Here is a 72,089-nt window from a genome sequence, read left to right as displayed (position 1 = left end):
GAAGTCCCCTAACACAATCGATCACTTGGAACCCGACATACCCCTCATTGCATTAGAACCTGCCTCAGTACCAGAAACTTGGCTGTTTGTGTTACATTCCCCTGAGAGTCCATCATCCCCTACATTTTCCAAAACAGCATACATGTTTGAATTGAGATATCCACAGAAGACTCCTGCACACAACATGCCTACTTTTTTACCTTCCCTGGTGTTAACCCATCCATGTGATTGTGTCTGGACTTTTCTCCCTTCCTATAACTGCTATCCATCACACCCCCTTGTTCTTTTAACTTCCTTATTGCCTCTAACTGTCTCTCCAACCAATCCATTCAACCTGACAGAATTTGCAACCAATGGCATTTATTGCAGATATAATCCTCAGTAACCTGTAAACTCTCCTTAAATGCTCACATCTGAAAGAAGATCATATCATTCTACTCAGGGTCATTTTTTCTTCTTCCAATCTGCAGATCCAGAAAATAGCACCATTTTATTCCTCTACAAAACACTGCTCCAGGCTAACTAATACTGATGGCTTATATTTTTAAGTTTAAAACAAGAGACATATCTCAATAAAACATATAATCAAGAAAGAACCCACTCTACTCACTACTGCATACTTACAGCAAGGCCACACTTAAAATTATTTACTTAGTTGTTTCTGTGCTGTGATCTCTCCCAAACAGGTTCCTCCAAGATCAGTTGTGAATTTCACTGATTGTTGATTTTCCTAGACGTACTCTGATGTCTAACAATACATGAATTCAACAGCAAATGCAGGGACTGCACAGGTTCATTACTGTGTCAGTTAGCAGTTTCTCTCTCTCCTACACTGACCTGACCAAGTGCTGCCTTTGTTTGTTCATCTTCCTTTTAAATGTGCCATTGTTATGATTTTTTTTTCTCTGTGAAGTTCCAAAGCAATGCAACACTATATAAAACAATAATTGCTGTTCCTGGAATTCAAGGACATCACTTTCAACACCTAAAGTACCTCAAAGAAGGAGAAGCCTGTTAAAGCCAGAAATGTTTCCCGTCCTCCCTCTTGGATTACCCAGAATCCTCTGTATCAACAATTGAAAGAAATCAACTGCAATAATCTGCAAGTATTTCATGATTCCTTTAAATATTCAGGTTTGCTTCCTGATGCTTATGGCACCTTCACTTTTATGAGGCTGATGTAATGTCTTGATCGCTGAGCTCCAAAATGGTATAATTGGCATTCACTTGGCACTGTAGGCTGGTTCCTATCATGATCGGTCTGTTCCGCATATTTGCAGAAGATGATAGCTACACTGAAAGTTTGCAGAGAAAGCAAAACATGGTAAAGCCCACACAGAATGTTTGGTGGAAATGATCAATGGCTTGAAGGTGTAGCTGTGCATCTCATGCCATTTTAATCCATGAATGGCACCCATTCTATCCAGAAATTGAACATATAATAAGACTAATTTCATGTTTGATAGCTTATGACCCATCTCTTTACCCCTCACTACCTCCCTGATTTATCTGCCAGTTCCTTCCTCATTCCTACTGAGGGCCTAATACAATCCTCCCTCTATGGCAGTTCACTGTTGTGCCTGTTTCTCCTATGCAAATAGCACAATGATTTCACTACACTGCAAACTAATCCATTTTGCTCTAAGATATCTATGCTGTTATTAGAGCACCTTCAGGGGAATTTTTGTTGATAGAATATTGGTGAAGAAACTGTTGACATCAGATTTCTGCCTGAAAAATCGATTCCTCTGAATTTCCTTGTGTTTCATTTTGTTCCTGCACACATCTGCTAACTTAACATCATTAGCACTGTATTTAGGCAAAACAGATATTTCTACTCCGTTATGTCCGAGGCTCAGTTAAGGCATTCGTGAGGCCTTAGATGATTATTTAAATAGAAACCATTTGTAGCTTTAAGTGAAAGGTGCAGGAGATGGGAACTAAGTTAGCATGTTTACAGAACCAGTGCAGAGAAATTAGGATAAATGGCCTTCACATGTACCACAATTGTGTGATGTCCCAGAAGGTATTTTATCAATTATCTAAAAGAGCTGATACAATAATAGAAACATTTATCAGAATAGTTCAAACAAAATATTCAGAAACATAATGGAAAGGATACTAATTAAATGTTCTCTATTTTCAGATGCTGGAGTAGGAAATGATTGCCCAGTAACTGTGAATGTTCTAAGACCTAAAAGTGTTTCTGAGTTGGAGGGTTGTATGACTGAAAGCATTGACCTACCTGGAAGTGTGCCAGATGTGAAGGAAAAAAGTGACAATTGCCCAACGTGTGCAGTAAGAAACACTAACATTGATGAAAAATCTCATCAGAGTAAGTTCACTTTATTGAATTGCGCAGCTGCTTTTGAAAGATTGTCTCTAACAATGAGGCAGAAAGTAAATGACAAAAAACAAGTTTCAGAATTACAAATTCAATTATTGATTGTGGGCCTGCTGGAAAATTTGCATGCAATAGTTGTTTTAAGATTTTAATGAATAAACATTATTAGTTGGACACTGCAACAAAACAAAATCATTCCGGAGTTGTTTCTGTTTGAAAAGATGGAGTTTTTAATCAATTCAGTACTGGTGCTTACACTTGCAGTATCGCAGGATGTCCACTAAAGATTTGAAGATCTGATCATGGAGTTGTTTCCATTAATCTTATTCATCACCTGGAGGAGGAGGATCAAACTACGATGTGTGTGAAATTGTGTCGCAAGGTCAAAAGCAGTAGTAAGGTTCTTGAGATGTTTGAAATCTAGTTGTGACATACCTGCTAATTTGTAGTTTAGTTCAATCTTACTCAACTTGATGACAATCACTCAGGAATTTCTAGTATTCAGGTTCTCATGTCACATAAGTTATCTTGATGTCTGCAATTTTCCTTCTATGTCACAAGCACATAGTCAAGGAAATGCCCACGCTTAGATCATTGGGTTTTTCAGGATGTCTTGTATTTTCCTCTCACACCGAACACGGGATCAGTAATGGAAAGGTAATTGGCATTCAATATCAGAAGGGCAGTTCCATTTGAGGGTTTCTTTTCACCTCCATATTGTCTGTGAATACATCTGGCCCATTTAACAAACACCCAGGATATCAGCACAAATTGCCATTTCCATGGGCATCCATGCCTATCCCAAATTGAGCTCTTTAGTTATCAGAGAACCCTTCGAAGATAGAATGATTTACAACTTGGAGAAGCACACACAATGAGAAATCTATCACAATCAAGGTAAATTATCATGCTAAGTAATGTTGTGGAAGAGCAAATACCCTGCCTCCACTGGTTTCATTGGAGCATTGGATAATACAAATGGTTTGCAAAAGGCATAAACGTTCTCTATCAGACTTATGCAAAGGCAGTGAAGCCAAAGGATTACCCAAATATTTTACTGCAGAGTCCTGCGAGATATTTATAAGAACATAAGAAACAGAATCAAGAGTAGACAATTCAGCCCCTGGAGCCTGCTCCACCATTTAATACAATCATTGCCAACATGGCTAAATTATGTCAGATAAGGCTACTGCCTGGAGGTGGGCTAATGGCGGTGTCAGAGAACTGCCAGTGGGATAAAGACAGTAATGGTTTTAGTGAGTCTAAGGTATCAAAGATGGAATAGAGAGTGTACTTGAGCAGATCAATAGCTGCAGAATTGTTGTGGTGAATGGACAGACAAAAGACGACAAGTTGGATTTTGAAAGTGCAATTCTAAGCCAAATGGCAGATACCTATCCCCAGGGTGAAAACAGAAGTAAATAAAACAAGGAGTGTAAAGGAGATGCTGAGGGGAAAATGATAACAAGGAAACGATCAATGTTAGACTATATTAGAGAATCTTAAATGGGAGGTGGTGAAGAAACCTGGAAGTTAGAAAATGGAAGGAAAGAGTGAGGAAAAGATCTTAATTTCTTCTGCTGCCAGGCAGCACTGACGAACTAAAATATTGGCATTTGCAATTGGTAAGAGTGTTTGTTATTGCTGATGGAATTCTACCAATTGAGATGGGTTGGGATTAGAGGAGATTTCAGAGGTGTGGTCAGAAATTCCATCTTGCTGGATCCCTGACCCAAAAGAGGAAAACGCTGTCTAATGTTTCAATAATTAATGATTATCCTTTTGAAATTATTTTTATACCACCTTTAAAACTCATTTTTTATTTTAGTTCCACAAGTTGCTCCTCCAAAAGAATCATTTGTGAAGAGGCTTGGTTTAAGAATAAAACAGATGTCACCATTCAAACAATTCACTTTGGATGAACAGAATGACACTGCTTTAAACCAAGGTAGTTCAGTAACTTAAATGATAATCACATATCTTAATATTTAGTGCATTCAATTTGTCCTTCTTTAAAGAGGTTTGAAGATTCTTGAAATAAAAAGTCCAGATTTTCTAGAGTAAGGGCATACAGTGCTGTTTATTAAACTTATCATTTCACTTTTTAATACAAAAATGTTCACCGATAAATTATTGAATGTGTAAACTGATAATGTGACAAGGATGTAAATAGGGTTTCGGGGACATTGGTGAACTTTATATTTGATAGGTAGCACCTTAACCAATGAGATTGAAGAAGGGATGTCAACTGAAGGAGTAAATTCAATATCAGCTCAATCTAGGAAGAAAAGTAAAAGGTGGAGTGAAAGATTAAAGCAAGAAAAAAAAAGACAAGAAATGAGATGACAATAAATATATTTGATAGTTTTTGAATCTCCCAAAAAGTATTAAAATCTGAACAAATGAGACTCTATAAAGGTAATTGCTAATTTTTGTATCAAATGTTAATTGGCTATCGGTAACATTCAGCGGGTTGTTTAAGAGAGTAGGAGCAAATTACTGCAATTTGCTGTACTGAAAACAAAACATGGGTCAGACAGCATCAATGGAGAGAGCAAGCTAACATTGAGTCTAGATGACTCTTTATCAGAGCTGCGCCATTGATGCTGCCTAACCAACTGTGATCTCCAGCATTTTTCGTTTTCTGTTTAAATAAAGTACTTATTTGGAGGTAAACTATAATGACAGGGGGTAAAGCCTTCTGCTAATTTAAACTAGACACACAGAAAAGCTCACTTCGACTTGTAATCTGTAAAATTTTGAGTGACAAAGGGGTACCAAATGGTACCATTTAAAAGAAGAAAAAAAATTATTCTTAAACTCCAAGAAAAAAAGAGAAAATTAAACAACAAATATCTACTCTGTAAACCTTCTTTGTCTTAACAATCTCCCACACTACAACACTATACTGATCCGATAAAACCCCCAATTAGGTTAACAAAAAAAAAATCAAATTTCAAAACCAGCCAGCTGTCTATCTTCTTCTGTAGATTTTCTTGGGTCTCTTCCTTGGTCTTCTCCTACACAGATTTCATTATGAATAGGAACCTTTCAGAGAGTGTTGCTGCAGGCAGTCTGTTGGTGCTCTTTGCTGTTCTGGCTAACTGTTCAAAATGTCTGATTGTTATAACCCAAAACCTCAGATCGGCTCATTGGTTTGATGTCGTTACATGACAGGCTTGCCAGCTTTCATTCTCTCTTAAAAGTACAGTACATGCCTACAACTTCATAACAAACCCCACAACTCAACAGACAACTCTGTGGAACTAATTTGTCAACTTGTGCCTGGAAATATCTACTGCAATCCAAGTCGCATGCTCTTTCCCCATGTATTTTAAATTATTCTTTAGGCGCTTATATAATCCCTTGTTTTTTTTTTATTAAGAATAACCCACTGTTCAGTTGATGGCCTTACATAGTTGCAATTCAAAATCTCTCTTATCTGTTCTGACAGATTTCTATTTAGCATGCTATCTACAGACAAGACTTGTTTTTTTAACATCCATTAAGATTATGGATGGGAGCACTTTATCTCTAAGTGATTTAGGCCACTTAAATTAATTATTTACTATTACAAAAGTGCATAGAAATGTTCCCTGCTGCTGTGTCTCCACTTATTTCACAAAATGACTTGCTTTAACATCTCATTGATTTCTAAGAATTCGCTCTATGTTGGAAAGAGAAATTGCTGGTGTCCAACATACTTTACAAAATATAATTTAAACTACTTTGATAATGAATGTTAGAGTAGATGAAGAAATCTGAATCCTACAACAACAATTGCAGCTCCAATCACTCCATTAGCTTATTCTAGTTCCTGATAGGCCCATCTTCCTCTTCACCATAGCCTCACATGGTTATGCCTAGCACCATGCATTTTCTATCTCTACAATTCCTACACAAAATCCCTTCACCCATCCCATTCTCTCTCCTCCTTTAAAGGTCCCTTTTAAAATGACCTATTTGAACATATTTAAACCACCAGAATTAAGCAATATCTCATTGCTTGATTTAAGCTTAATTTCTTTTGACTGAAAGCACATAACAATGGCCTAGATGTTTCTCCTTGTCAAAGACCTGTTTAAATTCAAGTATGCTGTTCTACTTTTCTTATTCCTTCTGTTTCTGCTTTTATTTCCTCCCTCTTTCTTTCTTGCTTTGTTTTTTCCTTTGTGTTTCTTCAGTTTTCTTTTCTATATAATCTGCTTTTTTTTTGGTTTGCTTTGAGGTAGCAAATGATGGCTAATAGGGCATAGCATGGGAAGAACAGGATTGACCATTCATTGCAGTGGGGCGTATGAGACAAATGGTATCTTCAGTAGCTCCTTTCCCAATAATTGCCACATCTACATATTTTTCTACTTATTCTACTTATCAGTCTCTCATATCCATATTTCAGCTTCTTTCACTCTTCCTCCTATTCACACAGATTAATACTTCTACTTCTTCCTTTTTGAACTGCTTATTCAATTTTCCCATCAGTCTTTCCTTCTTCTTCCCTTGCTAATATATTTAAGTTTAACTCTCTAATAATGATCTCCTCACTTTTACTTAGTATCTCCTGCCATCTTTCTTTGGGGAGATTACCAGTCTCAACCTGTAGCTGAGTCTATTTTCCCTTTCTCTCTATTCCTCACAAAATGGAATTGCTTGCTTTTGAAATGTAATTTTCTTCCATTATTTGAAAATAAATCAAACTAAAGCAGTAAAAGTACTAAAAATAATTTAACTGTGGTTTTCCTGGTGAAATAGGATATTACAGGCCTGGGAGGGTGGACCACTCTGTTCCTTTTCTGTACACATTTTCACACTTGCCACACCCACATGCACATAGGCTTTACAAACATATATTCTGTACTGGACCTGCTGCTTGAAACTAATGAGTTAGATCACTCAGGCAAGGTCTAGGAATGAGTAGAGATAGATGGTGAAAAAAATGTATAGTTAGAAAGAAGAGAAAAATAAGTTGACTGATCCATATAGTAACTTTATTATTATAGTTTTTGGAGTGTTGCTCCTTTGTCGGGTAGCTAATGGAGTCGGATCATAGGACACAGAATTATAGCAAAGAATCATAGTCTTACTATGACACACGATCTTTTACTATAAAATCTGTATCCTATGACCTTGCTCCATTAGCTACCTGACGAAGGAGCAGCGCTCCAAAAGCTAGCATTTCCTAACAAACCTGTTGGACTATAACCTTGTGTTGCATGATTTTCAACTTTGTCCACCCCAGTCCGACTTCCACAACATGATTACCATAAACTAATCAACAACATTTCTTACACATAAGACAACCTTGATGGATGGAAGAATCTGGATGGGGATGGGAATAGGGTGAGGTTTAAGTAAAGGATGGACGTTGTCTTGCTTATCTTTTCCAATGGCATTTGTACCAGTTTTCAAAGTCTCCTTCAACTATTTGTCACCAGGGAAGAAAACCCACAGAAGAAATGAAACAACTTCTGAAGAACCCAAGTTGAACACAAAAGCTTATATTCCTTATGAATATGCCAAATTTCATATTGCCAAGGTAGAAGAAACCTATAGTCATCATTAACATGTATTACGTTTTAATTAGACTTGATAACATGTCACATGTTGCTTTTAATTTTCAAATGAAACTCAAAAATAATTTATTATTTGATAAATGCAGATTTTTTTTGTGGTTAAGCAATAACAGTCTTATACGTAATCTTTCTATTTGCCTATCTTAGGTAGTAGAAGATATGCATCAAATGAAGAATAAACACAGGCAGCTCTTCTGTGAGATTGAAGAGAATTTACGAGCAGTGGGAAAGGAAAATCAGGTAGCATTTATATCATTGCCGATTGTTCTGTGTGATTCATTCATGAACCTTGCACTTAGTTTGGGTTTTGCCAAATATAATTACAGAAGTTTCCATTCCAGTAGCAACCTAAATATGTTAAATACATGATCATGTGCATCATTGCTAACTGCATTGGGCAAAGATTTAATATTTATATCAAAAATAAAGATTTATGGGTTTACAAAGTGATAAAATGTATAACTTGTTTTGTTTTGGTCATAGGGATGGTCCATACAAATGTTGAAAAAGCAGCATAGTGACAAAATAACATGTTTTAAGGAAGCACTGAAAACATACCAAGATCACATAAGGAAGAACAACATATACTGGGCAGAAATGATCCAGGTAGAGTCAAGCACGAATGTGCATGTATAATTTTAACTAATATGGTCAAAACTATAGTACCATATGTTCTAATTTTGAGGGGCATATATTTACTGAATTTACTCCAAAGTTCCAAGGACTCCCATTAGGTTGGATTTTCATAGCAGGGTTAGAAATACGAACTGAATAAAATGTGAGTTTCCACCTTGTACTGTTACCACATTGCTCTCATTACTTTTAAGTGCCATTGTCCTAATTGGATGGGCAATAATCTCAGACCCCAATTAGTTAAGCCAAGAGTGCCTCCAGGATGCAGGAGCTACCTGCGAAGGGCCAGTAGTGAAAGCAGTTACCACCTGTGTGTATCTATTGCCATCTTGCCTGGGAGAGCAGGCAATGAATCAGATGGTCAAGAGGATGTATTTATTCAAAATTATTCATAGACTGTGGGAATTCCTAGCTAGGCCAGTATTTATAGTCTGTCCCTATGTTCCTGGAAGAAGGTGCTTGTGTGGGGCTTTCTTGAACAGGTATAAAGTATATCCACAGCATTGTTAGAGAGAGAATTCCATAATTTTGATCCAGTGTCAGTGAAGGAATAGGCATATTATTCCAAGACAGCATGGTGAGTGACTTGGAGGCAGTTTTGCAAGTGACAGTCTTTCCATGCAACTACTGCTTTGTCCTTCAAAATGATAGAGGTGTTGAAAGGTGGTATCTCAGTAGCATTGATGAGTAGTTGCAATGCATCTTGTAGATGGTACTCACTTTGCCACTATGCTTTACTGGTAGAAGTAATGGAGGTGTTAAGTGGGATGCTATGCATGTCATTGGAAGGTGTGAGCTTTTTGAACATATTTGGAGCTGTCCTCATCCAGGCAAGGGGTAAGTCTTCCATTGTACTCCTGATTTGTGCCTTGTATATGGTGGGAATGTTGTGAATAGTCAGAAGGCGAGTGTTACTTGCTGGAGAGTTCCCAATGTCTGGGACACCATCTGTAAGGTAGGTTTGTCAAGAATGACTAGTCTGGGGACAGTTCTCCAAACTTTGGTATATGCTGCATGTCTTCACATTGCTGTTAATCTGGAATCAGATGTTGGCCAGCTCATTTATGAATGAAAGATTTCTGTCCCTGAGCCAGATGGGTTGTTTTCATCACAATTGTTTCATGGTCACCGTTAGGTTACCTTTTAAATCCATATTTATTGATTGAAGTCAAATTTCACCAATCAAGGCCATGTTCATAGACTATTAGCCTGGTTTGCAGGATTACATCTGCAGGGAGTAGTACCACTATGTCAACACTTCCTCCTAGTTTCAGAATGAAGGAAACTTGGCAGAATAAAGGCAATGCACATTTTTACTCACAAATTTGTTGACAGCCCAAATCCTTTCACCAATCAAAGAAGATGTTTTATTTGGCCTTTGCTGAAAAATAAGCATTAAAAATTTCATTTTGAATTTCACATTTTTTAGTTAACTGTGATTGTGTTGATAATTTGTGGAATTTTCAAAATATGCATATTTTGGGTCCCAACTCAACAAGCATTTGAAAACTAGGCCTTTGTGCAGAATCAGTCAATTCACAGCATTTCATTTAATACTATGGTGACATTTGGCCTATTCCCCTTCCTGTTATTGTTACCAGAATAAAATGTTATGGGGTAATTTTGTTTTTGGGTCATCATGTAAAATGAGTGAGTGCAAGCTGCTACCTGTTTTATAGCTCGCTCATGTTATGTTGCATTAAAATCTTGTGAAGTCCAAATCTACCTCAGCAGACAGAAAATTCAAAAGTAAAGTTGCCAAAAGGCAGGTTATCTATGCTCTCATTGCAGATTATACTTCACCTAATGTTATGTTTAGGGAAATCCTGGATTAGGATAGTTCCAAAAATGTACTGTAATGACAGAGAAAGCTTGCAGCAATAAGGAAAACAGGTGACCTCCCAGTGACCCTGCACACTTCAGTAGGATCAGAGTAACTGGCCAAACCACATTCCCTAAGTAAATTTTTTATCATTTATGAAATAACTATGAATTTATTACTCAATTTCATTCACTAATTCTAGCATTTAAAGGATGAAAACAACCAACTGATTCAAGAAAACACTGGTATCCATATTCAAAACAAACAAGAATATGAGAAGTGGGAGAATGAGAAGGTAAAATATAATTATTAACTACAGCACAATGCATGCCTGATTTATTAGATTGTTTCACTTTTGTTGTACAAAGCTTCTGTAACATTAAAACATAAAACCACATTCTCAAAAAGTAATCTTCTCCAATTATCTGCTTTATATTCCTATTTTTGTGATTTTTGTTTGCTTTTATCAAGGAGTCAGTTACTGGGAACTAGAATTTTTGTGTTTACGTCTGACAGTTAGAAGTGCTTTTATTTCTGTCATATTTAGACACATTGATCTAACTCAAAACTAACTTTTTTACCCATTGGCAATGAACAAAGACAACTCTGGCTAACGTGTAATTAGCTAAACAAAGTGGCACCAGCCTCAACCTGCTGTGTCCAATAGACTTCAACTTTGCACAGAGGGATCTTGGCACTGAGATCTCAAAAATGAATTGTTTCTGGTTTTCTTTTGAGCAGCATTGAGAGAAGCGGCAGTTGAACTCTTACGCCACCTAATGGATGGCTTTAAAACAAAATCCTTCTGTCATGTTATTCACAAGAATATAAATGTAGAAAAAGTGATTCTGTTTTCCTGTCTGTCAGTCCCAAACACAAGTATTTCAATTTCCCACTCCCTTAAACTTTGTTTTCCAATTTATCATGCTTTCATCAGGTTGTATTCAGAGTTTACAACCTTAATTAATAATAACCTACTAGCTAGTATTGTGCTTGTGTTTCATCCAAAGTTCTCGAAAGTGTTTTCATCAAGCATCTTTGTAAACATGAGTCTATGGTTATTTTTGAGATTTTTCTATGATTCTTGACTCTCAGGTCACGTCTTTTAATTATTCAATGAAATAGAAAGCACTTTAGAGAGTGAACAATGGATAGTAATGAATAATACACTTTTAGAAAGTTTTGTACTGTTGCATTATAGTGCACAATAATGAGTCATAATTATTACAAACTACATGCATACATTATGTCATCATGCTCTGCTTATTGTTATGGCTTTGTTTAACTCAGAGCAATTTGAAGTAATCATATCAAAAATAACTTGAGATTTTATCAATATCTGGAATGAATGTAACAGCAAAAACAGTTAATGCCAGTATATAGTATTACATGAACAATGTATGATTTTTAAATTTATAGACTGAAATTCTGGAAAGATTTTCTCAGAAGCTGGGTCAGTTATACACGCATCAGATTTCAAGTAAGTCTTAAGTGGCATTAAAAAAACCATGACAATAAGTTGATTTTAAATGTACAAATCTACTCTCAAAAGCACCTAATCTGACCTTTGTCCAGAAAGATACATTTTAAAAATCCTCCACAATGTTTTAAAGACACTTTGTTGGATTTTCAAAAAGGAATACTGTATTTGGTGTAATGAATTATGAAGAAAGTGTTATTTGAATTTATTTTTAACTTTTTTGTTTTAGATTCTGTAGTTATAACAATTTAACTTTAATAATCTGCAGTTAATATGGTTAAGAAAAATATTTTGTGATCGTTCATATACAATGTACAGTAATTTCTATGTCCTCATAGTTAGTAATTATTAATGTTTGTTAAAAGGCATTTGGAAGGGTGTATGAATAGGAAAGGTTTGGAGGGATATGGGTCCAGTGCTGGCAAGTGGGATTAGATTGGGTTAGGATATCTGATCGGCATGGACAAGTTGGACCAAAGGGTCTGTTTCCGTGCTGTACATCTCTATGAGTCTAAGTCAATTATTAGTCTGGTCTGGCTATCAATTACTTCTGTTACACATAAAATCAGCAACAGAACTTAAAATGGATTAAAATGCTTTGTGATGTACTGTCAAAACTAATACATTATGGGAACAATTTCAAGTTATTAATCTATTGAGCCATCCATTCTTAAATATTTGTCCCCTTCCTATATTTACCTCAGTCAGAAAACCTTTATAGAACAACTTCCCACACCTTTGATTCCATCCGCAACCAGCTCTGAATTGATCATCTATCTCTCCTGACAATGTTAACTGACATCTTATGCATGATCATCTCCCTCCCCTTTAATGCTCTCATCATCATAATCTTCTCATTATCCCTCTTCCTCCTTTGAGATCTCTCTCTCTTAGGCATTCAGCACAATTATTTATTCTATCCCACTATACTATGAGCCGTGAGTGGCATCCATAGCTAGTTCCAATCATTCTGATTACAGTCAAACCAGAACATTTGCAGCAATACTTGTTTTTTTCCCACCTGCAACAATGTAACTGTTTTCATTGTACCATAATATTTAATCTTGCACCACACACCTCACTCTGCCGTAGGCTACATTAACTATACAGGGTTAGATTTCAGTGTCGCTCCAAGACCATCCCCAATGCCCCAACCTAGGCACAATGCTGCTACACCCTCAACCTGAACACAACAGCCCCAGCCAAAGCGCTGTAGGCCCCTTACAGCCCAGGCTTCATGTTCCAGGCCCTGTTACTGTGATTCCACAACCACTTTGATTTTGACGGACTACTTGTATTAAATATAGATAGGACAGAACTTTCTTCATTTGAAGTTCACAATGAACAATGTCGTCTTCCTCAACTCCAATGAAATCATTGTCTTCGATCTACAGCTGAAATGGACAGAGTCCATATAATACAATGGAAAATAAGGAGCTGTGTCTTACGGCTCTCAAGTACAATTCGAAATTGGTGAAAAAAAAGCAAGTTTGGTACAATACAGATGTGATTCCAATGGAGGTGGTTCAGAAAAACTTCACTCGATTGATTCCAGAGATGAAAGGCTTCTCTTTTTGAAGATTGAGCAGTTTAGGGGGCTGCGCTCTCTGGAGTGTCAAAGAATGAGGAAAGATCAAGTTGAGGTATTTAAGAGGCTAAAATAGTCATGATTTGGAGATGCTAGCATTGGACTGGGGTGTACAAAGTTAAAAATCACAACACCAGGTTATAGTCCAACAGGTTTAATTGGATGCACTAGCTTTCAGAGCACCATTCCTTCAACCACCTGATGAAGGAGCGGCACTCTGAAAGCTAGTGCTTCCAATTAAACTTGTTGGACTATAACCTGGTGTTGTGTGATTTTTAAAGATGCTAAAGGGGATTGACAAAGTAAATGGAGGGAAGGTGTTTCTCCTAGTGGGACAATCTAAAACAAGAGGTCATAGATTTAGGCTAATGGTTGGCAGAGCTAAAACAGAGATGAGGAAAAATTACTTTTCTCAAATGATTGTGAATCCATGGAATTCACTGCCCAGGAGTGCAGATGCTGGTACACTAAATACATTTAGGAGTCATGATTTTGAGATGCCGGTGTTGGACTGGGGTGTACAAAGTTAAAAATCACACAACACCAGGTTATAGTCCAACAGGTTTAATTGGAAGCACACTAGCTTTCAGAGTGACACTCCTTCATCAGGTGATTGTGGAGGGCTCAATCGTAACACAGAATTCATAGCATAAATTTACATCACACTGCAAATGTTTGCTATAAATTCTGTGTTACGATTGAGCCCTCCACAATCACCTGATGTAGGAGCGTCACTCCGAAAGCTAGTGTGCCCTCTAATTAAACCTGTTGGACTATAATCTGGTGTTGTATGATTTTTAACTTTGTACATGTAGGAGGAGATTGAAATTTTTGCTTATTAGCATGTTTATGGGTTGTAGGGAGCAGGCAGAAGAGTGGAATTGAGGTCAAGCTAAGATCATCAGTCATGATTATATTAAATGGAGGAGCAATCTCAAGGGGCTGAGCTGCCTACTCCTGCTCCTTGTCTTTAATAAAACTAAGTCTTGCGAACAAAGATCTGACCATATTGGGAATTTCTCTGCTGAAAAGACTAATAGATCGAAATATGTTAAGATGAAGAAAGTGACCCAGGCTAAGACCTAACCCCATAAGGATTTTTTTATTTTAATTTTGAATGATATGACACCTGAATTTAATTTACATCTGTTATCCTAGCCCTCAAAGAACTTCAGATGAGTAGACTAGAGATAGAAAGAATACAAGAAATGCTAAAACCCCAGCAAGAAATTATCAGAGAAAAACTGGATAAACACCTTCTGGAGTCAACCTCAGAATTAAAAGTATCAGATGAGCAACAGCAGAATGACTCACAGAAGATGCAAGACCTGAAGAAAAATGTAAAGGTAAATCCAACTGAAGTCTTCATCTTTTAATTGACATTTTGCCAAATTACAGAAGTGGCTAATGCTTTTAATCTTGGTGATAAGTCACAGCCCTGGAATTCCATGGAATTTGCATGCATATTCAAGTTGCCTTTGTCCACAGAATAGTCTCATAAATACATAAATGTTGGAACTCTAATATTAGAATCCTGAAGAGGTTACTTAAAGCTGAGTATGTTTAAGCTCAGGTGCATAAATAGCTTCAGGAAGAAGCTATCTACACTCCAGTCTAGAAATTGAAGTTAGGAGTGTTATAGACTAGACCAGACCACTCAAAACATTCTTAAGCAGGCAGCCCAGACCATAACTTTGCAATTTATTTCAGTAAGTGTACAATAAAAACTGCCCAGAGTAAGTTAGCTAGGTTGACTACCAGGTTTTAAAACAGACAAGGATTTATTCACAAAGTTACACAATGAAACCCAACAGAACTCAGTCTATCCACGCTAGACTTACTTATGCTGTTCCAAATATACACAACAGTCCCAATAAGCACCCAGAGAAAAAGAACCCTGAAGCTGGTATTGAACCTAGGTCCCTGGTGCTGTGAGGCAGAAGTACTAACTACTGGGCCACCACGCTGGCCTAATATAAGCTGATTTAGTTTCAACAAAGTGGTCTCACACTGAAACATTAGCACATAATGCTGCAAAAGTTTACTTTGCAATAAATTTGCAGTTTACTAACAAAGAAATGAAGTAGAACCAATCAGATCATCTACATATAACGTAAATTCAAAGTTTAGAAATACAAGTATAATCCCATTAATCCCAAAACAACCCTTTAGAAATTGAAAAGAAAAGCTGTTTTATAGTACCCAAAACAAGCCCCGGTACAGTACCCAAAATCACCATTCATACAGTATTCACATTGGAGTCCATGACTCTAAAACCTCAATGGAGTTAAATCACTTGTGACTTTAATTTATAGACTAGAACTGTAGATAGCTCCAAGAAAAACCTATTCACGATACTGATCTTAAACATACACTGTTTCAAGTAACTTCTTCAGGGTTTAATCCCCAAAATTCTGGTCTAGGGTTTAGTTTAACTTCATCCTTTTGTTCATAGGAGGAGTGATCTATACAGCCACCTTCAAAGTATTTTGTAGGACTGCTCAAAACAAAACTGAAAAATTAATCTCTCTCACTCTAAGCTTTGTGTCTTTTCATTTAAAAAAAAGCCTCTGTCAGTCTTCTAAACTGGAGCTTGATTAACTTGTCTGATCCAGAATGAGAGGGCATAGAATTAGGGTGAGAGGAGAAAGTTTTAAAAGGGTTAACCCCATTAATTCTAAAGCGGAGTTATAAAACCTGTTTTAAGAAATCACCATAGCTACAGGAATATTTAAGTAACAATATATTACTAACTCAAAAAATAAAAACCCAAACTTATATTAAATTATATTAAAATTGTCTAAAGAAGTTTTGTCTGGAAGTTTGCAAGTCAACTTGCTCACAAATCAGAGGATAGAGTAGGATAATAGAAAGGAGCCATTCATAAGAACAGGATAAAATCCTACCTCTAGCGTGTTAATATACAAATCATTTTCTTGATTTTCTTCTGGTGCTCCAATGACAGTGGATGATCTGATTGGTTCTATTTCATTTCTTTGTTAGCAAACTGCAAATTTATTGCAAAGTAGACTTTTGCAGCATTATGTTGGGTTTTTATTCGTCAGATATTCATAAATCAATCTGTTTGTATTTTATAATTTAACCTTTTTTTTAATCAACCTGTTCAGAGCTATTATTACATACATCTGGAGCAGAGTTGGACTTGAATCCTGGCATCTTAGATTAGGGGCAGAGATGCTATCTCTATGCCACAAGATGACCCTGCCTTTAATTGGCTAATTTTACTCAGCTTCAGTAATTGGGCAGGTGGATTGTTTTGCAATTACGCAATCTGCCCAATGGCACTAAAACTGCCTTGTTGGTCAGGTCTCATTAGCAGGCAGTTGATATATTGCAAGGATCAAACAGACACTAAAAGGCTTCTTATGGGTGAGTCATTTATGCAGACTGGTGAGAATCGTGACATTACTCAGGGAACTGAATTGGGAGTGGCAGAGGTTTGGGATATTTTTATAGGACCTGGAAAATTGACCAGTGGTGTTGATTGGGAATTGAATGATTTTAGAGCAACCAGATATATTAAAATGAGAGAAAAAAAATTAGCCTTTTGCTAATGCAAAGTTTGTGGAAACTGTTTAAGTTCAAACAGAACTTGAGATTTCTGAAATTGATCTGGTGTAAAATTTTCTTGCATTTGAGGACTTCAACAGAAATACCTGAAAAAGCATAATTATGCCTTATTCCTTTCACTATTTCTATGGTTATTTCCATCTGCAGAATGGTTTAAATAAATTGGAAGAAACAGAAAATGCTGCAATGGGAAAATGGGCTACTGTCATTGGAGCACCAGAAGAAAATGATTTGTATATTAACACGCTAGAGGTAGGATTTTATCACTGAATCATAACTGTTCAGAAATATATGGAAAGTTGAATTGAAATTGTGCAAAAGTAATAATCAGCTCAAATCAAAATCTTTTAGTACCAATTTCATTCACTTCATTTGATATCAAACAACAACTGAAGTTATTTAATAGAGAAAATGTTATAGGCCAAGCAACAACCTAACCACTGAAGATTTGTGGTCAAGAACTTCTGGATTCCACCATGATCAGTCAAACTGATGGCATAGCAGCCTTGATCCAAACATGGATCAAAGATCCTACCCTTATTTATTTCTCAGCCCACTTCTTCCTTCCCAGTCTTGATGAAGGGTCCTGCCCGAAAGGTTGTCTCTCCTGCTTCTTTAATGCGGTTTCACCTTTTTCCAGCTCCACTTTTATCAACTCGGACTTTACAACATCTGTGCTCCTCACTATCTCAAAGACCTTAATTCATAAGGTGAGGCAAGAGTGATGCATTTATATCAAGCTGGCATTTGACTGAATGTGAAATCAAAGATTCCAAGCAAAATTGAAGTCAGTGGAAATCAGGGAAAACACATCCACTCTTTGGAGCCATACCAAGCACAAAGTAGTCGTTGGAGATGAATCACCTCAGCTCCAGAATATAATTGCAGGAGTTCCTTAGGATAGTGTCCTAGACCTAAATATCTTTAGTTATTTCATCAGAGACCTTCTGTCAACAATCAAGCTAAAAGTGAGGGGATGTTTAGGATGAAGTTTAGCAGGTTGGACTGTTTCACATTCTCTTGGTCTGTACACCGATTCCATTTCTCTATATAGGGCTCTTTGCAGAAACTTGAAACTCTGACCAATTTTTGCCTCCAGGATGGGTCTATCTTGAATTGAGCCATCCTTCTTCATTAGAGTGTCATTGTCCTCCAATAAAAGCAATTATTGTGCATTGAGCCTTTGATCGAAGCTTGCCAGTGTGGTAACAGGTACTTTTCCATAACTGCTAACAGAATATTAGATTTGTAATATACCATTTCAAAATGTTTAAAGCCAAATTTGTTCTTATTGTTAAACAATAAGAACACAAGAAAAAAAAAAGAGGAATACACAATTCGCGCCTCAAGCCTGCCATTCTATATGATTATAGCTCATCTGCACTCCTCGGTATTTCAAATATCTATCCATCTCCTCATTAAAGAATTTCAGTGATCTAGCCTCCATGATTGCCTGGGGTAGAGAATTCCAGACATTCATTGTCTACTGACAGAAGGAATTCCTTTCCATTTCAGTTTTAAATGAATGTCCCCTATTCTGTAACTATGTTCCTCAGTTTAAGATTCCTGCACTAGTGGATATGATGTAGACGTGTCGGTGTTGGACTGGTGGACAAAGTTAAAAATCTCACAACACCAGGTTATAGTCCAACAAGTTTATTTGGAAGCACTGGTTACCTGATGAAGGAGCAGCTTCCAAAAACTAGTGCTTCCAAATAAACCTAGTGGATATAACCTGGTATTGTGTGATTTTTAGCTCTGCACTAGTGGAAACATCTTTTCAACATCTATCCTTTCAAGTATTCTCAGCATCCTATATATTTTAATAAAATCACCCCTCATTCTCCTAATCTGTAATGAATAAAGGCCTAACCTGTTTTATTGTTCTTGATTAGTCAGCCCTTTCACCCTTGAAAATAGCCTTTTGATTTTCTTTTGAACTGTTTCCAATAATATTGCTCACCATGAGAAGAGGTAACTTGTCCTAAGGATTTACTGTCAGACTCCTTGGGCTAAAATTTCATTCTTGGGCTAAGAATCTGGAATATTTTGGGGTCATAATCTTGTGCCATATTGGTGCTAGTGTCATATGAAATTTTCAAAGTGTCAGCAATTAGTTGGTCCTGAGTTGGGTTCAACTCCATGTATGGACATAGGCAAGAGGTGGATATTGGAAACAGTGGGAAAACTTAAAAGGCAAAAGGCAGTCATGACTAGGCTTGCTGTTAACGTTGAAATAGATGAGCAGAGAAAGCAGAGAGTTAGCAGTGGTCCTCCAGGCTGCCTCATATTTGGCTGCTGCTTCCTTCAAGGCCAAAATGGAGGGTGGAGAGGAGAGTTGTGCTCTTCCTTTTATTTAGAAGTAGACTTCCAGTGAATGAGATCATGTGGGCATGGCGAGAAGTGGCCATAGATACCAAACTCAGCATACTCTCAAAATCAAGCCTCTTCGCTCAAGCAATGACACCTGTGTTGGCGCATGAATAACAGTGTTTAAATCTGCTTCTTCATACAACTCTTTCACAAGTCAGTTACCAGCAGTAAGAATTCCCCATGCTCAATACCTATCCTGCAGCAAGTCCCAGATCCTCCATGCTCATCATTAGAATTTGCTGTCTGTTATTTCCCATACTCAGAATGAGATCTAAACTAACTCAACAAGGGGCTCTGAGGGTTGCTGGTTCTCCTTGCTCCCATGTTTGACATTCTGCTAATTTCATCAAGAAGTCAGAAATCAGTGAAACCATCAAAATGCTTGATTCCCTAAACCCTTAGAAACACAATTCATCCCCACTAGAGATTAAAAATTCAGCCTTTTACACATAAAGGAACTGACGGAGGCTGTTGAATATGTGGCATAATGTGAATTGTCTTTTCATCAATATTTCCATCAATATTGCATTTCTCAGCTTCCACCCATTCCTTTCAACTGCAACAAATGCCCTTGTATTGGTCAATGTGTTCTAACTATCAAAATGAAAGAATGGTTATCGAACAAAGGAGACCACTGAATCTATTAAATCTATATCCAAGACCAATTCAGTTAAGTCCCACTCCATTACCTATTGCCCTTCATTTGTCTTTATAATTCTTCATTTTTTTTAAAAAAGAAGTTAATATTATATTTTTAAATAAAACTGTCATCTATCTGTATATATGATGCTATAAACTTGATATGCTATTTGATAATGTATTACAGTCTGCTGAGGAAAATGTCCAGCAAAACGTTCACATGACATCCACCAATCTAGAAGGGACTAATGAGACCAAAATTGAAGCAGCTCAGATAAGATTGGAAAAACTAAAACAGACATTGAGCAAAAGAGAAGCTGAAATTTTTGAGCTTTTAAAAAACAGTAGTGAGCTAGAAAATGATTTTGGAACACAGAGCAAATCACAAGTTGCCCACTTTGACGCATCAAGAGTAGTTCTACTCAAACGAATTCTAGAAAAGGTGAGTTTTTAATACCATAAAAATTTGACTGTACTATGTAATAGAGATGACTTTTTTGTGCACTGATTGTTCAGTTCTACCAATTCCTAATGGTTCTGCCAGCTTGACTCAATTGCTTGTTATCGTTCTTGTGTTTAAGTCAGAAATTTAGAAAATTTCATTTTAAATAGAGTAAATAATTCAATTGATACTCCAAAGATATGTTGACGTGTTACCGTGCAGAAAAGGACTGTTCAGCCCATCATATATGAACTGGATCTCTAATCATTTTAATTTAGTCTCAATTTCTTGTGTTTTCTCAATATCCGTGCATTTTGTCTCTAATTAAATAAACATCCAAGCCCACTCCAATGCTTTGATTGAACGTTTTGCCACTGTATTTCTGAGCAGTGCATTCTAGACCTTAACTACTTGCTGTGTGAAAATGTGTTTTTCTCATTTTGCATTTGCTTCTTTTGCAAAACGTTTCAAAACTACGCCCTCTGGATCTTGACTCTTTCTTGAGTAGTACAATTTCTCCCCATCTTCTCAGATAAACTCCTCATCATACCAAAAGCCTCTATCAAATTTAATTAACCTGCTCTTCTCCAGCAAAAACAGACTGAACATTTTCAATCTATTATCATAACTGAAGTGTGCCATTTGTGAGACCATTGTTGAAAACCTACTTCTGTATAGAAACTCCTTTCTCGGCTGAATTGCTATTCCTTGCATTCAGTATAAATGACCATGGAAAAATTACAACATTATACTGAGGAGTCCAAATGCATATAATCTGTGGACTTTACACAATCCTGCTGTTTGAGAAAAAAAAGTTTTGTCTCCTGCTTTCAGCCTTTGTTCCTGAGTAAATTTGAAGTTGTTAGTTCTGGTAAGCAATAAATCAGCCACCTGTGTGGTATATTTGTTTAGTTTGAATTAACTGATATTACTATGCCTCAGCCTCATGACTGGACCATCAATGTTTTAGACTGTAATATCCTTTGACAGTGCTATAGGTGTGTTGGAGTTCTGCTGTAGATAATATTGCATTATGTCTCAGCATCCTGAGTTGATCTTAACAGATACCAGACAAGCTGAAAATGTGTTGCTGGAAAAGTGCAGCAGGTCAAGCAGCATCCAAGGAGCAGGAGAATCAATGTTTCGGGCATGAGCCCTTCTTCAGGATTCTGATCTCCAGCATCTGCATTCCTCACTTTCTCCTAGAAGATAACAGACAAGCCCACATATGTTCCCCTTTTCTATATCTACAGCAGAGCAGACACATTATGAAGTTGAGCTCTTCTGTGCAGCAGTCTCATGTGCCTGGCATCATCTTTTTCTCTCTTTTCAACATACTCTTGGTGGAAGATCATGCTATAATGGGTGAATTTCACTGTGATTATTGAAGTTTGATGGGGGGGGGGAGGCGGGGTGAGTGTTGGAAACAAATTCACATTCTTGAGTAAATGTTACGTTCCTGAATGACTTGCTATGGTATCACTGTCTTTAGTGGATTAATAATGGCTAGTCAGCAGTTTGGTATATCTCCTGTCACTTGGCAAAATGAAAATGCTTGCATATTCTCTTTTGGTTCTGGGGATCCACTTTACTTTGGCATTCGTTTCCACAGCCATGTTAGTCCTGACATGGATTAGGACTTATGGAATTTCCACCCCAGGCAAGTATGTGAACAAATTAGGAATTTGGACTGGAATTCAGTATACGGTATGCGGGTTTCATCTATTTTTTTGCCTCTCTTCAATGGTATTCCTGCCCAATCCACAGCAGCTAGATCTTCAGGTCCATCGATCATTCAATTTAATAATTCTAGCTTCTCAGCCTATGAGTGGTATGTTGTTGTGTCATTGGAAGTCTCATCTGCCAGGTGGAGAACTGGGGAGAGACCTCCTTTCAGGAAAGCTTCCCAAGCTACAGGCCAGCACAGGGAGGTCCCTGCTATTGGAATCAAGATGGAGGTGAAAGCCCTGCCTAGCAAGAGCTCACTTGATTCACAATGAACTATCTCAGCATTCCCCTCACAGCTCACCCTCCCACGCAGCTTTGTTTTAACAGTTCTGGAGATAATAAAATAAGGGTTTCCTTGCTAATGCCCAGCTAGAAATTTCTCATTAGATACGTCAGCCATAGGGAAAAGATTCTCTCAATCTACCATAATTTTGTATACCTCAAACAGATCACACCCCCTCACCCCTTGCCAACCTCATCTGCTCCAAGGAATATGAACCCGGCCTAACCAGTGTCTCCTCATAACTGGGAATTTTCATCCCAGACAACATCTTGGTGAATCTCCTTTACACTCTCTCTAGTGCAATCACATCCGTCCAACAGGTCAGTACAGCTCAAGGTTTCATATCTGTGGCTTAATTTATGTTTTATAAAGTTATAAAAAGAGTTCCTTGTTCCAATGTTCTACACTTTAGCTAATTACTACAAACATCCGTTTCTTTCTTCACCACCCTGTCTACTTGTGCTGACACCTTCATGGATCTATGGATTTGTATATCTATGGTTCTTTTGTTCCTCAGTACACTTCAGGGACCTGTCATTCATTGTCAATTCTTCCCTTATTAGATCTCCCAAAATGTATCATCTCCCAGTTATCAGGATTAAATTCCACCTATCATTGCTCTGCTCAGTTTACCAGCTGATCAATATCAGACTGTAGCCTGGGACCATTTCCCTTGGTGTCAACAACACTATCAACTTTCATTCATCTGCAAACTTACTAATGATAGCTTCCTCATTCACGTGTACCTCATTAATTTTCATAACAAACAGCAAGCACTAAGCCACATCCTTGGTTTATTGTATAACTTGAGGTGGCTTAGCTGCCTAAATAGGATAGCAGATGCACCACAGATTATCGTCCATTGTAGTCGCCACAATTTCATTCTCCAAAACAGAGGGAACACCTGAGATTTCACTTATCATTCCACTGTGTTCACTCAATTGTAGACTCAACTGAGATGCATACCTGCTTCTTGCGCACAAATGAAAAGGTAAACACTCATCGCAGTGTAGTTAGTTTGATTTTTTTCAACTTATCAGAGTGATCCCTTTCATCACACAGGTTAGTGGATGTTCTTGAGTTTATATTCTGATTCTCAAAACCAGAGTTGTCAAAGTACAGAAATGGACATGTTGCCAATAAGTGATATGAACTATTGGAGGTATTAATTCTGATGGAGAATGCAACAAAATAGCAAATTATATTGTAAATACTGAAGATCCATTCTAAAGGAGAATGCAGTGGGTTTACAGCAAAAAAACTGAGATGAGTTTTACTTTAGGCTCTGCAGGTAACCTCTGCTACCTGACAGTAGAAACCAACAGAATCAGTTTGACTGCTTAGCTTTCACCTCATTAAAGTTAATGGAAAGTGGAATTGAGCAGCACATAAAAATATTGACTGCTCTGAAATTATTGATTTCATATGAAACATATTCGCAGTAAAAGAAAGACGATTACCCAGGGAAATCTTCAGCCGGAAGAAGAAAGACACCAAAGATGACAGCTGCTGTATGGTTTTTGAAATTAAGTTGATGTGATTTTAATAACCGTTTTATTGGAACAGTATGTTGTTATAGAGTTGGTGGCTGATGATATTCAGTGAAGAGAAAGAGAGGAGATAAGTAGCAAGCTCCTCCATCTTTTCTCTTAACTAATCTACTACTTTTTTTTAGATTAGACTTACAGTGTGGAAACAGGCCCTTCGGCCCAACAAGTCCACACCGACCCGCCGAAGCGCAACCCACCCATTCCCCTACATTTACCCCTTGCCTAACACTACGGGCAATTTAGCATGGCCAATTCACCTGACCCGCACATCTTTGTGACTGTGGGAGGAAACCGGAGCACCCGGAGGAAACCCACGCAGACACGGGGAGAACGTGCAAACTCCACACAGTCAGTCGCCTGAGTCGGGAATTGAACCCGGGTCTACAGGCGCTGTGAGGCAGCAGTGCTAACCACTGTGCCACCGTGCCACCCAAACTTCTCTCAGTTTATGTCCCACCATCACTCCCAGTGATTTTTTTTTCCCAGAAAGCACCATTTATAATTGAATATATCAACATATGAGAAATCACTGCCAAAAGACAATTATATTAGATAATTTGTAATCTAACCAAATAAATCACAAATCCGTTCAGGTTTTGCAATATAATCAAAGCAAAATCTGTTTTTACATCATATCCTGCATTTCCCAATACTAATGTCTTTGGCTCTGGCCAATTCTGGTGCATTTCCTAAGTTCCATTTGAATGTCTGATTTGGCCATCAGTAGATTCCACAGTAGATTGTCTTTTTGAGACAGCCGTAGCTGCCTGTCATTAGGGTAAATGCCCTGAAAAATACTCTATTAATGCATTCACAGATTTAAACCACTTCAAAAATGATGCATGAATGAACAGTATATATGTTTTATTATTTTTCAGCTTCCCCAGAAGTCGTTACCAGAGTAAAATGGAATTGTACTAGTTTCCTTATTATTTGAACATTATCTGAGTCTTTAAAACTGGACACCTTGAGAAAACAGTTTCTTATAGCTGCCTTGAAAACATAGAAAACTTTAAAAAATGACACAAATTCAAAGCTTTCCATCTTGCTCTCATCAGGACTGAAACACAAACTAAAAATTCAGAATGAAAACAATTTGTACAACCTGAGAAGAGAGCACTGATTGGTTGGACTATAATTAGCAATGATGGTGCAGCAGGAACTGTGTGTCAGTGTTAAGTGACTAATTAGATTATAAGCAGACAAGTCACCTCTGACTGATCAGAGCATTGTCATGCAAGTGCAGTAGGGATTGGGTCTCTCCACATTCCCTTCATTTTTTTAGAGGTACATATACTTTTTACCCACAAAGAACAGGACATTGTCAGTGTATTGTTATGACATGGCGGTGAATTCTTATGTTAATTAAACTAAACGCCCAGAAAAGCTCACCTCGCCTCATAATCTGTTAAAATATGAGTGACAGAGAACTCCCATATTCCACTAAAGAAAATAATATCAATTAATTCTTTAATTCTAAAACTGAATATTAAACAAAACAACTATTTACAACTCTAAGCCCCCCTTTCTTTTAACTGAAAATTATCTGCCTCCAAATCTATAACAACATACTATTCCAACAAAATAGTTATTAAAATCACATCAATTTAATTTCAAAACCATACAGCAGCTGTCATCTTCAGTGTCCTCCTTCTTCCGTCTGAAGATCTCCCTTGGTCATCGTCTTTCTTTTGCTGTGAATATGTTTCATATGAGAAGGTACCTTTTTAATAGAGAGTGTTTCAATGTCTTTGGTCTTTCTCGATGGCAGTTACTCTGTCTGACTTTCAAAATGCTTGCCTTTTTTACACTACAATATCAGATTGGCTCATTGGTTAGAGTTTGGCAAGACAATTAATTCAAACTCGATTGGGTTTTAGTATCCTGAGGTATAAATTAAACTGATTGATTAAATTTGAATTATTGTCAAAACAGCAACCGCCCTCAGGTATCCATTTCACAACCAAATGTTACATATTTTCAATTTTCCAGACTGCTAGATAGTCATATGACAAGTACTTGTAAGCTTTCAGTGCAGAACAGCACTCACTTTCTTAAAGGTACAGTACTCACTTTCAACTTCATAACACCTCCCCTGAAGAAAAACATGAAACATCAGAGTGAAAAGATGGCTTCATTTTCATTTCTAATTCTTAAGCCCATTACAATGAAATACAGAAGTCATTAATCTAATTCATAGAAATGTCTGCACAACCATACATGTTTCCATATTGGAAACTGTCCAATCTTATCTATACTTTTTCCTTTAAATCCTCGATGATACATCTGCTATCACATTTTTACAACCCGTAACATGTATAATTTGAAAATGAAAAGTCTGTAACATAAGACTCCAATGAAATAGTCTCATATTTTTCTCTTTAAATTGTTTCAAGAATGTAAGAGAATTGTGGTTCTTGTACACAACTGTCTCCGACACATTGTTTATCACATAAGCATCAAAATGTTGTAAGGTCAGTACCAAACTCAAAAATTCTTTTTCAGTGGTGTTGAGTTTCTTTGAAATGTAGCCAATTGGCCATTCAATTCAATCATCATCTTCCTGTAGCAGTACAACTCCAACTCCATTATCGCTAGCATCGATTGCAACTTTGAAGTGTTTCCAAAAAATTGGTGGAGCTAAAACTGTGCGGTGGTTAATACCGCTTTTAAATTCTCAAATGCCTCCTGCCATTGTTCTGTCCGCCAAAATTGTATGTTCTTCTTTAGGAAATCTGTTAGCAGTGCCACCACACTGCTGAAGGTTGGACCAAACTTCTGCTAGAATCCGCTTAATCCCAAAAATCCAAGCACCTGTTTCATCAAGGTTGGTCATGGAAATTCCTTGATGGCCTTCATTGTGGCATTCCTTGGGGTCAATCTTCCATGACCGATGTTATGTCCCAAGAACGAATTCTGTTTCCTTTGTTTATTACCAATTTTGCTTCTCATAATTGTAAGAGATCGGCCAGTGGTACCATGTGATCTTTCCATGACTCTCTAAAGATCGCTATGTTATGCAGATGTGTGTACTGTACCTTTAAGAGAGTAAAAGCTAGCAGCGACAGCACCAACTGTTCGCAATAAGACACAATGTAACATGTGCCCTAGCTACTGTGGTCGCTTGTTGCCTGGAAACAACAAAACAGATTTGAATTAGGCCAATTAGTTTATATTATACCCTGAAAAATAGCAAATTCCAATCAAGTTTGAATTGAGTATATTGACAATCTTTAAAGCCAATGACACAATCTGATGCTTTGGGGTACAAGAGCAGGGACATTGAACAGTTGGGAGGAGAACTGCCACCAGACCAACAGATGTAGACTGCTCATCAGAACTCTGAGAGATACCTGTCTAGAGAAGCAGTTTGCACAGAGAAAAACCTCAACACTAACCTGGGGAGCAAATCTACCAAAGATAAAGAGAAGATTTGACCACTGACTAGTTTTAAAATGTGAATTTTCAGTAAATCTTAATTGGGAGTTTTATTGGACTAGTATATAGAAGGGAAGGTTAGAAGAAGGAATTGTAAATAGTTGTTAATTAATTATTCTCTGTTATACTTTAAGAAATAAAGTAGTTCATTTTTACTTGAAATAGTTCTTAGCCACTCGAATTTTTACAGGTTACTGCACAGGATGAATCTTTTCTGTGTTGCTGGTTTTAAATTATGCAGGAGGGTTTACCCCATGTCATAACAATTTCATTGTCCAGATAAACTGCGCAATTTGTTAATCCAGCCACAACTCTGTTCATGAGTCTTTGGAATATGGCTGTTGTATTCTTCATTCCAAAAGGCATCACTTTGAATTGATATAGCCCATGTGGGATTACAAACACAGAAACTCCTTTTGTTTTCTCTGATAAAGGTACCTTCCAATAACTACACAGTAAGTCCAACTTTGATGTAACTGGCTTGTCCAACTTTCTCTATACAGTCCTCCAATCTTGGTATTGGGTATGAGTTCAATTTTGTTAAAGTGTTGACCTTCCAATAGCCCACACAAAATCATTGAGTCCCGTCAGGTTTGGTTAAAAACACAACTGATGAATTCCACTCACTTTGACTCTGTTCAATGATGTCTTCATTGAGCATTGCATCCACTTCCTTCTGGACATCTGTGGCTTAGAAAGGATTATGTCTGTAGGTGTGTTGTTTTATCAGAACAACACTCCCTATTTCCACTTCATGCACAATAGTATGAGTATTAATAGTATTATCCTTATCTTATTCCTATATCTGCCCTCGCACAGCTGCAACAAACCTTTCAACTGTATTCTTTGCTCCTGAGACAGATAAGTCACTAACCTAACCCACTCCTCAAGGACTTCCTCATTATTTAACATATTTTGAGGCACATCAAACTCCATGACATCTAGATTTGATTCCTCACTCTGCAGGGCAATAACAAACACCTGGTTATCTCTATTACAATAGTGTTTCAACATATTCCCATGACATGCTCCATATAGATTTTCTATCTGGCATCTTTACCAGATATTTCACCTGAGTTTTTATCTACCACCTGCTTCATTCTATGCTGTGCCCTCTTCAGGTGCTGTTTAGCTAACTCACCTACCTAATTCAATCTCTCCCTCACCTCAGATACATAATCCAAGTGTGAGATTGCCAACTTTGGCCCTATCAATTTCTCTTTAATCAATTTCAAAAACCCTCTCACTTCATGTCTGAATATTAACTCAAAGGGAGTAAACTGAGTTGATTCATTTTGGTCATCTCTAATGACAAACAATATGAATGTGATACCTTTATCCTAATCATTCGGGTAATCCTGACAGTACACTCTTAACATGGTCTTCAGTGTCTGATGCCACCTTTCCAAAGCTCCCTGGATTTCCAAATGGTATGCACTTGATTTAAAGTGCATACGCATAAGCTATCCATGACTTCCGTAAACAGCCTAGCAGTAAAATTTGAACGTTGCTCTGACTGAATCTCTCTTGGTAGCGCATACTGCGTGAAGACAGCTACTAACTCCTCTACCACTCATTTGGCCTTAATACTCCATAATGGAATTGCCTTGAGAAATCTGGTAGACATATCCATTATGGTTAATAAGTACTGCTTCCCACTTTTAGTTTTCGGGAGGCGACCTACACAATCAATCATAACCCACATCAAAGGTTCTTCGAATGCGGGAATTGGCAGCAAAGGTTTTTTTGATTAGATTTCCTACAGTGTGGAAACAGACCCTTTGGCCCAACAAGTCCCCACTGACCCTCTGAAGAGTAACCCACCCAGACCTACTTCCCTCTGACTAATGCACATAACAGTATGAATAATTTAGAATGGTCAATTCACCTGACCTACACATCTTTGGACTGTGGGAGGAAACTGGAGCAAACCCACGCAGACACGGGGAGAATGTGCAAACTCCACACAGACAGTCACCCAAGGCTGGAATCGAACCCAGGTCCCTGGTGCTGTGAGGCAGCAGTGCTAACCACTGAGCCACCGTGCTACTCGGTGTTGGTTTTATTACCGCCCATGGCATACCTACTATTAGACATGTATAACACATACAGCAAAAGTTAACCACATCTTTGTGCAGTCCAGGTCAATAGAAATGCTTTTGGACCTTAGCCTGAGTCTTCCTCACACTGAGGTGACCTCCTGCTTGTAATTCATGTGCTACCATCAACACAATCTGGTGCACTTCTGCCCATTTCTCCTCTGCACTAACCTACCGTGGTCTCCATTTTCATCCTAGCATTCTATCTTTAACATAATAACCCTCAGGAATACATTCTGATTCCTTTTCTGAGTATGCATCTATATATATATCTTTCATTGTCTCGTCTTTCTGTTTTAAGTCCATTAGCCTTTCAGGACTGAACGCTTCTGCCTGATCGTCTGTCTGTCCAGGTTTTTCCTGCATCATTACATCAAACAGGGCATCCGCTAATTGAACCTCAACTCCTTCATCTTTCTCTTTAGTTTTTGCTTCATGCTGTGACTTATGATAGTTGGATCTTGTTACTACAAATCTGGAAAAATTCCAGGGTATTTTTCTTCCTGGAGACTAAATTTTGCCTTATGCACCAGTGCATATTCATCTGCCATCCCTGCCATTCTTCTCACTTCTTGAACATTCTGTTCATCCACATGCATTCTTATCATCTCTGGAAGTGAGTTTTTTAAATTCCTCCAGCAGAATAATCTCTCATAGAGCCTCAAAGGTCTTGTCTATTTTTAAAGCCTGTACCCATCTATCAAAGTTACAATGTTTAATTCTTTTGAACTCAACATAAGTCTGACCTAATTCCTTCTTTGTTTCTGAACTGTTGTCTATATTCTTCTGTTAATAATTCATAAGCACTTAAAATAGCCTGTTTAACCTCTGCATAATCTCTTGACCCCTCAACTGACAGCGCTGCAAATACCTCACTAGCTCTGCCTACCAGCTTAGTCTGAACTATGAATTACCCACAAGTTCTCTGATCACTCCATCTGCCTAGCCATTTTTTCAAATGAAATAAAGAAAGCTTCAACATCTTTCTCATCAAAATATGGCAATATTTTAACGTATTTGTATACATCACTACCTTCTCTCTTGATCTCCATCCTGTTAACTTAACTTTGCTGACTAAGTCGCAAGTTCTGAAGTTCACATTCTATGTGGGTGTGTGGTCTCTCTCTCTCTCTCTCTCTGTCTCTCTGTAACTCTCTATCTATCTCTCTCCCTGTATCTATCTCTCTCTCTGTATCTATTTCTCTCTCTCTGTATCTCGCTCTCTCTCTGTATCTCGCTCTCTGTATCTATCTCTCTCTCTGTATCTATCGCTCTCTCTCTCTCTTTCTGTAACTCTCTATCCATCTCTCTCTCTGTATCTATCTCTCTCTCTGTATCTATTTCTCTCTCTCTGTATATCTATCTCGCTCTCTCTGTATCTCGCTCTCTCTCTGTATCTCGCTCTCTCTCTGTATCTCGCTCTCTCTCTGTATCTCGCGCTCTCTCTGTATCTCGCGCTCTCTCTGTATCGCTCTCTCTCTCTCTGTACCTATCGCTCTCTCTCTCTCTCTGTATCTCTCTCTCTGTATCAATCGCTCTCTCTGTATCTATTTTTCTCTCTCTCCCTCTGTATCTATCTCGCTCTCTCTCTATCTATCTCTCTGTACCTATTGCTCTCTTTCTGTATCTATCTCTCTCTGTATCTCTCTCTCTCTCTATCTATCTCTCTGTGTATCTATCCATCTATCTCTGTATCTATCAATCTATCTCTCTGTATCTCTCTCTCTATCTGTGTATCTCTCTCTTTCTGTCTATCTCTCTCTCTGTATCTCTCTCTGTGTGTATCTCTTTCTTTCTGTCTAACTATCTCTCTCTATCTATCTCTCTCTATCTCTCTCTCTATCTATCTATCTCTCTCTCTCTATCTATCTCTCTCTCTATCTATCTCTCTCTATCTATCTCTCTCTCTATCTATCTCTCTCTATCTATCTATCTCTCTCTCTATATCTCTCTCTCTCTCTCTCTCTCTCTCTCTCTCTCTCTCTCTCTATCTCTCTTTTTCTCTCTGTATCTCTCTCTCTGTATCTCCCTCTCTCTCTGTATCTCCCTCTCTCTCTGTATCTCGCTCTCTCTCTGTATCTCGCTCTCCCTCTGTGTCTAGCTCTCCCTCTGTATCTCTCGCTCTGTATCTCTCGCTCTGTATCTCTCGCTCTGTATCTCTCTATCTATCTCTCTCTCTCTCTATCACTCTCTCTGTCTATCTCTCGCTCTCTGTCTATCTCTCTCTCTGTCTGTCTGTATCTCTCTCTCTCTCTCTCTGTATCTCTCTCTCTGTCTGTCTCTCTCTCTGCATCTATCGCTCTCTCTCTGCATCTATCGCTCTCTCTCCCTATCACTTTCTCTCTTTATCTATCTCTCCTTCTCTCCCTGTATCTATCTCTCTCTCTCTGTATCTATGTCTCTTTGTATCTATCTCTCTCTCTGTACATCTATCTCTCTCTGTATCTATCTATCTCGCTCTCTGTATCTCGCTCTCTGTATCTCGCTCTCTGTATCTCGCTCTCGCTCTCTGTATCTCGCTCTCGCTCTCTGTATCTCGCTCTCTCTCTGTATCTCTCTCTGTATCTATCTCTCTGTATCTCTTGCTCTCTTTGTATCTATGTCTGTCTCTCTGTATCTATGTCGCTCTCTCTATCACTCTCTCTCTCTATCACTCTCTCTTTGTATGAATCACTCTCTGTGTATCTATCTCTCTCTGTGAATCTGTATCGTGCTCTCTCTGTATCACGCTCTCTCTCTCTGTATCACGCTCTCTCTCTCTGTATCACGCTCTCTCTGTATCGCTCTCTCTCTCTGTATCAATTTATCTCTCTCTCTATAAGTCTCTCTCTAGCTCTCTCTCTCTAGCTCTCTCTCTCTAGCTCTCTCTCTCTGGTCTCTTTCTCTCTGGTCTCTCTCTCTCTGGTCTCTCTCTCTCTGGTCTCTCTCTCTCTCTAATCTCTCTCTCTCTCTCTCTCTCTCTCGCTGGTCTCTCTCTCTCTCTCTCTCTGGTCTCTCTCTCTCTCTCTCTCTCGCTTGTCTCTCTCTCTCTCGCTGGTCTCTCTCTCTCTCTCTCGCTGGTCTCTCTCTCTCGCTGGTCTCTCTCTCGCTGGTCTCTCTCTCTCTCTAACTCTCTCTCTCTCTAACTCTCTCTCTCTCGCTGGTCTCTCTTCTCTCTCTCTCTCTCTCACTGGTCTCTCTCTCTCTCTCTCACTGGTCTCTCACTGGTCTCTCTCTCTCTCTCTCTCTCGCTGGTCTCTCTCTCTCTCTCTCGCTGGTCTCTCTCTCGCTGGTCTCTCTCTCGCTGGTCTCTCTCTCGCTGGTTGCTCTCTCGCTGGTCTCTCTCTCTCTCTCGCTGGTCTCTCTCTCTCTCTCGCTGGTCTCTCTCTCTCTCTCTCTCACTGGTCTCTAACTCTCTCTCTCGCTGGTCTCTCTCTCGCTGGTCTCTCTCTCTCTCTCTCTCTCTCTCTCTCTCGCTGGTCTCTCTCTCGCTGGTCTCTCTCTCTCTCTCTCGCTGGTCTCTCTCTCGCTGGTCTCTCTCTCTCTCTCTCTCTCTAGTTGGTCTCTCTCTCTCTCTCTCGCTGGTCTGTCTCTATCTCTCTGGTCTCTCTCTCTCTCTCTGGTCTCTCTCTCTCTGGTCTCTCTCTCTGGTCTCTCTCTCTCTGGTCTCTCTCTTGCTGGTCTCTCTCTCTCTCTCTCTGGTCTCTATCTCTCTGGTCTCTCTCTCTCTCTCTCTCGCTGGTCTCTCTCTCTCTCTTGTTGGTCTCTCTCTCTCTCGCTGGTCTCTAACTCTCTCTCTCTCTCTCGCTGGTCTCTAACTCTCTCTCTCTCTCGCTGGTCTCTCTCTCTCGCTGGTCTCTAACTCTCTCTCTCTCTCGCTGGTCTCTAACTCTCTCTCTCTCTCGCTGGTCTCTCTCTCTCTCTCTCTCTCTCTCTCTCTCGCTGGTCTCTCTCTCTCTCTCTCTCTCGCTGGTCTCTCTCTCTCTCGCTGGTTGCTGTCTCGCTGGCCTCTCTCTCTCTCTCTCTCTCTCTCGTTGGTCTCTCTCTATCTCTCTGGTCTCTCTCTATCTCTCTGGTGTCTCTCTATCTCTGTCTGTCTCTCTCTGGTCTCTCTCGCTCTCTGGTGTCTCTCTCTCGTTGGTCTCTCTCTCTCGCTGGTCTCTCTCTCTCTCGCTGGTCGCTCTCTCGCTGGTCTCTCTCTCTCTCTCTCTCTCTCGATGGTCTCTCTCTCTCTCTCGCTGGTCTCTCTCGCTGGTCTCTCTCTCTCTCTCTCTGTCTCTCTCTCGCTGGTCTCTCTCTGGTCTCTCTCTCTCTCTCACTGTTCTCTATCTCTCTCTCTGTCTCTCTCTCTCTGGTCTCTCTCGCTGGTCTCTCTCTCTCTCTCGCTGGTCTCTCTCTCGCTGGTCTCTCTCTCTCTCTCTCTCTCTCACTGGTCTCTAACTCTCTCTCGCTGGTCTCTCTCTCTCTGGTCTCTCGCTGGTCTCTCTCTCTCTCTCGCTGGTCTCTCTCTATCTCTCTGGTCTCTCTCTCTCTCTCGCTGGTCTCTATCTCTCTCTCTCTCGCTGGTCTCTATCTCTCTCTCTCTCTCTCTCTGGTCTCTCTCTCTCGCTGGTCTCTCTCTCGCTGGTCTCTCTCTCTCTCTCGCTGGTCTCTCTCTATCTCTCTGGTCTCTCTCTCTCTCTCTCTGGTCTCTCTCTCTCTCTCTCTGGTCTCTCTCTCTCTCTCTCTCTCGCTGGTCTCTCTCTCTCTCTCTCTCTCGCTGGTCTCTATCTCTCTCTCTCTCTCTCTCGCTGGTCTCTATCTCTCTCTCGCTGGTCTCTATCTCTCTCTCTCTGGTCTCTCTCTCTCTCTGGTCTCTCTCTCTCTCTGGTCTCTCTCTCTCGCTGGTCTCTCTCTCGCTGGTCTCTCTCTCTCTCTCACTGGTCTCTCTCTCTCGCTGGTCTCTCTCTCGCTGGTCTCTCTCTCTCTCTCGCTGGTCTATCTCTCTGGTCTCTCTCTATCTCTCTGGTCTCTCTCTCTCTCTCTCGCTGGTCTCTCTCTCTCTCTGGTCTCTCTCTCTCTCTCGCTGGTCTCTCTCTCGCTGGTCTCTCTCTCTCTCTCGCTGGTCTATCTCTCTGGTCTCTCTCTATCTCTCTGGTCTCTCTCTCTCTGTCTCTCGCTGGTCTCTCTCTCGCTGGTCTCTCTCTCGCTGGTCTCTCTCTCCCTCTCGCTGGTCTCTCTCGCTGGTCTCTCTCTATCTCTCTTGTCTCTCTCTATCTCTCTGGTCTCTCTCTCTCTCTCTCGCTGGTCTCTCTCTCTCTCTCGCTGGTCTCTCTCTCGCTGGTCTCTCTCTCGCTGGTCTCTCTCTCGCTGGTCTCTCTCTATCTCGCTGGTCTCTCTCTCCCTCTCTCTGTCTCTCGCTGGTCTCTCTCTCTCGCTGGTCTCTCTCTCTCGCTGGTCTCTCTCTCTCGCTCGCTCTCTATCTCTCTGGTCTCTCTCTCGCTGGTCTAACTCTCTCTCTCTCTCTCTCTCGCTGGTCTCTCTCTCTCTCTCTCGCTGGTCTCTCTCTCTCGCTGGTCTCTCTCTCTCTCTCTCGCTGGTCTCTCTCTCTCTCTCTCTCTCGCTGGTCTCTCTCTCTCTCTCTCTCGCTGGTCTCTCTCTCTCTCTCTCTGGCCTGTCTCTCTGGTCTCTCACTGTATCTATCGCTCTCCCTTTGCTCAGCTAAGAACCTTCTCTCTCTTTCCTTATCTTCTCTCTCTTTTGCTTTTCTCTCTCTTTATCTATCTATCTCTCTCTTTCTCTCTCTCTCTCTTTCTCTCTCTCTCTCTCTTTCTCTCTCTGTATCTATCTCTTTCTCTCTTTCTCTTTCTCTTCTCTCATGGCTCTTCTTTCCCTTTCCTTTCTTTATCTCCTTACTCCATTTGCCTCAATTGCAATTTAAGTTTATCTAACTCTACTGCACTTATCTGTTTTTCTGATACATCTAAGTGTTTGCAAATGTGTTGCTGGTCAAAGCACAGCAGGTTAGGCAGCATCTCAGGAATAGAGAATTCGACGTTTCGAGCATAAGCCCTTCATCAGGAATAAGAGCTTATGCTCGAAACGTCGAATTCTCTATTCCTGAGATGCTGCCTAACCTGCTGTGCTTTGACCAGCAACACATTTGCAGCTGTGATCTCCAGCATCTGCAGACCTCATTTTTTACATCTAAGTGTTTGACTAACTCCATTACAATTTCAGCTTTCCTTTTGCCTATGGTGCGATCCAATTCTAACCTATCTACTAATTCTAAAAGTATGGCCTTTCGCTGTCTTTCTAACCTTTCTTGGCAATCTTGGGAATTGTCTTCAAACCCTAGAACCTCTTTAGCAATCTTAAAAGCTATTTCTCATACTTTTAATTTAAAACCAACCACAAGTAAGCAAAATTAAACAACTTATCTCATCCACACTTTATTTCCAGATCTTGGACACTAATCAGCAAGTTTAAAATCTGCTGGAATCTTTCATATCCCAAATCTGTTCAAATCTGTCCACACCTCAGACTGGTTTCTGTCCAAACCACAGATCTGAGTCCCCAAACTGTTACGACATTGAGGTGAACCCTTATGTTAATTAAACTAAACACCCAGTTCTCCTGGTAGAACTTCCAAATTCCACTACTTAAAGAAAATAATATTAATTTGTTCTTTAACTCTGAAAGTGTTGTCAAAACAGCAACCACCTCAGGAATTCATTTCACAGCCAAATCTTACGTATTTTCAATTTTCCAGTATACTCTTGAGATTGCTAGTTAGTCATATGACAAGTGCTTGTAAGCTCTCAGTGCAGAACAGCATTTACTCTCTCTTAAAGGTACAGTAAACACCGTCAACTTCATAACAGTATATATTTGGCTTCTTGCACATGCAAAAGAATCACATCGTTGGGCCGAATGACAATCTTAAATTGATTTCCTGTGTAATTCTTTGATTCTGGGATTATTTAGTAGAATTTGTTCAATGACAGAATCACATCTAATGTTGGACACGATGTTCTCTGTTGTGCAATGATGGGATGGTTACCCACAACCAGCCTGCTGTCTGCTGTGAACTGTTTTTTGATATGGTCTGACAGCCATTAGTGCATATTGCCTCCATACCTCACATCCTATTCGCCGTAAAACTCAAAAACCGCATTTCTCATTTGTGTGGTAAACAGAACATCTTTTTGGCTTGAATGTCATTGTCCTGTTAATGGAGAATATCACTCATGCATTTACTACAACGTAGGAGCATGAAATGGCAAGCTTCAAATGTTTCTCAAATGTTTGAGGCCACTTTTTTTCCAGCGATTTGACTTCATATAACGTATTAGCAACAGCTACATTAATGTACTCAGAGCTGACTGTGGTTTTGAGAAACAGAATACATACACAAGAACATCTACTAAATTGAGACGGGAAGGCTCAGCCTGCTGAGATAAAAAAAACACCGTTAATACATTGCGATAAATGTGTACCTTTTTTATTTGCGAGCAGGAAGCAGGTACCTGTCTCAGTCAAGTCCACAACTGAGTGAACACAACAGAATGACCAGTGATCCCTCCAGTTTCCCCTGAAGTCACTCATCTTACTATTGTATGAAATATTTGTCGTATACAGAACTGTCACACCCACAATATACTCAATAACATTTCAGTTCACTATTACTGAGACTGCTTTCGGGGTTAGAGTTCATGGCTGAATTAAGTGCTGTAGTATTATAAAGTATGGTAAGTTAATAGAAAGTGATGGGTAACCTGGATACAATGACATCTCCCACAGATCTGTACAAGTGCAATGTATTCAAGGATGGTTCTAGAAAAAAAATCAATGTAGAGAACGAAGATGTGCATTTTGCATATTTTGTTAAAAATCCACCTTTTTGTTTAACACAGTTACTCCATCTTTAAAGCCAGTAATTTATTTCTATTTTCCACCAGCTTCATTTCATTTACAATGAAGTTCCAGAAGCACAGCAACTCATTGACAACCTTTTGAATGACAGTCTTCGAAAGACAGTAGAAGCCAAGGAATCTTTGGACAAAGTACAACAAGATATGATAAATGCTGAAAGGATAACTGATGGAAAATCCACAGATTTTATTAGGTACAACATCTTTTAACAAAATAAGTACTTTGGATGAAATCTAGTTCATTCTGTCTACCTTGTAAGTTATACCATCACTCAGGGAGTTTCTGCTTATTTTACCCTTTTCATTTTCACACAGCACAGGGGATTACAGGTTAGACATTGGCCTGGATGTTCACCAAGTCTGGGATTCCTTCCAGGATTTCCAATTTATGTCTGTTCCCTTCACAAAATGCATGTTGACTCTTGTCTGATCTCCTTCAACTTAGCCAGATGCTCTGCCATAATATCTCGAATATAATTTCTTACGTTTTCACTCTGACCTAAGTTAAGTAACTCACCTATAGAAACTGAAAGGACTGTGGATGCTGTTAATCAGAAACAAAAACAGAACTTGCTGGAAAAGCTCAGCAGGTCTGGCAGCATTTGTGAAGAGTAATCAGCATTAACGTTTCATGTCTGGTGACCGTTCCTCAGCCCCTTGCTGAATCAATGGAGTTTTGGAAATTTGAAATTAATGCATCAATTATCTCACTATTCACTTTTTAAGAAGTTCTTCAAGAATCACACTGCAGGTCTTTTTATTCATGAGAATGATTTCCCTGAGTTTCTCCCTCACTTACCATGAGAGCTTATGCCAACTACCAACTTAATTAAACTTCATTTCCTTATTTTCTATTATTAAGACTCCACTTTCTAGACTGTCCGTGCTCTCTTTGCTAGCTCTTTTCTTTAGTAACATGTTAAATGCAATATTTCTCACTAGCTTTTCCCTATGCACTTTAATTCTATGATCATATTCAGTTGATGTCAATGATTCAGAGCTAATTGACATATTTTGCAGGGATCAGATTCCAGGGGAATTCCTGAGTTTGGCAGAAGCCCAAGTTGATCTTTGGGAAGCAGAAATTCTGCTGGAAACATTAAGTACAATCAGGTCTGGATGTATTAATGATCAACTGAACTTAATTATCACAGGTAAGATACTTACATTTGAATGAATAGAATTATTTAACAAGATTACATATTGGACTATTCATTTTAAATCCCTCTGAAATAATTACTTTAAAACTGTTGAACTCCTTTTAGATTTTTTTTCTACACTTAGAGTCATAGAGACAGCACAGAAACAGACCATTTGGTCCAAATCATTCATGCCTCCTATTGTTTCTCTTGTGTTCTTTCAAAACCAGAGGTACAGCTCTGTTATTTCATCCACCCAGATAGATTCCACTGTCCCTTTATGACTGCATCCAACTTTTCCTTTCTGAATTCCCTGCTATAGCCTCCATTATGTCTACCAAAGAAACTATTCCTAAATTTACTGGATCGATGCATCCTAGCATTCTTATCTGTGGTAAAACCTTCTATGAGTCTGTTCTCTCCAAAAGTGACTCAAAGATACAACATAGACCAAGCTGATTTGAATTCTGAAGATTAGAAATAGACTGAAACTGAGAGAGTGTGATCTAACCTGACTTCATGTTCACTAATCGATGATGTAGATAGATCTGTTGTGGTTCTGCTCGCCGAGCTGGAAGTTTTTGCTGCAAACATTTCGTTCCCTGGCTAGGGAACATCATCAGTGCTGTTGGAGCCTCGTGTGAAGCGCTGCTTTGATGTTTCTTCCGGTATTTGTATTGGTTTGTTCTTGCCGCTTCCGGGTGTCAGTTTCAGCTGCAGTGATTTGTTTGTGGGGTCCAGGTCGATGTGTCTGTTGATGGATGTTCTTGCCGTTTCCGGGTGTCAGTTTCAGCTGTAGTGGTTTGTATATGGTGTCCAGCAACATGAATTTGACTGGGAAAACACCACTATCATAGGACAAGCCAGACAGAGAACAGCCAGAGAATTCCTAGAAGCATGGCATTCATCCCCAAACTCCATCAACAGACACATTGACCTGGACACCATATACAAACCACTACAGCTGAAACTGACACCCGGAAACGGTAAGAACATCCATCAACAGACACATCGACCTGGACCCCACATACAAACTACTACAGCTGAAACTGACACCCGGAAGCGGCAAGAACAAACCAATACAAATACCGGAAGAAACATCAAAGCAGCGCTTCACACGAGGCTCCAACAGCACTGATGATGTTCCCTAGCCAGGGAACGAAATGTTTGCAGCAAAAACTTCCAGCTCGGCAAGCAGAACCACAACAACGGATACCCGAGCTACAAATCTTCAATCAGATTGTAGATAGATCTGTCGTGATGTTACTGGGAAGGAGTGACCACTAGATAGTCTGAACTCTGTACTGAGTTCACCATTGGCAGCAGCAAATTTGTTTCCTAGGAGCATCAGCAGACCATGTGGCCTTTTGGAAATGCTCCACCATTCAAAACGAGCATGATTGATCAATGCCATTTACCCACTCCATTCCCATAACCCCATTTTCCATTGATAATCAGAAATCTGTCAATCTCTACCTTAAACATACTCAAAGACTGAGCTTCTGTCGGCCCCTGTGATAGAGAATTTGAAAGATTCACAACCCTCAGAGTGCGAATTCTTCTCATATTGGAAATCAATGGTCTTCTCTTATTTTTAAATTGCCCCCCTGGTTTCAGACTTACCAAGCAAGCGAACCATCTTACACATATCCAACCCATCTATCCCTTTAAGTAGTTTGTATGTTTCAACAAGATCACTTCTGAAGGGAAGGGACAGGAAGTTTGGTAGGGATGTGAGGGCATGCATTTTCACACAGAGGATGGTGGGGAATATGGAACTCGCTGCCCAGAATGGTGGTAGAGGCAGAAACCCCCATAACATTTAAGAATTATTTAAATGTGCACTTACATTGTCAAAGTATTCAAGGCTATTGGCCAAGTTCTGGAAAATGAGATTAGAATAGATAGGTGGCTGCTTTTGACAGGTTCAAACTAGATGGGCTTGTGTCAGGCCATATTCAGTGCCTCTATGACTATGACTCATTCTTTCACTATTATCTGTGGCTCCTGTCATCAATCCTTTCACTAAGTCTTCCTGTCTACCCTCTCTATGCCCCTCATAATTGCATACATCTCTGTCATAGTTCCTTCAGTCTCCTCTGCTCCAAGGAAATCAGCCCCAGTCTGTCCAAACTCGTCATAACTAAAACTCTCCAGTCCAGGAAACATTCTGGTTAATCTCCTCTGCACCCTCTCCAGCTGAATCACATCCTTCCTACCATGTGGATTCCAGAACTGTACACAATGCTCTTTTTAGCCTTTGTCTAACCAATTCTTTTTATGCAGCTCCAGGGTAACCTCCCTGCTCTTAAAATCTATGCCTTAGCCGATAAAGACAAATATCCCTTATGCCTACTTAGTCATTTTACCTACCTGTCCTGCCACCTTAAGGAACCAATGAAAATGCATGTCAATGATCCTCTGATCATCAAAATGTATTCACTTGCTTTGTTTATCCTGCCCAATGTTCATCTTGAACAAGAGAGAATCTAACCATCTCCCCATCACTGAATACCTCACTGCAATATCCTAGGAGCTGCCTTTGACCAAAAATGAAATTTCAGTAGCCATACAGGTATTCTGGTTACAAGAACAAGGCAAGTGCATGGAATTCTGTAGTGAATAGCTTACTCCTTACTTCCCAAAGTTAGTCCACTATTTGCAAGGCTCATTTCAGGAAAGTGATGGATTGCACTGCATTGTCTGGATGAGCGTATCTCCAACAGCACTGAAAAAGCTGAGGGTCGTCCTCGCCTGCTTGGTCAGCAACTTATTTGCACCATCTTCAAATTCATTCCCACAACACCAGTTCACCGTGGCCATGTACCACGTACAAGGTGCACTGCAGCAATTTTCTAAGCCTCACTCAATAGTACGTTCCAAACTCCCCAACCTCTACCACCTCTCAGGTCAAGGGAAGCAGATTCACTGGAACACCGCCACTTCCAGGTTCCCCTCAGAGTCCTACACCATCCAGACTTGGAACGATATCACTATTTCTTAACTATCTCAAGGCCAAAAGCCTGGAGCACCCTTCTGAACCATACACTGAATGTACCTATCCCAAACAGACTGCAGAATTTCAAGTTAACAGTTCACCAATACCTTCTTAAGAGTCAGTCAATTTGGGTAATAAATGCTGGCCTAGCCAGTGAACTCAATATGAATGAAATTATTTGCTTATCACAGGCAGCGTTGGAGATGAGAAACTGGCAGCAGGACACATGAGCAGATGGTACTTCCATCTTATACCATAGTCTCTTTTTCCATTCACCTTATGATCACATTGAATCCACAGTGGGATTATCTTTCACTTCAAGCAGTCTGGCATTCCCATGTCCTCAAGCTGTGAGCTGTCCTTTTGTAAATGATGCTCACAGAGGCAATTTCTTACTTGACCTCCTCCAGAAATATCTTTGATGCCCCATAACTCTTACATCTAGCTTCATTAGCTTGAACTCAGCCCAAAGCCAAGCTAATGACTCGAACAGGAAAATGTAGCTCATTGTGTTGGCTAACAGTGAATAATGAGACCTGACATTTTAAAACAAAAGCTAAGCTTTGAAATGGTAGGAATGCAGAACAAACATGTGTTGAATATAATGTACAATATCTGTTGGCTTTTAGTTGCCCTTCTTTTGCTCTGTGCCTAACATGCATATTTTTCTGGCAGAAACTCTAATCAGGCTTTCAATGCAGAGAAAAAGCATGTTTTTTTTGTTTGAATTCATTTAAAATGGTGGTTTTTGCTTTCAGCTTGGATAATTCATGCTAAAGTGTTACTTTTATTTTTTTCATTCAACTCAATAGAAGCCCTCCATCTTTATTAATTATATTAAGTGATGTTCGTAAAGTTACAGCAATTTCAATAATTCTTTTTTTAAATGATGTGTTTAAAAGGTTCTCAAAAAATACAAGAGCCAAAGTTCGGGCTTGATCTGGGTCGAGAGAAAATTAAACATCCATTTACTGCTGATATCAACATTAGTCATGGACAGGTGAGTAAAAAATACACCATTTCTTAAAGAAAGCAGCATTTTATTAGAAAAGTGATTTTTGTTTGTGTCGATTCTTGTGAAATTTGTTAGGTTTGAAAATGGAACATTTCAACTTACCTCAGTGTCAAGTACCCCTCATAAACAAAATTTTAAGTACAGCTTAAGTTTCACTTCATCACTTCATCTGAGAGTCATAGAATCATAGAGTCATACAGCACAGAAACAGACCCTTCAGTCCAACTATCCATGCCAAACATAATCCCAAACTAAACTAATCCCACCTCCCTTCACTTGGACAAATCCCTCCAAACATTATTTGTTCATGTACTTATCTAAACATCTTTTCAACATGTAACTGTACTTCTGCTTTCATCACTTCCTCTGTCAGCTCATTCCACAACCAAACCACTCTCTACCTAAAAAAATTGCACCTTTTTAAAATCTTTCTCTCTCTTTAAAAATATGTCTTGAAATCTCCCATGCTAGGGAAAAGATACCTGCCATCCACCTTATCATGATTTTATAATCCTCTATAAGGTCACTTCTCTATCTCCTACACTCCAGTGAAAAAAACGTCCCAGCTTTCCAGCGTCTCCCCATAATTCAAAACATCCATTCCCAGCAACAGCCTGATAAATCTCTTCTGAGCCCTCTCCATCTTATTAATATCCTTCCTACAATAGGGCAATCAGAACTGGACAGAATACTCCAGAAGATGCCTCACCAACATCTTGTATAACCTCAACATACCATCCCAGTTCGTATACTCAAAGATTTGAGCAATGAAGGCAAGCTTGCTAAATGCTGCCTTAACCACCCTGAGTTTATGTGACACAAACATCAAAGAATTATGCACCTGAGCCCCTCGATCTGTGTTCCACAGCACTACCCAAGGTCCTACGTTTAATTGTCTAATGTGTGTATGCAACGACAGAAGTGTCCTGTATTCCTCAAGTCAGAGCTTACTACCAGCTATATCATCATAAGTTGACTCACCAATTATTTTTGTAACCAGTCCAAGGGTGTTTCCAATTTGTGTATATTCCTCTTAACACATGAACAAAGCTTATGTCTTTATTTCTACAATTCACAAGCACTGACTTATTGGCTTCAGATAGTTTTTGTAAGTTCATTGACACAGCATTCATATTTCACAAGAAATAACGAAAGTTAGAAGATGACTTGAATGCAAAATCTGGGGATCAACTTGAAAGTAAGACTTTAATCTCCAAAAGTCTCTCCAGTCATTCACTCAGGCATAAGATTGGATGATGATACTACGTTCTGGCTATAGTTACACAAACATTAAAGCATTGCTGTTATATAGTTCATGTGGATGCTACAGCTATATCATAGAGGCATATTAAGAGGAGAGTTGCTCCCTTTACGATGCAGAGTGATCCCCAGAGTGAGTTCTGTTCCCACTATGGCTGAAGTTATCATGAAGGACTCTCCTTCTCATCCTCTCCTATCAACTGATCCTCAGAATAAACCACCATCAGTCATCTCTCTCCAATGAGAGAGCATCCCTGTGGTCTGGTAAGACTTTGGTGACTTTAATCAGGAAGGCGCAATTGGCCAATGGACTGAGGTGTGGCACTTAGAGTTTAATTTGGATAAATGTGAGCACTTATACACTTACTGGCAAGGTCCTGAGGAGTGTTAATGAAAAAAAGATACCTTGAAGTGCAGGTTCATAGTTCCTTAAAAGTGGAGTCGCAGGTAGATAGGATAGTGAAGAAAGCATTCGGTATGCTTTCCTTTATTGATCAGTGCTTGAGTATAGGAATTGGGAGATCATGTTGCAGCCATATAGGACATTGGTTAGGCCACTTTCGGAGTATTATTGTGTTCAGTTCTGGTCTCCCTCATATCGGAAGGATGTTGTGAAACTTGAAAGGGTTCATAAAAGGTTTACAAGGATATTCCCAGGGTTGGAGGATTTGAGCTACAGGGAGAGTTTGAATAGGCTGGAGCTGTTTTCCCTGGAGCATGGAGGGATGAGGGGTATAAGGTAAATAGATAAGGTCTTTTCCCTGGGGTAGGGGAGTCCAGAACTAAATTGCATAGGTTTAGGGTGAGAGGGGAAAAATTTAAAAGGGACCTAAGGGGCAACCTTTTCACGCCGAGGGTGGTACGTGTAGGGAATGAGCTGCCAGAGGATGGTGTCTGGATGGGTATATGAATAGGAAGGGTTTAGAGGGATATGGACCAAGTGCTGGATAAATGGGACTAGATTATGTTAGGATATCTGGTTGGCATGGACAAGTTGGACCAAAGGCTCTGTTTCCATGCTGTACGTCTCTGACTCTATGACTCTAAATAAAACATTTAAAGCAAAGAAAGTTTAGGGCATTGGAAAACAAAAATTAGATCATGGAATTTCTTCACAGTAATACTAAACTACTTATACTGAACATAGAAATGAATGTGTCAACTTGTGTTCCATTGCTCAAAAACTTATTGTTGCCTGACACAGAAACAATATATATATTTTGAATGCTACTATGTAAGTGCTTAATGTAATAGGAACCAGCAGTTCAATTGAATAAAGTTCATAATTCAAAATATTTTAATAATTAAAATTCTATTTTGCTTTATTTCACTGGTTGCAATTCACTGTCTTGTCTCTCCTAGCTATTCACTTATGTCCTCATCAAAGTAAGCAAAATAACTCTTGGCAACACTCTGACCACAATAACATTTTCTACTATATTTTCTAACTTTTGAGGGATCGATCTATGTTTGAAACATAGATTATTGAAGCAGAGAAAGGTGTCATGTGGTGACTCAACACCCAAAAGTGAAACCTAATTACAATAAATCAAGAGTAATTTAGCAGAGGAAAGGTTAACGTCAGTAGCTGAGAAAGAATCTGGCCTAGCTGAATTGCAGTTGACGGGCAAAATGGTGTCTGAATAATGTGGGCATGCACAAAGTATATTCCCAAGAAAATGGAAATGGATGGAAAACAAATATAGAACTCTATGCATGCGCAAACAGATTTGAAATGAAGATGAAGAAGAAAACTTGTGTCAGGTGAGTAATACAACCAAGAACAGGCTGAATATAGAAGAATCCATTAGGAAATGAAAATAGAAATGAGAAAAACAAATATAAAAAATGAGAAAAGACTGGCTACTAAAATAAAAGGGAGTCCCATAGATTTTCTATCGGAACATAAATAATAAAAAATTAACACCATTTCTTTCCTTTTCTTTAACTAAACTTCAGAGGTTGAAGGATAATTTGGATGGAAGGACATTAGAGGAACAAAATTCAACATCAGCAGGATGGATGAGCAGTGCTAATAAGCTGCAGAATCTACAAGATAAGGTTGGTAAGCATTCTCTCACTTGAGCTTAATGATGATATCTGTACTTTAATCTTTGATGCATAACAGAATACTCAATGCATATTTTTCAATGATGTTTTATGAGAGCACTCATAATACAACAGAGATTGAGCAGATTGCAATGTGTTGACAATTTTATATCATTCAGTCAATATTAGAAGTGGAACTGAATGTAAATAATCTTTTAAATTGACGAACTGTGACTTAATCCATGGGTTAGAATGCAGAGTTTCCTTCCAGTTGCACCACATTTTTATGCCCAAAGCACAGTATTAAAAGCAGAATTGTCTAATGGACACATGCTTCTGGTGCATAATTGCTCAAGTAGTACAGGGTGTAATGTTCAATTTCACATTTCAATGCTTTGGTTAGTAATTTTATGATGCAAGCCTAAGAAAGGCTAATGCCAGAGTATGAGTTTTCATTAATTTCTCATTTGGGACCAAATGATATCAGGACTGAAAGATTTGGCTGCTCAATGGAGCACCCAGATGCCCCACTTTGTGTTCTGCCCTTGAATATTTTACAAAGTGCCAATGAAAGCATATTCCCCAAACCTCCTCACCCCAACTGGTGAAGCAATTATTTGCATTGTGGATTCATTGGAAGCTTTAATATGATAGTTCTTTTAATGTCCATGGAGATGACCTGTTGGCTTTTATACCAGTTGTGTGGAAGTGGAAACCATGCATTGGAGATGGGAAGTGTTTAAAAAGTAAGTGAAATGCTTTTGACGTTTTTTTTACCATTCACCATTTAATGCTGTAACATGAATTGAATCTCTATTTTTTTTAAGGTGAATCATGACAGTGCTGTGATTGAAAGATGTAACTAACCCTTAAAAAAAATGTTTGCCAGATTGTTACTTATACAAACATACACCTGTCAAATAAAATAATTAGCACTGCAAATGTGGGAAAGTCTTCTGATGAATTAAAATTGTTTAGAATAAAATGGTAGAATTATAATGTGTGACAATGTAGCCTGAAATAATAACAATGTCTAATTGTTTCAAATTCACACTTTCTGTTTTTGTATTTGGCCTGAATATCTGTTGTAACTGTAGTTCTGAAGTCTGTTTGTTCATTTGGGAGTTTTATGAGCTTTTTTTCAGCTTCTGACTGTAATAATGTAGTGTGTTCATAACGTGTATAGTGGATGAGGATGCGGGGACTGTCTAAAGGGTAATTTAGGGTTTCAATTGGTCAGAAAGTTTAACTCTGAATAGAGGAGCTGCTGACTGCAACAGAAAAATACAGCCAAGAGTGCTTTTGGAAATGAATGTGGCCTTATAAACCTATCACTTACTTCCATTCCTACTTCAGGGATGTAGGTCCATCACCAAATCACTTAGGGCCTGAACTGCCAACAAAATTCCAGCAGTCTCTAGACAGAGATGGAGAAAGGGAGCAGGAACATAAATGTGAGATTAGGTCCATCTCCCACAAAAAATTCTGGCTGTAGGGTGACATATTACATACCACAATTTCAACATAATAAAGGCAATTTGTTTTATGAAGAGATTAAAAAGGGTATGTGAGAGGAAGTAAATTATTTTAATGAATAACTTTAAATAAAAGAATGTAAACAGGAGAAATGTTTTTAGGAAGTCTGCAATTAAGCATCACTAGTCTGCAAAGGGAGAAAGTTGGTATTTTCGTAGGAAAGTGGCCTTTCCTGGATCAATAACATGCAAATATTCAGCTTTAAATGTACAATCCAAGATCTGTCTCTTGGAGACATCTTTCAAAATTTCAGTTCTTGTGGAAGAGGTCAGACATCCAATGTTAGAGCTGTCCACTGCTTACTGACTTGCACATATGAGAAATGTTTTCACATTGAGGATACATTTCACTCTGTGCTAAATAGATTAGGTGCAAATCAAATCTAGTATCTCAAAACAGGGCATCTATGAAGAACTTTGAGCCTTTAGCAGCAGCAGAATTGGATTCAACTACAATCTGTAACTGTTGGTTTGGCATATCCACCGTTCTAAAACTGTCATTGTGCCGGGTGATCAAGTTTGGTTCAATGAAACGTACAGGAAGATATGCGAAGAACAGCACCAGACAGGCCTAAAAATTCGAGACAAAAATGAAAATTGCTGGACAAGCTCAGCCCGTCTGGCAGCATCTGTGAAGACAAATCAGAAATAATGTTTCAGGTTGAGTGACTCTCCTGCAGAGCCATTCTGATGAAGGGTCAGTTGACCCGAAACATTATCTCTGAACTGTCTCCACAGATGCTGGCAGACCTGTTGAGTTTTTCCAGCAATTTCTATTTTTGCTGCTGATTCACTGCACCTGCAGTTCTTTCTGTTTTTATTAAGCCTAAAAATTAGATGTAAATCTGAAAACCTAAAATAAAGGACTGTTTGCATGCAGAAACAACATGCAATAGACTAACATAGGCAATCCCACAACCAGCAAATCAGATCCAAGCGCTGCAGTCTAGTCACATCCGGTCTAGTAAAATGGTGAATGTTTGTGCAATGGTGTGGAGGAAGAGAATCCATAAATATCTCCTTACTCAATCATGAGGGAGCCCAGTACATCATTGCAAAAGACAAGGCTAATGTCATTGCAACCATTTTCAGCCAGACGTGCCAAGCGGATGAACCATATTGTCTTCTCCTGAGGTCCAATCATCATTGATGCCAGATTTCAGCCAACTCAACTCACTCCACAGATATGATTTGTAATGCAAAGTGACTTGTCAGTATTTCTGGAGCCCTAGATTCTTAAAACTTATGTATGGGTAAGAGAGTGAGTTCCAAGAGACCTAATGGGAATTTCTTTGCATTGGAAAAGTTTTACAAATAGAGGGATTAAACACTGAAGAACATTACCCTGTTCTGTTAGAAGGATCTTGAATTGTTTCTTTTTTGCTCTTGTGAAGGCTTTTAGGTTTAGCACACTGGTGAAGTAGACTATGTGCATTTGTTGCAAGAGCTGGACAATGTTCAGGTTGTGCCGATAAGTGTAAATTCACATCACAATGCCAAGACAGAATGTAATAATTTCCCTATGATATTCAACAGAATTACCATCACTGAATCTCCCACGATGATCATTCTGGGGAGTTACCAATGACCAGAAAAGTACTGCACCAGCTATAGAAATGATTACCAGATCAAACCGGGAATTCTGCTGCATGTAACTTACCACATATCACCCCAAAATCTGACCACTATCTACAAGGCACAAGCCAGGAGTATGATGGAATACTTTCTACTTTTCAGCTCCAGAATATTTGAGAGCTTGATACCAGTCAGGATAAAGTATCTCAGTTTGGTAACTCATCCACCACATTAAACATGCATTCCCTCCACCAAGCAGCAGCGTGTGTTATATGTATGATGCAGAAACTCACGAAGTCTCACAGACAGTTGGCTGAAGGGAGAGTCAAACCCGGGTCCCTGGTACTGTGAGGCAGCTGTACTAACCACCATGTCCCCCTCAATAGCATCCTCTAAAACCATGACCTCTACTAATTACAAAGATAAGGACAGCTGATTCACAGCAACATAACCACCTGCAAGTTCCTCATGCTAGTCTGACTTGGAACTATGTTACTGTTTCTTCAACATTGCTGGATGACAATTTCTGAAACTTCCTTCCTAACAGCATCATGTTGTACTGATGCCACCTGGTCTGCAACAGCTGCAGAAATCAGTTCACCACCATTTTCTCAAATACAAATGGAGATGGGAAAGTAAACACTGACCCACCCAGCAATGCTTACATCCTGCAAATGAATAAATTTAATAAATTATGTTCTCTCGTCAAAATTCTGGAAAACTGAAGCCTTTATTATCGTCACCAAAAGGTGATCGATTCACCACTGGTACATAGATTTAAATTTTTAAAAATATTCTTTTTGTTGTAAACAATGAAGATCTTTTCACCAGCATCCATTTTTATTTTCTGTGCAGTTGGAACAGCTGAAGTTGGAAAATAAAAATCTGGTAAAGAATTTGAATACTGAGAAGACTCTAAGAAAGAAATACTGCAATATGGTGGAGGATTTGAAAGGTGCGGCTGAGCATTAGCGTGGATGAAATTCATGTCAGATTTGACAACTCTCATCAATTTGTTCAGAATTAATATTGCTTTCTGCAAAATACAAAGGAAGAGCAGGCAAAATAAACATCACCATTGATTCACTAGGTCAAGTGTGACTTATCTGTGATCTCGTACCTGAGGTACTTCACCTGAATGAGATGTAATAAATATGTACTCATTGACCATTTATCATTTGTTAGCAAAGTCCCAATACTTAAAATATTTTCAGTGATTTGGTCATAACGTCTTAACTATTAATTCATCAGTGTAGACATCATTGCATAACAGCACAATACCATTGCTATTCATTCTGAGGGCTGCTTCACTAATGTTCTTTAATGAAGGAAATCTAGAATCCTTACCCAGTCTGGCCTATATGTGACACAGCAATGTTGTTGACTCTGTGCTGCCCTCTGCATTTGTCAAGCAAGCTTCTCGGTTCAAGGGTATTTTGGACTGGGCAACAAATGCCAGGCTTGTCAGTGACATCTGCATCCTCAAAGGATTTTTTTAAATAAAAGGTCAGCAAACAAACTGAATGAAATCAGAATGTCATAAAAAATTGTATCAATAACATTTTAGTGATTTAGACAACAATTGCAAACATTTTCTCATCTCCTGACATCCATTAACTTCTTGTTCACTTCTATTCAATTTTCAGCTTATGGATTATTTATGCCCCCTATTCATAGCTGACCAAGAACCACTGTTGATAATAATGACTGTCTTGTGAACAGACATACTTTCCACTCTTCTCCAGAATACCCTGGCCAAAAACCAAACAGGCAAGATCACAGTGGATTTTGCACAATGTAAGGGCTCTACATGGGTTCAATTCTTTATTTCCTGATTGCTGAATGAATTCTGGCAATTGCTTGCTCGATCTATGGAAATGCTATTGTAACAGCACTCAGAGTTACCACAGATCCCAGAATAAATTCACAGAGATCATTATTGGTGACAAATGTAGCAAGTAATTTTATGCAGTAAAAGGATTACACTAGAGTTGAAAATGGTGAAACTGTGCTTGCACGTACCACTTTCCATTATGCAGGAAAAATCCATGTCTTCTGTCGTATACGGCCTTTGAGTAAATCTGAGCTAACTCACGGAAGCCAGTGTATTGTCCAATCTCCTGATGAGTATACGGTGATCATCAAGAGTAACCATGGAGTGAAGGAGTTCCAATTTGACCAAGTATTTGACGGTTCCACATCACAGGAAGAATCCTTCAGAGAAACAACTAGGTTGGTTTTAATTATTAACCAAAATTTCAGAAAGTTGTCCTCAGAGAAGTTGCAATCTATTAAACATAACATAGGAGCAAAATACTGTGGATGCTGGAATCTGCTCTGATGAAGAGTAATCTAGACTCAAAACTTTAGCTTGCTGTCTCTCCATGGATGTTGGACAATAGGCAACTGACTAAGTAAGTTCTATTATCTGTGCTGAACTGCTCTCCCATTATCACACATTTTAACACGTTCCTCACTTTTAAAAAACTGCTTCACCTTATCCTTTTCATGCAGGTACGAGCCGAACGCAGAAAACCACCAACACAAAAGACATCAGGCTCTACTTTCACCTCCTGAGGAGAAAGCCAGTGAAGCCTCAGATTATGTCATGGCACTTTTGCGATTGGCATTTATTTGGAAGAGTTGCTCCACTGATCATATGACAAACGCATACTATACAGTGAAAGTGTGTCATGCGTACTGAACCTTTTGCTTCCCAGGAGAGTTATCATTGCATATTCGAGAATACTGCATAATACTTACAGGCGAGGTGGAGAGGGATTCAGGTCCATTCCCCCACTGCACCCTTCGATGTCTCACAAGAATTGTGTTCATTGTTGCCTCCAGACTTCTCTAAATGATGCCATGATTACTTCTGCTTCATGGAAATCTACGTGTGATTTGCAAGCACTAATAACATAGTGTCCATTGCTTATGACTAGCATTTTCACCCCATATACTTGTACACTACATACATGAATGGTGATATGATTGCAAATGATGTGTGCCTGCATTCTGCAAGTGGATTATTTATACCTTTGCCCTTTCATTGTCCTCCCAGCGAGCAAATGTACCCATCAAACTGACACTGACTCCACAATCCTAGGTATTTTCCCAAGTATTTTCCAGTTGCACATCACTTCTAGGCATCGGAAAGTGATGGCAGGGATTGCAGTAAGGAATATACGCAATCAGTACTAGGCTCAGCCACTGCAGTTCAATAATGCCTAATGTTATGTGCCACTGTCTGTTGGTGGTGACTGCCTATAACATTCCCTCCCGCAGCATTCCATACTCAGCTATTCATGGACCCTAGCACTGTCTAGTCTCCACCTCCCATCAACAGACAGCCCTGAGTAATAACTGACAAGAACCATGTCCACTCTGCTTGCAGATCCCAATTGATTATTCACTATTCCTCTGACTGCTTGCACTGGACCTGCATAGCTGAATATGGCCCACTTCCTACTCTGCAGTGAGGCAGGACGCTTCATCATGACTGTCCTAAGTGGATGACTGACCCTGGAATGTGGGCAGACACTCACACTGAGTAACCAGACCAGGACCCCTGCCTGACAGCAGGTCTGTTGACTTGACTGAGGCCAAATCCCCACAGACAATTGAACATGGCTATTTGGTTGCAGCACAGGCGGTGTTTAGAACACAGGCGCATGATGTAGGTGTGCGATTGGTATAGCACAGTGTAACACACACTGGACTGATTACAGTTGACATGCACTCTGGCTCAGTGTCTGTGCTAAACAGCAATTCAGACTCTGGCTAATAAACCAACATACTAAAAAGCAATGCAGGACAAGGCTGTGAGAATCCAACCAGATGCTAAGTGAGTCCTAAGAGAACAAGCTAGCAGCCCTCAGGTGCAACCCAGTCCAGTGTATCAGCTGGGTGTCTGCTCTTGTGTGCAATGTGTCGTTGCTGAAGCATTTCAATAGTAGCTCCCATTGCAGCATTAAAACATAGCATTTTAGGCAAGTGCATTGGAGACGTACTATGATGGCACAGAGAAAGTGGAATGTTATAGACACCACTACTGTGGACAAGAGGTATGTGCAACTGCTACCTGGAAGTGTACCCATGAATATTAGTGCTGGGTGTCCAAAATAATTGTCCAGAGGAGCAAGTAACGAGCTGGAATTACTAGGTTCCCACTTGGATTTTCACGTCAGGAAGTCTTGGCTTCCAGATTCTAAGCATTCTGTGATACAATAGGAGGGTGTTATTAATAAGGTGAGGTTTGCAGTTAATGAGAATGTTAACCCCCATTATAATTGCCATTAGTGGATCTCTCACCACACCCTAGTGAGAATCTCATCCTGATGCCTGGACCTCTTTGGGAAAATGTAACTGATTGCCCTGATGTCACAAAAGACCTCACTGGACTTCTTAAACAATCAACCTAGATTTTGCTGAGTAGCCCATGTCTCTCAAGGCTCTATCAGGTTCCACGTTCAGGTTTCAGTCACATGACTGAGGTTCCTGGATGAGTCACTGTATGATAGGGTTGCCTTTGCATCTGGTCAAGACCTTTGTGTGCTCGAGAAGATACCTATGGGGGCTATTATCAATATTGCAGAGAGTTTGAATGGTTTCCTCTCGAAACAAACCTGGCTGGGGAGATGCAATATCTGTGGCTTCTTCATGGAGTTTGATTAGAACGCCTATACAACGCAGGGGGATGTGCCATTCTCAGATGTGTATGAGATGGTTTTTAATCACTGGCATTTTTTTGGAATGCATATTCTGTACACAGTGACCTTCTAAAGTTCAGCAGTCTGCAACACAGAAAGAAAGAACACAGTTTTAAGATTAAACAAATTTTGGGCGTCTGTTCATGCTTTCTGAGCATAACATAATTTTGGAGTCACCAGCACAGTGGCAATTTTGTCATGATATAAAGCTAATGAAAAAAGTACACCACAAGACCGAACAGAACAAGTCACGGAAGGATTTGAATTGACTTGGGATGTGACAAAATTCAATGCAAAGAATTGAAAAGTGATTCACTTGGAGACAAAATGTACAGAAATAGTCCATTATTTAGAAAAGAAATACAGTGTATAGAAAAGGGAAAAAAAATTCTGAAGTTCCTTAATGGCAATTAATTGAAAATGCCATAAAAATGCTTGGTGATAGTGAGTAACAAAAGATAAAATTTTGGGATATAAAGAAGGTGGATAGGAAGCCTAAAGTAAGGGAATCTGCCCACTCATAAATCATTGATAGGCAAGAATTGGGATAACTGTACATAGCTTGGTCACCAGTGTGTAAAAAAAAACGGAACTGTTCAAAGTGTGCTGCAAAGAACAAGCAGAATGATTGAAGGGATTGGGAGATTATATGCTAACTTGGCACGTTCTGTCTGGAATACAGATAGTTGAGGTACGATTGTGGATTTTAGGATCCTTTAAGTTACTATCTAAGGCACTCCATCTTTTCAAGAACAGTAAAACCAGAGAACGCAAGCTTTCTCAGAAAGAATGTAAATTGAAGATTAAGATGTGGAAACATTGGGCAGACTTTTCTCAGGCGATTGGAAGTGGATTTAGGGGCAATGGCATTGGGAAAATCCCAAACGGTAACCATGTGGTCACAAGCTCTGCCAGCTCCTCTCAGGATAGGATTAAAAGTGAGCTGGGGGCACTCTTGGACTTGTCAGGTAATTAAGAATTTGTTAAGGTTGCTAATTCAATTATGTTTTAACATTGGAAAGTCCAATCGCTGGTAAGGTGTTTCTCACAGGAGGACACACAGTGCAGCATGGTGGCTCAGTGGTTAGCACTGCTGCGTCACAGCATCAGGGACTGGGTTCGATCTGACCTTTGAGTAACTGTGTGGAGTTTCCATATTCTCCCTGTGTCTGTGTGGGTTTCCTCCAGGTTGTCCAGGTCTCCCACAGTCCAAAGATGTGCAGGTTAGGTGGATTGGCCATGGTAAATTGTCCATAGTGTCCAAGAATGTTCAGGCTAGATGAATTAGCCATGAGGATTACAGGGATAATTTAGGGAAGTGGGTCTGGGTGGGGGGGCTCTTTGGAGGGTCGGTGTACGCTTAGTGGGCTAAATGGCCCAATTCCACACCATCAGGATTCTGTACCAACTATTCGCTAAGCCTCTGCTTTTTCCTTATAGTCTTCACTTTTTTCTTCACAAGCTGTGTTCTCTATGTTCATGTGGAGAAGAGGGAAGGATTACATTTGTGGAAGATGTGTGGCATGGGTACAAAGGGGAAATAGGCTGAGGGTGAGTGTCTGTGTTGGCTATTCAAACAGGGATGTGAGTGGATTCAGGAAAAGGTATGAATGAAGTTGCAAGTTGTATTGACCTGAAGTGTGTTAGATAGAAGAATACTGGGAAAACCGCAATGAGACTTGAGCACCTGAAACATTATGCCACTCAGCAGTCATACCTTCCTGAGGTCCTGGATCCTCTAGGGACACTGTCTGAAAGCTCACTTCTTCAGTCACTTCCATCCATACTCCTTAGTTTGAGAGATCAATTATTCTCTCCTGTCCTGAGCGAGGACGCCTGCTATTGTCTGTCAGCTTTCCCATCAGTGACACATGGTGAGAGACCAGTAGACAGGGTTTGAGAGGAAACGTTGATGGATGAGTGAGAAAAAGGAAATGGGTCAGGTTCAGAGGGTCATTCAAAAGATCCCTGGCAGGAGAGGGGGAGGTGGGCTGGGGCTTTTCAACCTTTTGCCATTGGGTGGCCCTCAATGGGCCATAAGGCACAAAAGCAACCCCTCCCCCACCCCAGCCCACAAGCAGATTATTCTAGCTGGTCTGACCTTGAGCATGGTCTCACTCTTGTCGCTGATACAATAGATGTTTAGATACTTTCTAATCAACCTGTTCAGAGATATTATTGCTGAAGACATTGGGACTTAAACCTGGGCCTGAGATTCAGAGGCAGGGATATTACCCTGACTTAATTTGGGATGTTTGTGTGAAACTGGAGAAGGCCTTCCACCTCACACCTTATTAAATAGGTCCCCTGGCTTCCAACTGTTTTGCAGGGAAGTAGGAGGGGACATTAAATTCAATCCCTAAACTCTCTCTTTCTTGCCACAGATGCTGCCAGAGTTGCCATGTATTTCCAGCATCTTTTCTTTCATTTCAAAGTTTACCCATCTGTCATGTTTTGTTGTTATTTATTTTTTCTGTGTGACCATTGCTTAAGATTTTAAGTATTTCAAGAGAAGGTCAAATTCAATAAAGATTATTTGCAACCAAGTTATCACCAAGTTCAAGAAATATATAACATGTCATCACCCCTCGGTCTCTCAATAGTATCTCTGATGGAATTTTGAACAAATTGGAAGACTTTTGTCATAGTCAATTTCTTAAAAAGTTCTATATTTCATTCACCATTTCATTTTTAAAAGACTGATCAATTGACCCTATTTGTCCTGTTGCTGATTTTGTTCGATGCATATACATGGAAATGTTAAATGTTCTCTTCGGGGCATGAAAGGAAGTCAGTGCATTAAAAAAATCAGCTATCCGTGAACCAATATTTTGTATTAATGTAGGACTGTCCTATACCATTGGAAGGTAATTATTCTGGTTAACCATTGAATCAGTAATTAATGCATTGTGCGCCTACAGGCTAATTGAGTCAGCTGTCGATGGCTACAATGTGTGCATTTTTGCCTATGGTCAGGCAGGCTCTGGGAAAACATTCACAATGATTGGAGAGAAGAAACCAGCAAATCTAGGAATAATACCCAGAGCATTCAAGAGAATATTTCAAATTATACATGAAAGCCAAGCAAACTTTACATTTCAGGTGAGATGGTAAAACAATATATATTTTTTTAAAAACTTACTCAAAAACCTTGAATGTTTTAGTACTTGTCTCTAATTTCAAATATTCTGTGGTAACAAATTCTGTATGTCTGAGGTTCTGATGTATGGTATTGAAAGCGTGAAGATATCTTTTGAGTGGAAGACAATTCTAGGATCATATGATTCATGGCCCTTTAAGGTTGAAATAAAAACAGGAAGCTGCAGGTTTGGTGGCATCTGTGTCGAGAGAAACAAAGAATAAGGTTTCTTCAGAGCACGTGCACTTACCTCTGCTTCTCTCACCACAGAGTCTGCCGAATGTGCTGGGAATTTTCAGTTTCTTACTGTAACTTACATTTATTTTAGTGTCTAATTCATTGCCAATTCTCTTCCAGTCCAACTGTCCAACTGGAATTCTTTTACACTGTTTTATCTTCTTCACCTTCATTGCTTTCAACTTGGTTTCTTTCACCATAGATCCCCCCAGAGCTTCTGATTATTTCCAGCACTTACAGGTTTTATTTCAGATTTCCAGTATCTGCAGTATTTTTGCTTTTACTTTACCTTAGGGCTCAATTCTTATTGCCAGCTCAAAGGTTGGTGCAATGCAAGCCTTCCATTCCACATCTCAAGGGATGGACTCACCAAAGAAACAAATCAAATAAAAAGGAGATAACATGAAGGGCATGTATTTGCAGTGACCATTGACATATTGAGTATTGACACCTTATTTTGAAGTACAGTACAGCAAAAAAAAAAGAAAGTTGTGCAAAAGTTCTATTAAAATTTTTGAAAGTGCATTATTATAGGCAGAACCTGGAAAGGGAAAAAAAAATCTAACAAAGAGAAAACAACATACCTGCTTGATGAATGATTACTAAGTAGATCTCACTGTCTGTCACACTAATGTTTTTACAAATGCATGGAACCACACAAACCCGACTTCTTTAGCAGAATTGATTCAGTGCTAGTTGTTTTCTATGAAAGCTCTTGAACTGCTGAGTGTTCCCAGGATTTTCTGTTTCTGTTGCAGTTTTCCAACATCTACAGTTTTGTTTCTTTCCTTCACCAAGAGGAAATGGATGCATATTAAACTAAAAGAAACACAAAGCTCCTGGAGTTTAATGTCCACCATAACACACTGATTCAAATAGTCTGAGGAGCTAGTAGATAAAGTAGTACACAAAATAATTGGATGTGATTCATTTCAGAGCATTTAGTCTATTTCCTCAGTAAACCCTATTATTGTGGGATGATTTTTGGATTTTCCCAACAAAGGGCTGGAACGTACCAGAAAACTGTCAGTTTCAGGTGTTTCATGGAGGGTTTCTGTCTGTGAACTCTAGCAAGTTATTTTATTCAATTCTTCACAGCTTACCTCATTCCACTACAGTGCCCACTAGCATTCAGTCCCAACAGTGGAAGTATTTGGCATTATCAATACCTCAGGATTTCTGAAGTCATGCTTATAGTCCAGCCATGTTCAGATCAAGCACTGCCAGCAAGGAGCTGCCCTTCAGTGTGTGCATAGTGCTTCAGCTACAAAAATGATGCTGCCATAGTGCCATAGCATGTTAAAAAACCTGTCTAAGGGTGTGCTACTCCCCCCTCAATATCTAAGGTAGTGAAATGCTTAGCTTATTAGGGACAGCATGTCTTTTGATAAACAATAAGTTTCCAGTCAATGTGTGATCAATGCACCCAGCTTTCAATTGCTGGAACCTGATGTCAATTATGTCCTGACTGGCTTGTTGTGCCTGATGTTGCACAGCTCTGTCCTCCAGCTCAAAGTTCTCATCTTCCTCTTTGGAAGACTGAAGTCATTCTCCTAGCAATTCTGTGTCCAGCACACCATCTCTTTGCCTCCTCCAGCTGTGTAGAACATAGAATGCAAGGACAATACAGTAGAATGTGTTTGGAGTGAACTGTTAGACCGCTGTCCATGGAACTTAGTTGTGAGTTTGGGACTGCTGACTGCTGTCCAAGATGGAAGTCCAGTGGAGCAAGTGATGCCAAGGAGTTGCCATGGACCCACTCTGACTTTCATGTTGAGAATTGTCACAATCAAGTTTTTCTCTAGCACATGGGAGAATAGGTAACTGAATGAGGAGAGATTAGGCATTCACGTAAGTTCATGCAAATAGGCCACTTGATGCTCATTAGCAAGATTCTTCATTCCCCATTCAAAACCTACTTGCAGAGCCGGACATTTTCTATCAGTGAATGCTCTTTTTGCCAATCTTGTAACATTCTCCTTTCTGACTTATGATTGCCTGATTCATTCAGGGGCTGAGAAAATTCAGCCTGTAGTGCCAGGTGTAGAGTTTGGTTCTTCTGGTGGGGGTATTGTTGATTATTGTAATAATAAATTAGTTCATTTAATATGTAAGTCTGTTATTTCCCTCTCATAGTACAAGAACGTCCTACCTGGTTGCTAGGCCTGGGGTCTTCCATATTGTTTCAATAGCGATTCTGTTTTAAATGGAAGGTACATTCGTCTCAGTCCATTATTTTGGTATTTTGTTGACTGGCTTCTGTATCATTGTTTAACTTAGGTCTTGACTTACATGTTGGAGTTACATAATGATCAACTTTTGGACCTTTTCATCAACCCTTGTGAAGGTTCCACTACAAAGCTTGAAATAAGGAAGGATAGAAAAGGATTTGTATACATCCAAGGAGCAGAAATAAAGAAGGTCACCAGTGCAGAAATGCTCTATGCATTGTTTGAGCAGGGTTGCACAACTCGTCACACAGCAGCCACAAGTAAGATGGGACATGTCACAGAAAACCATCTATTTATCAAATAAGGCCAAAGTTTGTGTAACTGTTAGTTTAATGCATCATATAATTTTAATGGAGGGGATTGCAATTGTCTTGTTTATTCCATCATATTATCTAAGGTTGACACCCATTTGGTAATTATGCATTGTACTTGTATTGAAGAAGGGAAGATGGTGAGTTATATGTTCATTAAAAATCTATCAGACATATAAAGCATGCATTAAATTAAATATGCCACATGGTTGAATGTGCATTAAAAAGTCCTGAATAGTTAGAAGTGTATCCTCATCCCATCTTTTTTCTCAATATCTTGGACATTCACCTTTTTATTGTGAATCTTTCTTCTGCATGCAAAAAAAAGGCATACCAACCTAAGTGCAGAGTTCTAATCTCTTAACCTCACCTTCTGTTATTGTAAAGACCTCATTTTTTTAAACAAAAAAATAATTTCATTCTTAGGTCCAGGAAATGGACTTGCAGAATTAGTTTCTAGAATTCCAAAATGCAAAACTACTTGCCAGCAGCTAGTGAGTTTTTCTTTGTTGATGATTCCTATTTCAATATCTCAGACTGATAGACAAAATGCATACATGTCATTTAGGTCATAATGTACTTGTGTAGATAACCAAGATGCCCTCTGGCAATCTCCTGATCAGTTCTAAGAGCTTTGCAGGAATTTAACATAAATCCAAATAGATCTACAAATGGATCCATTTCCAAAAATAATTTTCAAAATTACTGGCAAAGCTCGGGAATGTATAGGGGTCAAGTTCATCCAGCATGGCATGAGAAAAAACACATTGTCAGGTTGTTTCACAGTCTTTCTCATTTTTCTTTTCAGGATCTGAATTAGAGTGAAAGATCGGGGAATTATTTGAAGGAAAACAGTGGGAATATGCTTGGTAGGATGATAGTCTGACAGAAAGAAGTCTGTGCCAGACCATCAACATTTTACAATTGATATCAATAACTTAGATTAGAGGAGTGAAAGTATGTTAGCTAAATTTCCAGATGATCTAAAAATAGCTAAGAATGAAAGTTGTGCAAAGGACACAAGGAAGTTGCAGACCATAATATACATTGGGTAAAAATATGACTGATGATAATGTGGAAAAATGTGAATTTGTTCACACTGGCAGGGAGAATAATAAAGCATGGTAGCCTTACTGTGTTAAAGAAGAGCATCCCACCCTGTCCCCGTATCCCAACATTTCCCATGCCTATTTCACATCCCTAGACATTATGGGCCAAATAGTATGGCCAATCTACCTAATCTGCAAATCTTTGTTTGTGGAAACAAACTAGAGCACCCAAAGAAATCAGTACAGACTCAGGGAGAATGTTCAAATTCCACACGTGCAGTCATCTGAGGGTGAATTTGAACCTGGGTCCCTGGTGCTGTAAGGCATCAGTTCTAACCACAGAGCCACCATGCCACCCTATTAAATAGAAAGTGACTGCAGAATTCCAGAGAGGGATCTAGGTTTTCTAGTGCATGGACCAGAAGATGTTAGCATACAGGTACAGCACGTAATCAAGAAAGCTAATGGAATGCTATCCTTTACTATGAAAGGAATTGAAACTAAAAATTTGATTTAGTGAGACAGGACATTGGTGAGACCAAACGTAGAATAATACACGCAGCTTTGCTCTTCTTATTTAAAAGATGTTGATGCTATTGAAATATTTCGGAGTAGGCTTGCTAGACTTAAACCTGGGAAGAGTGTGTTCTCTTATGTTGATAGGTTGGGTAAACTGGATTCATGTCCACTAGAATTTAGAAAAGTGACTTCACTGAATAGATAAGACGCCTGAACATTCTTGATAAGGTGGATGTAGAGGTAATGTTTCCCCTTGTGAGTGAGTCCAGAAGGAGGAGCATAGTTAAAAAATTAGGGGTTTCTCCTTTAGGACAGAAATAAAGGGGAAAAAAAATATGAGAGTTGTACAATTTTCAAACTCTCTGCCTCAGAAGGCAGTAGAGGTAATTTCTTTGGACATTGTTAAGGTGGAATTGGACAGATTCTTGTTAGGCAACAGAATCAAAGATTATCAAGGAGCATGTGTGAATTTGGAATTTGAAACATAAACATGAATTTGTTGAAAGGCAGATCAGGCTTGAGGGGCTGAAAGGCTGACTCCTGCTCCTCACTTGTGCGTTCCTGTGTACAAAGTTTTGGGCGGCATGAAGGCTCAGTGGTTAGCACTGCTGCCTCACAGCACCAGGGACCCAGGTTTGATTCCCGCCTTAGGCATCTGTCAGCGTGGAGTTTGCATATTCTCCCCATGTCTGAGTGAGTTCCCTCTGGGTGTTCTGGTTTCCTTCCACAATCCAAAGATGTGCAGGTCAGGTGAATTGGTCATGCTAAATTGCCCATAATGTTAGGTGCACTAGTCAGGGGTAAATTTAGGGTAGAGGAAGGGGTCTGGGTAGGTTACTCTTCAGAGGGTTGGTATGGACTTGTTGTGCTGAAGGGCCTGTTTCCACACTGTAGGGAATCTTCTAACTTCAAAATATGCAACAGTGGAAATAGTTGTTAGATTCTGGAATCCAAACTGAGCTATTTAACCAATAGTTAGTAACAGGTGATCAAAACCTAAATAGTACTTTCTTAGTGCTTTGCTCTGCTCCAAATTCTAGGGCGAGGGCCATTCAAAATATAACACAGGTACTTAACCCAATACCAGTGGCATTTAGGCTCCAGCTCATGGACTCAGGAAGATTTTTACATGACTTCCTCTCAGAGGCAAAATGTTTCTGACAATCCTGTCTCTTAACATCATGATGTTAGTACAGAGAAAATACCAGGATAAGATGCCCTATCGCTATTTGCCTCAGAGTCAGAATGGAACAGAAACTTAGCATAAATGGGTCTTGTCCCAAATCAGGGGGCTACTCCCCTCTCACTTCACTAATTCTCATTTTTTATGTGGTATAAATTGATTTTCCTAGATATAACAAGTAATCCCAAGATGTATAATGACAACTTTGTAGTCACATGCAACCTGTTGTATGTCAGTTCATTCATTTTCTCATTTTTTTCCAGAAATGAACAATGAAAATTCACAATCCCATCTGATTGTTGGAGTGACAATAAAACGTACCAGTCTCAGTGATGGAGCTGTAACTTATGGAAAGCTCAGTATGATTGATTTAGCAGGAAGTGAGAGAGCATTCAAAACAGGAGCAACAGATGATCAGCCGAAGGTCATTCTCTTCCACATTTTCATTAGTTTTCTCTCTTTCAAATCGCTACTTATTATTTATGATAGCAAGGTATCTAACTGACTGATCCTTCCAAAACATTATTGAGTCACTAGAAAATTGAGAATTGAAAATGGTTTGTCCTTCCTTTTAAATATCATATTGTTGTACTAAATTTATTGTTACTGAATAGATAGTATACTGGTCTATTGAACTTCTTGCTCTTTCTCTGCCCAGTCTGCCATGGATCCATCACATACGATGATAGGCTTCATGCTGTCGTAAACTATTCAGATTCTCTCATAGACATGCCTGTCCTTCTATGCCTTGAATTTCTATGATTCCAACTTTGTGCCAACAATGGAAATATATGTTAGGAATTGAGGAATGGACTTTGTCACATTTGTCATTAATTTAAATAGTGCATGGGGTGGTACCTGACTTTTTAATGTGACAATCACTCATTAACTGCACAATTAGAAAACTACAACTTACAGATGTAGTGTACTTCTCACAGTACTGCACAGATTGAACATTTTAATTGTGGGTAGTTCTGTCATGTCAACTTAGTTAAGTCCACAGCATTGTCACATTTAAATCAAAAGGTCATGGAATTAAACCCTGTCCATATCCCTCTGCAAATTCATAAGCTAATCTTTACTGAAGAGGAAGTGTTGCATCGTTCAAGATGTCATTCTCTGGATAAGGCATTAAACTATAGTTTCACTCAGGGATTGAATATTTTGTGACACAATTTGAAGAAGAGCAGGGAATTTTCCAAGTCTGCCAGCCAAATTTTCTTTCTCAGTCACCACCAAGATTAACTCTTCTTTTCTCACATTGCTGTTTAATCGGGTATTTGCTGTGCACAATAGTCACCATTACAAAGGAAGAAATTTTTTTACATTAGCATGATATAATAAGATGCCATATATTAGCAAATGTTTATTTGGTGTACACCTGGGAGTTCTACTGCTTAAGGTAAACCTAATCGATGGTACTTGCTGACAGCTGTTAGCTGATAGCAAAATAAAATGATTTTAAAAAGGATTGGTTGGCATTAAGATAAAACAGGTATCATTTTTCCAAGAGTTCCTACATTAAGAACAGTGTAATGGATAAGGTCTTACAAACCTCATTGATTTCTGTGATTGTAAACTGGGGTAATGTTGCTATTGCTGATTGATCTTTTGTTTAAGGATGACATCACCTAAGAGTCACAACTTTCTCCAATGGATTTTCATGTGACTGAACAGACTGACTCCCCGCAGATGTTTGAGCACTTGTGATGTGAAAAGGAGGATGGAGTTTAGGACTTGCTTCTTCCCCTTTCCTTCTCCACTTCTGCTGCTGCTATCACTGAGGCATTTGGACTCAAAGCTTGATGGATGAATTGTCAACAGTTTGAATGATTGCTAACAAGCTCCTCCTACTCATTAATGTAAATACCACATCTCAACTATAAACTTAGTTTGTGTTGCCATGAGGCTTGTCACTTGAAGCCCTAATCTACAGATTGTAGATTTGGCTGTCCTGCTGATCACCTAGTACTATGTCTATGATACATGGCCCATAGCTTCCTCTTACAGACTACCTACTGCCCCTGGTAGGCATTTGGGTTACACCTTGTACTTAATATGGTTTTCTGTAAGTACATCACTCACCTGTACAGACTATTCCATCCTTGCTTCATGGCATCTTGGGGACGTCACTGACAGATTTACACAAATCTCCAACTCATTATATCCTTTTGCAATACTGCATTCCCTCTGCAAAGTATAGAATCGTAGATACCAGTTTTTGGATTTCCACCTTATTATGTGCTTGAGCACCAAATTTGCTGCCAATTTCATCGCAACAATAATGCTGACAGTACACCGTCATTATTCGTGCAAGAACTGGCCTGCTAATAAACAAGAACCTGCAATTTTTTGAATGAGCACAACCCAACAGAAGTGACAGACATTGTATCAATTTCATCTCAGCCAAAGGTGCCAATCCCACCAGCTGTGGGCTTTTTCTTTGAGTCTTAAACTTGAAAGTATCAACTCACTTAATCTTTAGTATTGCACATCAGGTACAACATGTTTAAGAATCTGCACTTTGTTCGTGAGTTTTTCTATTTTTAGTAGAACTGTGAGTTTACTGTGAAAATGTTAAAACAAAGGAAATACAGAACAGGCCACAATGAGAATACATTTATATAAAGTGGTCAAAAATTGTAATTAAGGGACTGCAGGATAAATTATTTCCTTCCCAAACTTAAAAATCTGGATGTAATGTTGAGGAACACTTCACCCAAATATGTGGTGGGGTGGTGATTCATTCTGATGAAAGGTTGGATGGATGAATGTGAAAGACAGAGGAGAGTTAGATAGATTGTATAATTACACCATTAACTCTCTTGCATCCAAAGGTTCACTACTGTCTAAGCTACATAATTGGTTTGTGACCAGATCATAAGTCTCTTTGTGGTATGTGGAGGAAACAGTATCTGCAACAAAATTAAAAATTAAAACACTACAAATGATAAGAAAATGATTTTTAATAAATACTTTTGCAATAGCATGCAGAAATCATTAAGTAAAAGTTTACCTGTCTACTTTTATCTTCTGAGGATCACAGGAAGCTAATTCCATCAACGAGTCTCTGAGATCATTGGGCGATGTCATCTCTGCTCTCTCAGGGGAACAATCCTTCATTCCATACCACAGTAACAAACTCACATCGCTGATGCAGGACTCATTGGGTGGGAATTCAAAGACACTCATGTTTGTGAACATTTCCCCAGCAGATTACAATGCTGAGGAAAGCATCAGCTCATTGACGTGAGTATTCAACTTCAAACAAAAGTGTAGCGTAAGCAGAAGAAGTGTGTTGTTGTGGTTTTGACACACTGGCAAACAAAAATCTATCCACCATTCCAAACTGATGCTTAGGATTCTATAATTTTTTTATAGACTAAGAGGAATGGTAAGATCATATTTCACACCAAGGGGTAAGCTGTTCTGGCCCCAAAACAAGGATCAAAATTCTGACCTGTGTGATATTTTAGAGATATCTGCCTAATCTATACAAAACTATTATCACATATACTTTGGGAACTAACAACTTTAGTAATGTTTGTTTTAAGTGACACCTTTGAAACCTGATTTTTCATATATGTAAACAGGCATGCAGATAATAAGCAGAGTGACTACTGCTATTTGATTGTTTGACTCATTAAGTTGAGTGAACTGACCAAATTTCACATTGGCCCTGTAATGGTGGTGTATTGTAAATAGTGCCATGGACAATGAAAGCCATAAAATGTTGGCACTGGTGAACACTTCCACTTCTCTGGCCACACAACTCCCCAAGAAAGGTCCCAAATTAAGGAGGTAATAGCAGAACATTTGGAAAGCTGTAAACTAATCAAGCAGAACCAGCATGGCTTCATGAAAAGGAAATCCTGTCTGACTAATTTATGAGTTTTTTTGAGGATGCCTCAACCAGAATGAATAGATGGGAACCAGTAAATGTATTGTTTTTGGACTTCCAGAAAGTGTTCAACAAGTACAATGTATATTAATCACCTGCAGGGAGTGAGCCAAATTTGCAAATGGCACAAAAATAGGTGGAAAGAAAGTTGCAAGAGGACTACAAACTGTTTGCAGAGAGATACTTATAGATTAAGTACGTTTGCAAAAAGTTGGCATTTCGACTATAATTTAGGAAAGTGAAAGGTTGTTAACTTTGGGAGGGAGAACCAAGCTTAAAAATGTGTTGCTGGAAAAGCGCAACAGGTCAGGCAGCATCAAAGGAACAGGAGAATCGATGTTTCGGCCATAAGCCCTTCTCCTGTTCCTTTGATGCTGCCTGACCTGCTGTGTTTTTCCAGCAACATATTTTTAAGCTCTGATCTCCAGCATCTGCAGTCCTCACTTTCTCTGAGGGAGAACCAAATCTTATTTAAATGGAGAAGAACTGTAGAAAGCTGTAATACAAAGGGACTTGGGGATATTTGTGCATGAAGGCTCACACACAAGTGCAGCAGGTAATCAGGAAAGCTAACGGAAGGTTGGCTGTTATTTCAAAGGGTTGGAGTATGAGTAGGGAATTCTTACTGCAACTCTGGTTGCATCATCTCTGGTATAGCGGGATTATCTTATGAGCAAAAGTTAAATATCTAAATGTTGAAAAATGAGAGGTGATCTCATTGAAAAATGTAGGATCTTTAAAGGACTTGACACGATAAATGCTGAGAGGACGGTTCCACTCAATGGAGAGTCTCGGACTAGAGGGCATAGTCTCAGAATAAAGAGACTCCAGTTTAAGACTGGGACAAGAGGAATCTCTTTTCTCAAAGGGTTGTCAGTCTTGGGAACTCCTTGTCACAATAGAACTGTGGGGGCAGAGTTGTCATCTTAATTTAATGCTGATATAGTTTGATTCTGGATCAGCACTGAAACCAAAGGTTATGGGAAATGCAGGAAAGTGGATGGGAGGAATGTTTGACCAGCTATGATTGTACTGAACGGCGGGAGCAGGCTGAAGGGCCAACGGCCTATTCCTGTTCCTATTTCTTATGGTCTTATTGACTATGCTGAGTAATTGATAACATTAAGAGTGGAAGATTTTATGAGTAAATTCACTCAAGCCATAGCAGGATAGGCAGAATGAATCTCACACAACCAAAACCTTCAACTAAAAAATGGCAAAATTAGAATCTCAGCTCATTCATGAGACAACAACAGAGATTCCTGGCACACAATGCTAACAATATCTGGGCCTATCTATACTTATGCAATTGGTTCCTGGTGGCCATCATTAATGGTGTTGTGCATTTGGAACACACACTCCGTTTTAACTAAAAGTTGCAGTCACCATTATCAATGAGATGAGGTCAAGAAAACTCTACAAAGACTATTAGTGCACCACCTCCTGTACCACCACAGAATGGCGAGAGATGTAACAACCTGGATTATATATTTGCCATGCATTTAGTCCTGTGTTAGAATAAACAGATGGCACTAACTTAAATTGTTGCTCAAACATGTGAACAGATTTCCTAATTATTTTAAGCAGAGCAAGCAAATTGTATAATTCTGTATGTCCTTATTATTATTTATTATTATTCTAATGTGTTCAATAGTCTGTTGGATATTACCAGTAAACATTGTTAACTACTGTAAAATGTTTTATTTTATTAGATTGTCATGCGGATGTGACTGCAAATAAGTATTTTCATGATTTATTTTTAAACATGAGAACTATTTCTGCTTTTCTGAAGTACTTATTTAACTTAATAATTCTTAACATGTAGTTGTTAATTTGATGTGCAAATCCAGCAGTTTTTCTACATCAATAACTGTCCATTAAAAGGTGTGGGGATCTTGAATCACTATAGTTCATTTTGGCCATTTTGATACAATCGAGTAGCTTGCTGGGCCATTTCAAGGCAGGTTATGAATCAATTATGCTGGCACAGAACTTAAGTCACAGAGTGGTCAAACTGGGTAAGAAAAGTAAATATTCTTCCATAAAATGCTGAAATTTAAATAATATTTCTATTTTGCTTTTGAAACAGTTATGCATCTCGTGTTAAATTGATAACAAACAATGCACAGAAGAATTCTGAGATCTAAGAGGTAGCTCAACTCAAACAGGTAAGAAAGAAAGTCAGCCATTTTAAACCCACAAAAGCAGGTAAGTGCAAGACAAAAAACTTCAACAGCATGTCTCTTTTCTCAGCAATTCTCAAGTTCAGTGCTTCATCAAGTGAGGGATAGCATGACCGTGTTGAGGAGGAGGGTGTACTCATAGATGCAGCAGATGAGTGGCACAGTAGTTGGTATTGTTGCCTCACAGCGCAAGGGACCCGGGTTCAATTCTAGCCTCAGGCAACTGCCTGTGTGGAGTCTGTACATTCTCCTTGTGTCTGTGTGGGTTTCTTCTGGATGCTCTGGGTTCCTCCCACAGTCCAAAGATGTGCAGGTTAGATGGATTGGCCATGCTAAATTGCCCAAAGTGTTCAGGAATGTGTAGGCTAGGTGAATTAGCTATGGGGATAGGGCAGTGGCATGAATTTGGATGGATGCTTTTCGGAGGGTGGGTGCAGACTCAATGGGCCGAAAAGCATCTATCTGCATGGTAGGGATTCTACGATTCTATAAAGGAGGTACCACCCCTTGGCTAATCACTGGCCTCTGGTGTAAACAGTGAGACCTGCCAGACGAGGAATTTAACATCAGCTTCCCTTGCCGTATAAAGAAACCCACAAGTGTCAGGAGAAGGTATGTTACAGGTCATTAATTAGCCACTTCAGGGCTTTAGTTGACCCACAAGTGGGCGAGCGTTTGGTAAAATTGTGGCAGCAGTGTGGTGTGGCATCAGGAATGGGGCCAATGGGGCACTCAATTCTACAAATGCCCAGCACTTGCTAACTTCTGTCCACAGGGCTATAAAATTCACAGAATAACAAACCTCAAATTTAGTACCTGGATTATGTTTTGTACAACACACTAGTGAGTGCAAGACTAATAAGATGAAATTGGTTCATGCATGGCCAGAGGAATTGGGCAGGAGGTAGGACATCAGATTTCAGGAGGTATTGGGATCAATTCTGTACCTGTAGGAATCTGCCAACGGTAGATGTGTTGTACCTCCATGGAGCTCAGTCCAATGTTATGGGTGTGTGTTATCTAGTACTGGGGAGAAATATAAACTGATTTGGCAGAGGATTCAGCACCAGGATGTAACATCAAAAACTGCAGCATGCACTGCTGCCTGGGTGTGGCAAATTAAACTCAATTCTGACATAAGAAAGATCAGTGATTGAAGCCAATTTGAAGCATTCTAAGATGGCTTTGAAGTGCATGTATATAAATGAGTTTTCATTGCTACAGGCACTATGATATAGCAACATTGCCAGGAACCTAGTTCAAAGATGGAGAGGATTGGCAATTTAATGTTCTTGACTAAAACACATTCAGGAAAGATAGGAAAGGATTGGTGGCAGTATTATTCAACAAAGCTATTATAATAACAAGAGTGTAAAGATGATGATGAGTGACCAAAGCGTAATGTATATTTGGATGGAATTAAAGAACAATAGAGGAGCTATTGTGCTGGCAGGAGTAAATATAGACTGGCAAATGATGGGAAAAAGATACAGGAGCTGCGTAAAAAAAAAATGAAATCTCACCGCTGGCATGTAAGTACAGGATGATGAAAGTCCAGAATATTTCCTGCCATATGAATGTTGGCCCATATTCTGGCTACCAGGTGGGATTTCTAATTTGAAGCAAAACAAAAGAAGAACATTTGTTTGCAAGAGACTGGATGGCACAAGAATCCCTACAGTATGGAAACAGGCCCTTTGACCCAAAAAGTCCACACCAACTCTCCCAAGCCCATTCCCCTACATTTATCCCTGCCTAATGCACCTAACCTCTACAAACACCATGGGCAATTTAGCATAGCCAATTCACCTAACCTACACAGGTTTGGATTGTGGGAGGAAATCGATGTAGGCACGAGGAGAATGTGCAAACTCCACACAGATAGTCACCTGAGGCTGGAATCGAACTCAGGTGCCTGGTGCTGTGAGGCAGCAGTGTTAATCACTGAGCCACCATGCCAACCCTGCAGTGGTGTCATTTATCAGTGAACCAACTGAAAGATAATGTACACAATGTAAACTTGGTATACACATAACATTATACCCTGAAATAAGTTAACACAAGAAGCTTCTCGGAGATGAGTGACATGTAAGCTATTGTTTGTAGCCTTTAGTTTAGTTCCTATCTCCTTCACCTCATAACCACCATCACCATTTTGACCCAACTCTAACTTTGAACAGGTGAATCTGGGAGAGTTGTTGAGTGTCCAAAATACGGTCACAAGCCAAGAATCACTATACAGCAAGTACGCTTAACTTCACCAAAGTAGAAAAAAATTGAAATTATTTAGTGGATCTTTCAGAAGAGAGTTAGAATTAAATTTTACTGGTTCATCTCAAAATTGTTCTCAATATTTCAGCATATTTTGAAGTCACTTATTTTTAAAAAATGAACACATTGTTCACTTTCTTTTTAGATTTTTGCAAAATTGAAACCTGGAGAATCACTGGAAGAAGCGTATTGAGTGGTATTCTGGCTTTGACTTCAAACAACAAATTGATGAATTTAAGCAAATGTCTTGATTGCCATTATGAGAACAGGTTTTCACTCTATTGAAAGTCAGATAAAATGTGCCTTTTACAACATCTTTTGTCCCCTGGATGTTTTTAGGTTTTATTTATTTACTGGTTTTTAAATTCACTGCCAGTTTTTGCACTGCACCTCTCAGTATTGTTTTTGAACTTCAATATCTGCAGACTGTCCTCTTACAAATACATGTTTTGAATGGTTTTCTCAGTTATTGGAGAAATTTCTGACAAGCTAGCAATAATGCCAGTATTTATAATGTTCATTTGTAATGCCCATCTGTGCTTTCCCTGTGAAAGTGGCATTGGACATTTTTCCTTGGTTGATGGTATTGGGTAGGACATTGCGGCATTTTAACCCAGTAGTGATGAAGTTCAAATGAGAACAGTGTGTGTCTGAGAGGAGAAAATGTGATGGCATGCACCTGACCTTGTTGCTCTTGTCCAATTTCTTGGTCAAAATCATAGAGTTGGGACGTATTGTCAAAGTAAATAAATTTGCAGATGATGAAAGTATGGGCAAACGTCCCCATGCCTTTGGTAAAATTGTGGTGGGAGGGTGGTATGACAAGAGGAATGGGGCCAATGGGGCACTCGAGTCTACAAATGCCCAGCACTTGCCAACTGACCAATCACATTACCCCAATCTTCTTATTGAGCAGTGTTAAAGTATCATGTGGTGAACCAGTTGATACTGTATACCCAGTCTGTGCCCATCTCTTATAGCCCAGTTATTGATATGGCTAATGCAGTTAAACCTCTAGCCTGTGATGTTTCTGAGGAGGTTGAGGATGTGTACATCATCCTGGAAATGCTATTGAAGGTCAACAGGAAGGGGAGGATGAGTCTTTTCATGTTAGTCATTTGTCACTCCAAGCCTAGGTTCTGCTGTACGTTGAGCTGCTTAATAGCAAAGCAGAACATGGTACACTTGCAATGGGAAGATTTTTGCTGATGGGCAAGATTGTGATGTTGTGGACAACATTGATAAACTGTATGGTTTTCAATAACAACAATAACTAAACAAATTTCTAATGCCAGCCAGCGATAAAGTCC

General features: G+C 39.3%; 1 protein-coding gene across 1 annotated transcript; it reads left to right on the top strand.

Moving 5' to 3' along the window:
* Window positions 1-41,321: 41,321 nt before the first annotated feature.
* On the top strand, window positions 41,322-70,972 carry LOC132825898 (uncharacterized). The gene is made up of 8 exons (XM_060841518.1): window positions 41,322-41,451; window positions 42,515-42,612; window positions 49,902-50,001; window positions 51,086-51,278; window positions 56,677-56,857; window positions 59,412-59,622; window positions 62,688-62,848; window positions 70,925-70,972. The coding sequence occupies exons 1-8, from the start codon at window positions 41,322-41,324 to the stop codon at window positions 70,970-70,972; spliced, it is 1,122 nt and encodes a 373-aa protein (XP_060697501.1).
* Window positions 70,973-72,089: the final 1,117 nt, after the last annotated feature.

Source organism: Hemiscyllium ocellatum, chromosome 2 (genome assembly GCF_020745735.1).
Source record: "Hemiscyllium ocellatum isolate sHemOce1 chromosome 2, sHemOce1.pat.X.cur, whole genome shotgun sequence".
NCBI classification, from domain to species: domain Eukaryota; kingdom Metazoa; phylum Chordata; class Chondrichthyes; order Orectolobiformes; family Hemiscylliidae; genus Hemiscyllium; species Hemiscyllium ocellatum.
Note: the sequence above shows the minus strand (reverse complement) of the source record. Positions and strands in the feature narration are given on the sequence as shown.

Excerpts from the sequence above, each read along its gene's own strand:
- LOC132825898 (XM_060841518.1), top strand. The coding sequence starts at position 41,322 with ATGAGCGTATCTCCAACAGCACTGAAAAAGCTGAGGGTCGTCCTCGCC. Across the intron at positions 42,613-49,901 it reads TCAACATTAGTCATGGACAG|TTGGAACAGCTGAAGTTGGA; the intron begins GTGAGTAAAAAA and ends TTTTCTGTGCAG. Across the intron at positions 51,279-56,676 it reads TCCTTCAGAGAAACAACTAG|GCTAATTGAGTCAGCTGTCG; the intron begins GTTGGTTTTAAT and ends GTGCGCCTACAG.